Source organism: Pezoporus wallicus, unplaced genomic scaffold (genome assembly GCF_028554395.1).
Source record: "Pezoporus wallicus isolate ANWC-B61680 ecotype Strahan unplaced genomic scaffold, APGP_CSIRO_Pwel_v1 contig_2908, whole genome shotgun sequence".
Taxonomy (NCBI): Eukaryota; Metazoa; Chordata; class Aves; order Psittaciformes; family Psittacidae; genus Pezoporus; species Pezoporus wallicus.
The window spans coordinates 2132182-2204270 of NW_026642179.1; the positions used below are offsets into that span (position 1 = coordinate 2132182).

Consider the following 72089-nt stretch of genomic DNA (forward strand, 5'->3'; position numbering starts at 1 on the left):
CTGAGGATCTCAAATTTGAGCATCTCGTGATCGCAGCATCCAAGGCTGTCCTGGAGAGTCACATTTCCAACGAGCCCTTCCCTGTTTGTGAGCACGAGGTCAAGCATGGCACCTCTCCTTGTCGGCTCCTCTGTTACTTGCAGGAGGAAGTTGTCTTCTACACAATCGAGGAACCTCCTGGATGGCTTGTGCCTGGCCGTACTGTCCTTCCAACAGATGTCAGGGTGGTTGAAGTCACCCATGAGAACAAGGGCCTGCGAGCGTGAGGCTTTTCCTATCTGTCTATGGAGTGCTTCATCCGCAGGTTCTCCTTGATCAGGTGGTCTGTAACAGATCCCCACAGTAATGTCTCCCATAGGTATATTCCCTTTAACCCTGACCCACAAACTCTCTGTGGACTGCTCACCTGTCCCCAGACAGAGTTCCATACTCTCCAGCCTATCCCTAACATAAAGGGCAACTCCCCCTCCCCGCCTGCCAGGCCTGTCTTTTCTAAAGAGCCTGTAACCTTCCATTCCAACACTCCAGTCATAGGAGCCATCCCACCATGTTTCTGCAATGCCTATTATACCCCTGTAGACGTGCACACATCTCTAATTCCTCTTGTTTGTTCCCCATGCTAGGGGCATTTGTATAGAGGCATCTGAGCTGAGCTCCAACTGAAGCCGGCTCATTGGCTGGAGTGGCTGGGATATCTCTACATTGCCCCAAGCATTTATTATAGGTTCTGGCAACTGACTGGGTGTGCTGGAATGGAATGATGCCCTCCTCCCCCAACACATCTAGTTTAAAGCCTCCTTGACCAGTCTGGCAAGCCTCCTACTAAAACTGCTCTTTCCCTTCTTTATCAGACCAGCTCCACCAGCCCCCACTAGACCTGGCCTACAAACTTGGGTCCCGTGTTCAAGACACCCAAACCCCTGACTATGGCACCACCCTTTTAATCGTTTATTAACTTGGTTAATCCTCCTAGCTTTTTTTAGGTCCTCCCCTGTATCCTGGAGAATTGACGAGAAGACTATCTGAGCTCCAGAGCCCGTAACCACCTCCCCCAGGGCTCTGTAGTCCTTCTTTATGTTCCCCAGGCTACTACTATCTATATCCCTAGCACCCACATATATCACCAGGAGTGGGTAATAGTCTGTGGGACTTAACTAGAGCAGGCAGCCTCTCTGCCACATCCCTGATCTATGCCCCTGGTGGGGAACACGCCTCCCTTGAGACGGGGTCTGGCTGGCAGACGAGTGCTTCTGTCCCTTTCAGTGTACAGTCCCCTACTACTACGACCCGCCGGTTTTTCCTGGCAGCACCAGTAGAGATCTTCTTTACCAGTGCATCAGCCGGCTGTTTCTGGCTCGAGTGCGTTTCCTCATTAGGCCCCTGCAGGACAGCAAAGCGGTTCTGCGTGGGGACAGGGGATTTAGGGGGAAGCCCCTTGCTTTTGGTTGTCCTTTTCCTCCTTTTTCTTTTTTTTTTTTTTTTTTGTCACTAATTCCCAGCTTCCCGGGTTAACGGCTTCCTTCTTTCCTCCATGAGGTAGAGGTGAAGCTCGAGGCCCCTGCACAGTTTGGGCCGGGAGCAAGCATTCCTGCTTCCTCTCAGCTTCCCTGACATCTCGCAGCCTATTAATAGCATCCCGCAGCTCAGCCCCTGCTGCAGGAGGACCTCCACCAGGGAGCACCGAGTGCAGCCCTGCCCATTGTGCACCCTCCCCTCACCAGACCAGTGCAGGCACTCTCTGCACCCCGAGCTCTGCACTGCAGTCTCCCCTCTCATCTGCTCTGTCTGGGTGTCTACGCTGGCCACCGCCGGGGCAGCCAGAGCAGAGCTCCCGGACCGGGCCCTGCTCACACGCCGAGCGCTCACCATCCCGCCCGCCTGCCCGCGCGAACTGCCTCCACCCGCTCTGTTCGCCGCGCTCCCCGGGGCAGGTTTTTAACCAATCAGGGCTGGTGCCGCTGCTCCTGGCTCCGCCCCGTGTGAGTCAGCTGCTCGCTCTCGTCAGCTGAGCTGCCGGCTCCTGCCGTCCTCCTGTCGAGGACTTGAGGCTCCCTCGGTGGCTCTTGTCGCTCTGAGTTGAGGCTCCTGGACGCTGATCCCCCCCCCCCCCCCCGCTCCCGTGTTGAAGGCGTCCTCTCTCGAGCTACTCACCTCTGCAATTTCTAGTGACTGCAAAAAGCCTTGGTCTTTTTTGGACTGCAAAAAGTCTTGGTGAAGTGCAGTGTTAAAGGGACAGCTTTCTTTTTTTCCCTTCTGACTCAGCCTGTTAAGGTTCGGTGTTGTTTCCAGACTGCTTCAGTCCCTCTGTCCAGGATTTAGTTTTATTAATATATGAAGAAAAAGTATAATATGCAAAGTGACCTTTTCTTCTAAACCTGAGATTTTTTCACTGCCTGTGTATTACCTTAAAGTTTCCACTTAATAGGCTGTTGCCATGCATTGTATTTTCTGTTTCCTACAAGAACTAAGTTGCTTCACCTGCCTGCCCCCATGATAGAGGACTTTTCTCCTGAAATCATATCCAATACAAACCATTAGTCTAATCAGTTCAACTCTCAAGGAAAATGATAAATCAACAGGAATCTAAACCCCAGCCTCCTTTCAAGTGCTAGCCTATGTCAGAGGGCTTTAGAGTTCATGCCGTTCTGTGTAATGAGTTCTGCCCTAGGAGGGTGGAATAAATACTGCTTGATAGCTGATGAACGTCTGGGATTCTTTCTCCTGAGCAGGATTGTGATTTTCCTGCATTTCAGTAAAATAACTTAAAAGCTAATTTAGTCAGTGTATTGGTGGTGGTCAGATGTGGGTGCTTGACCACTAAAATCTGAACTGGCAAGCTACACACTCCTTTCTCCTTAAAGTCACTTAAGAGAAGGGGAAATTATTATCTAGAGTGAGCTGTCAACCTTTATGCCAGCTTTTCTCCTGATATGATTTATAAAACAGCTACGATAACCTCGGGGGGGGGGGAGCTTTGCAATGGAAATAGCAAGTAATTCTTCTCTAATGAACATAACACTGTCACAAGTTTAAAGTTCAAATCTGAGGTATGAAGGTTTTGGGGGAAAAAAAGAGCCTGTAAAATACTAATGTGACAGCATATGTGTTCTTTGCCTGCAAAATGTATGAAAGAGGAAAAACAGGCAAACTTTATTTTTCTAATGGGGTTTAAGATATTTTTCAGTCTTTATTAGACGGAAGTTCCTCAATTCTGGTTAGGTTTTGATGCCTTTTTGGTGGTTTTTTTTTCTTAGTTTTGCTTCACACTTTCCTCAATTGAAATGAGGCATTTTTCTCAGCACAAGTTGTGCACCCTTTGGTGCTTCAGCACTGCAAAAATGTACTGTCACAATTGGCACTCATTAAATAAGCCTTTGTTGGTAGCTTCAGCCAACAGGCAGAAGGCTGAATGGACTACAGGAATTTAAAATCCTGGAGGAGGCTTGTCCTGACCAGCATTTCGAAATACCAAATGAGGATTTATTGGAGAACTTATTTCTTGCCACTCCGTTAAAAAACACCTTCACACCAAAAAACAAGGAAAAGAAGAATCCCATTACTATCTGGCAGCTTTCACTGTTATCTAGCTAACTTCAAAACTGCTTTAAAAAAAAAAACATATCTTTCCTAAAAACTGTTAAATGCAAACTGAAAACAACAGAAGAAATTAGAAAGTTTATAAATCAATGGCAATCAGGATAACCTGCCCCTGAACTTAACCAGCATATTTCTTGTGATGAGAGCTGTATGAATGCAATTTAGATAGTCAGTGAACCATAGTATCTGCAAGTTTGCTGAAGCTGATAGCTTTTCACTGGCTGGTCACTATCTTTCTGTCTCAAGGCTAGTTGCACTAGATCCTTGCTATCAGCTGAAGTAAAAAGAGTCGCCTGAGTAGAAAGGATAGTGAACTAAACCTTCACAAAGCTGTAAAGGCACTTACAGTAATTCTACTTATTAGGCTCAGTTTCTGAAGGTACATCTCACACTGAAGCTTTGTATTAGTAGGAAGCTCACATGTTGCACTAGCTTCTGGGTGCACTGCCTGGTTGGAAATGATGTGGGTGTCTTGTGGAGTTTAAGGACTGTGTGTTGATCCAGCCACTCCCCTCCAGGTGCAGAAGGGTACAGTGTGCATATGGCAAACTCCTGCTTGGTGGAAACATGGAATTTTTTAGTGACACATCAGTAGAATGCTTATGACCTGGAAGCAATATTGAATGTATCAGAAATCAAAAAAAAAAAAATCCCTTCTATTGGTTTGGTAAAGACTGTGTGAGTTGTACAGAAGGTGTTCACAGCCAGTGGAAGTATATGCTACTGCCCTGCACTTACTCACTGTGTAGTCCTGCCATGCTGAAGTTCTGTAACTAGCAGCAATATTAATAGTAATATTAATCTGATCCCATGTACTTTTCCTTTTTACACAAAAGCTGTGTACTAAATAGGTGTTGAATAGGTGCTGGATAGCCTGAAGATTTAAAGAGTTAAAAAAGAGGAAGTGTAGAGTTAAGTTGTGCTTTCCAGTGAGACATGATTGCAGCTCACTTTACTGTGTTGTGAAAAAACAGAATAAATATAGTCTAAACTACTTTCAAAAAAAGCAAAAACATGTTCGGGCAGTATTTTCTTGTGGCTTACCTGCTTAAGTAATGCAGTGATGAGACAGATGGCAGATAAAAGAAAACGGGACCTTCAGGAAACCCCAACTTCTCGTTTGAATTTTTAAAAAGGAAAAAAAAGGGAAAAAGGAAAATGAGCAGATCGTATCATACTCCAGCTGTTCTCAAAGGATAGATACTACCATGGCATTAGCAGATTCATATTTACTCTGGGAACCTGACCTGATTGCATATGGGAACTACCTGACATTCAGGGAGCAGCAGCCAGGTGGCAAGTAACCTGTTCTTCTGTGGCACAAAATGCGGGCTGCATGGGAACAGTGTAGCTCAATATTTGTTTCTGCAATAATGTCTCCTGATACATGGTCACCACAGGTTTGGATTAGGGTATACAAAAGCTCGGTATCACAGCTGTTGAAAAAAATCAGGAAAAACACTGTAAGTTCTTTCTCTTTGCTTTTCAGCAAAGTTTGAATTTCCACAGGAAAAATAAAATCAGTAATTCCTGATAAATACAAAGCTTAGTATAAAAAAAAAAATAAAAAAAATAAGCAGCCTCTCTCTTTTCCATAAGCAGTTGTCTGAAGTTTTTTGTCTCTTAGTGACACAGAGAGATGCTAAATGCAGTATTTCGCCACCATCATGGGATGATTTAGCTATGAAATGTAATTTTTTTATGCAGCTGTTATACCTCAAGTGGTAAATAAGGCTTTGTCTGTGCTCCAGAACGGTGCCCCTTTAAATATACCGCTGTAGTTAAAGTAATACAACCCATTGGTTGTTCTTACAGCCCTGTAAAATGGCATTCAGTCATGTAGTTGTCCCTGTATAGTGAGGGGAGGATATCTGGTGATTTTGTACTGCATTGAGCACTGAAGTTTTTATTGGTGTTACAGTAACAGCTGGAAGAGAAAGGGCAACTAAAATGTTATGCTGAGAAGGGTCTTGAGTTCAGATAAGGCCCAAATAGAAAGACTGTGAGCAGCTTCAGGAACAAACCGCATTTTCCTGTGGACAAAAGTAATGGTAGCACATTATGGGCTGCATTAAGCATCATTGACAATGAAAAAGTATGGCAAAACCATTTCACTGAGGCAGGAAAATGTAAGGTTTCTGGTAGTAGTATAAGCAGCCTTAACACTGAGCACAGAAGAATTTCTCAGGATCCAGCTCTTGTGCAGAATAAGACCATTTAATGTTTACTCTCAGATGTCAGTGTCTTCAAGTTACAAAGCTGCTCCTGAGGACTGAATGAAAGTCTGTACCATTGTAAAAAATTGATAAATATCTTGCAATACTTGGAGTATAGCATTTGTTTTCTGATTTCAAACAGGCAGTGAAAAATAATTTTTGCCAAGGGTTTCCAGTAAGGATTACAGCTGGGAAAGGCTTATTTTAATGCTTGATTTTGTAAAAATCAGATTCAGTTAAGTTAATTGCCATTTTCAAAGGCAGAACAACTTAGAGAACATCTGCCTGGAAAAATTCTGTGGGTTCAGGACAGAAGATATTCTCCCCAAAAGATACACATCAACATAGTGCTCAGTACCAATGACAGAAAGGCTCCATACATCAAACCCATGATCTGATTGTTACACTGATGGATATTCTCAAAAGGCTTATCTTTTTTCTCTCTCATGTTAAATTTGGAATGGCTTTAATTTAATCCTTATGTAAGTAGAGTCATTATTTAGGGTCTTAGTTTCTCCTCTGATCTTATTTAGGATTCTGTATTTTTGTATTTGGCCCTGCTGTTGATTTGCTAGGGAGCCACAACTTCTTTGTGTTATAGTTGACCCGTCTCTACTGTGGCAAATAACATTCCCTGCCTATCTGACAGAAAAGTGCCAGACTTAATTAGCAGCAGACAATGTTTTCAAAAGTGATTAGTTAGAGACATCCTGTGAAAATTGAGGCTCTTGAAGACTATCAGGTTGAGCCTCTGGATATGCATTCACACTTAAAAATTCACAAATAAGTTGTTGAAAAACAGTTGGCGCTCTGATAAGATGCATTTTAAACACACTACTATATATCACAGCAAATATATTAATGGCTACTTTCATACACATTCTGAAACCTCTTTCCCTTAGTCAATTCCAAAGACTTGAAATCGTACCTAGTCTTAGTTCATATATTCCTTTGTAGAGAAGGGCAAACTCCACCATACCTACTGAGGGTTATCTGCAAAATTCAGAGGTGAAGCACACTATGGACTATGAGAAGAAAGAAGTTTTAAAACTTCAGATTCAAGCTGAGATCTGCTCAGGATTTTACAAGTCCATGAAAGCAAGCTTGCGTGACTGCCAAAATCTTGAAAAATACGTATCATGATTTTGTCACCAAAGTGGAAGCAGGAGCCGCTTGCACAGCACACACAAGTGCTATACAGCTGTTTTCATGATGGATCTCTTGCTTGCTGACCTGATTTAGACTGGCGTCAACTCAACACAACACTGTAAACTTCTCTGGATGATTAGAAAACATTCCTCTGAAGTACGTGAACAAACATAAGCTGCAAGCACTGTGTTGGAGATTATCTTGTAAATGTAACATCTCTGCAGAGAGACTGTGTAACTCTGCTATTTTTATTTTTCTTTTCTTCCTCTAGCTGCCTGAATATTAACATTTGGTTGCAATCATATTAAACATCTTCCTGCCATATTTATTTTTCTGGTCAGGAAGCATGATTTTTTTTTTTCTCTTGGAAGAAGCCAGACCAAGCTGTGTCTGTAACTTGGTCTCAAGTTATATAGAGAGTTATAACTCTGTTTCTCTCAAGTTATGTCAAGTTATGCTCTATCAACCATAAGTTAATGTAAGAACTGATCTGAATTCAGTGTTTATTTTGATGTAGGAAGGTATGGTAATCTGGGAGACATAAACTCATGGCCAATATTCTACAGAACATGAACTTGAAATTATGGAACCAAAAGTGCCTTCCTCATCCCTTGAAACATTTGCCAAATATGCTATATATGTGGCTGCATTTTAGTAACTATGTATTTCTCTGAAATCTCAGGTTTGTATGCCCTGGAAGGATTGTTGGATTTGTAGCACCTGCATCTTCAGAAGATTCCTTTTGCATAGAGCATAATACATCCCCTCCTTGCTCCTAAGTGTGTGCCAAATGACAGCCAGCAACTACACACATTTTTGCTGGTTATAGTCCTTCTGGCATCAGAAGCTGCTGGAACTCCAGATAACAGAGGAGGAAAACTCCATTTCCCAACTATCTCAGTGAGCCTGCAGTGTAGAGAGGGTAAAAAAAAAAAAAAAAAGATTCAACATCATAGATGTACTCATTCAAATTTGTGTTTGTGACAGCTTTGGAAGAAGACTCCATCATTTTTAGGTTTTCATTGGTGAAAGCACCTATGCTGGTGTGTTCCAGCTGTTCCAAAGTTCAGCTGCTGGCCTGAGGATCCCAGCCCTGGTTGATGATTAAAGAGATGTAGACTGTGGTTCATCTGTCACTCCTGAGTTGAAGGCAGTCAGCCAGCAGGCATCCATGGGAGTGGCGGATAGCAAAGCAGGCAAGTCTTGCAGGAGTCTGGCCTGACAAACGTGAATCTGCCGGATTATGACTAATCTGGACCCGAGTAATGCAATTGCTCCATTTTTTAAAGAGCTGGCATATTCTAAGAAAAGCAAGTCCTCACCAGCTTCTGTTGTTTTACATCTTTACCTCTCCAACCCCTTCAAAAGGCAGCAAAACTGTAGAAAGGGACAATAAAGAAAAAGGTGGTGATAACAAAAAGGAGTCTGGGAACAGACTGAAGAGGAATAACAGTACAGAGATATCAGTTCCTCCTGCTTTCTGCAGAGGAATGAGTGTGCAGGAATAGAAATAAAGGCCAGGTTAAATTGGAGACAAGTAAAGATAGCAGTGGGGCAGAGGAATGGAGAGGGTGGGGTGGGAATTACAGCAAAAGAAAAAAGGTGAAAAGTGGAAGGAAAAGTAGAAGCCAAACTGATTTCCTTAGCTTGGGGTTAGTAGTAGTATGTAGCCCCCTACCTCTCTACTTCATCCACTCTGTGCTTTCCACACTCTGCAAAAAGTAAAGCTGAGTTTTACGGAAACTCTCACTTCACAGCAATTATCCCAAGAGTAAGTCCATATTGCACTTTGAGATTAACAGCTTTCATTTTTTATTTCAAGACTATTCACAATCTAGGAAGGAAAAATAAAGATTGAACATTTGCACAGGTCATCCAAACTTATTTTTAAAGTACTTGTCCTAAAGTCTTACTGTTCTCTCAAGTTTATCTGTGGTGTGTTGTTTGGGAAGGGGGACTGAAGGGACTGTATAGCACATAGAGAGATACCATGGTAGTGAATCCTAATTATAATCCTTACTAAAAGTGCAAGGTGATGAGGTATCAGTTCCTTTTACATGTTCACAGACTGATTTCTTGAGCCACTTGCAGACTTTTCCTGTTACAACCTGAGGTCTTCCTTCCAAAACTGCTGTCCACTCTTACACCTGGAGAAGCAAGCATTTTGATGATATGGCTATATCATTGTTGAACAGTACAGACTGTGTGCTCCTCTTGTGCATCGCTTGGCACATACCCTTCTCCTTCACCATTCCAATTGGCCAGAGGAGCTGGGCGAGGAAATTAGTGTCCCTTTGCTTTTCTTTTCCTTTCAGATCCTGGTGTGATAACCAAAACCTGGTTTGCATTCCTCCACCTTTGTCTCTTCTGCCACCTATATAATTACTTGATGTACATCTCACTAAGACATTTCATATCTAAGTCTTCAAAAAAGTCTGTCAAAGAGAAAGCAACAGGGAGGAAAGCTGAGAAACTCAAATGTAGGTTCAAGTGAATGTGTAGTATGAATGTGACAAAACTTCATTAATCTACAAACACTTATGTATCTAATTGTAAAATTTGGGCACCTAATACCAAATGTGTTTCGTATTATTCCCTTTCTGTCTTTCTTTTTTGAGTTTAGCCTTTCCTCCTGTAACAGTATCAATTATTTTTTAACACTGTTATCCCATTCTTTCTCATCTTTTTTTCAGTACTACCCTTTTGTCTGCTAAATCATCAAAGGTATTTTTGTTCTTTTACCTATCGTGGCAGAGTCTGTAAACACTCAGAAGCATCTTAAAAAGAGAATTTCTGAGTGTAAGCATTTGCGATGCATTTGCACTAAAAGCTTTGAATTGCTGTCTTTGATAAAGCTATTTGGTCTGATTATATTGTTTTGGAATCACACATTCAGGTACACCTCCCTGAAAAAAAAATAATTTTTCAAAATTTAGTATATTGCATGTCTCAAAATGGAGGAGGATTGTTTTTAAATACTGTGCAATCCCTATCCTGAAATTTACACTCCAGCAGTTAAGATTGACATTTAAAGTCCAGTATTTCAACAGCAACAACTCCTAATTTAAAACATTTATCAAATATAAACAATAATAATTATTCTAGGTTTAGTTCTCTTAAATTGCTTCCATGCATTTGAAGACTGCACAGACAGATATTGAACATGACAAACACTCTGCATGAGTGCTGAATAGCAGGTGTATCAGCCATTAATGGGTATAGTGTATTTTTTAAGCAGGAATTGAAAACAATATTTCCAAATAGAAATTCAGGTCTCATAGACTGAAATTTAGTGGGAGTAACTATATTTTTTAAGATTGAGTGATGTCCTTAAACTACCATAAGTAGTCAAGAAAAAGTGTATTCACATCATCAGAGGCCCAGAAGCACAAAGTTACATGATGTATTGATCTCAGCATTTGAGGCATGGGCAAACCTTCTTTCATAAACCTTTGCAGTTGAAGACATCAGTACCCAGGGACAGATATCACAGCACCAATCAATTGCATCAGTGGAATAGATCATGGGATCCGTCTTTCATTTGTTTCAGTCAAAATCAGTGTGGTTAAACAGTAACAGAAGTTGAAAAAGTTAATCCACTATGTTTAAGTTAATTATAAGGGTTTTTTTCATCTGCCATGTTCAATGGCAAGACATCCAGTCAAATTAAGTATGGATGTTGCCCCCACTTACATGTTAACAAAATGCATTTCCTTACTCCCACGTCATCAGAGCAAGCCATGCTCTGAGTGTATAATGTGTATTGATTTTCAAAAGCACCTTCTTGATGGAGCTGAGCACCCTCTACTGAGCGTATCAGTGGGCCTTTAAAACCATGGTTCTACAATAATGATTCTTTAGCCATGTTCTCAAAAAGAATATTTTTTTTATGGCAACATACTGATTTTACTCTCTACTAAGTTGGTATCTGCTGTCCCTCTTCTTTTTTCTATGTATTGATGGTTTTAAAGCAAGGAACTGAACTGCTTTTAATAAAAAGCATGCTTTGTTTGAAATGATAGTGAAATCACTTACAACATGTAACAGACACTAATCTGTCTTGTCTCCAGTAATAAATCAGTAGCATACATGCTGTCTTATCATATCTAGAGACAGCTCAAGGTACTTTATTATAAGGTGTGCAGTGGTTTAAAAAAGAAAAAGAAAATAACATCAAAACCCACAAAACACAACATTTTTCCAAAGAGAAAATAAACGAATCCAAGGTTTTCTTGTCTTTTTGCCTGTGTACAGTGTACTTAAGCTGTCCATTGCATCTCTTTGAAGGACTGTAGGCAGAGAGTACTAGATTGATTTAGTGACATTATTTAGTACAGCATTAGTGAAACTCATAATCAGTCAGCTGAGTTTGGTTGTGTTGAAATATGGAGGTAAGGGTGCCAGATTGATGTCTGAGTACATCCCATACCTTTTCTTAAGCCTAGCTTTTGTGGGTTGATGTGAAGACTGGAGATGCTGAGCACTTCTGACAAGGCAAGCCATTCTTGCACTGAAACTCATACCTGGACCAAGGATTCTGCCCTTTGCTAAAGTTCCTATGTGCTACTGGACTGACATTTGGAAGCTAGCTTATTCGGTGTGCTGGGATACCACTCAAAGGTCATTACAGTACTTAAATGCAAGTGACGTAGATGCCCTGCCATAGTTGTGTTCCAGAGGAAAAGAAAAGCAACATGTGGATTCTCGCCTTTGAAGAAGCATGTGGCTTCTATATTAAATGTCAAACATAAAAGAAACCTTAAAGAAGTAGCTGCATTTTGGAGATCACATCAGGATCCAGATTTGACCAGACCTGCTCAGACTCACAGACTCAGTTCAGAGATCCACCCCTAGAATATAAATCCTGAAACCCTTAGCAAAGAAAACATCTATGTTTGAATCATGCTTGGTACAAAATTTCAACCTGCCTGTCTTTACTGGAAGAATAAGAGCTAATTTTTAAACAGTTCTACTGTACATATGCCCAGACTAGGAGTGTAACTTCAGTTTCATGCATTTAGGAAAATTGCTAATAGAGTACCTTGTGCACACTACTCCAAACATCCCCTCATCAGTGTCAAGTAGAAGGATCGCATTGCTTGACCTGCTGGCAGTGCTGATACCTTTCATAAAGACTAAAAACTCCATTAAAAATCATTTTTTTAATGAGAAAACATTGTCAATTACAAGGAGAAGCATTTTCATTTACTGCCAGTTTCTCCCTCAATCAAGCCAAACAAGGTACTGTAAAAAGGGTCTCTAGGAACTCACACATTTCTCAGCTGTGGACATTCGAGTTTGCAGCTGAATAAATAAATTTATGTTACACTCTTTCCAGTAGCAGTTTACAAGGTGGAAACATGAATGAACAGATGAGGGAAATAAAATAGGTTTCAAGAAAATATCTGAAACTTTCTGTTTTCAACTTTTATTCAGTCAACTGTGAGAATTTATATGGAAATTCAGATGATCTGAATTTCCTATGATCGTTGACCTGTCCCATGAAAATTCATGAGATTCCAAATACTATTTTGTGGACAAAACTGAAAACCTTAAGGTATTTTTTCCCCCTTGTAAAAGCATGCTCTGCTGGCTCTAACATTCAGCTCCCATTTTCTGCCATTCTCCTACATCCAGTGTGCCTAACTGTGCTTTTCTCAGATAGTGCTTTCTCACTTCTGTCTGTTGAGGACTACCTATTTTGTAAATATAATTAACTATTTATTGACAAAGTCTTGATTTGCTCTGCCCCAAATTTTGGGAGAACAGCCGTAATCTCTAGGTTACAAAGTTAGCTTCCCTTCAGGTCATAAAGCTTTACACAATGTGTTTTTACAGCTCCAGCAGGAGAGATTAAAAGACTATCTGGGCACTGCAGTGGTTGGAAACCTCTTCAGTGAGGTGGGAAATCTACTGTCAAACCCCTGTCCTGATGAATATTGGCTTCTAAAAAAGATGCTAACATCTTTTTGTGGCTTCTCTGAAACCAGTTAAGTTGGATCAGGGATGAATTTACAGTAGAAACACTGCCATCACATAGTACTTATATATGTATTTTAGAATACTAACCACAGTCTGCTAAATGGACTTGAATATAAATGAACTGTCACTATGGGAGAATAGCTGAAATCATCTTGGATGTACAGATAATATTGTCTCCGTTGTGAACCCTGCTTTAGAATCTCATTTCAGTCTCTACCTAAAAATCTATATGTCAGAAGAAAATAACCTGAGTGCCATCTACAAACTATAGCATGACACAAAAAAGCCATCTTTCTGTATGATAGAGCTGCTTCTAATTTTCCCATTAGATCAAATGACATCATAAAGAATAACTGCCAACAACGTGATGTAAAACCATGCCATGCATAATGAAAAATAATTGCAATTCAATTACTCCTGAATTATAAAACCATCAGCTAGGTGCAATAAGACAAACGCCTTAGAACATATGAAAAACTGCTTAGCATAGATAATTCTGTATGTTTGAACAAAATCTCCAAAATAAAACATGTGCGGTTTGAAGGAACAGTGTAATCATGCCAGATTAATTCTCGGTTATAGCAAAGGTTTGAGGATGAGCAATTTTAAAACCATCCCCCTGAAAAAAAAATTCCAAAAATAAATTAGCAAACCTTTCTCACTCATACAGGGCATACCCAGTAACTGGGCAAGAAACTTCTTTTTCCTTCTATCATTTTTTTGCTTAGATTCTGCTTTGGCAAAGTATTTACCATTGGTGCTCAAAATCACATAATGGTTGAGGTTAGAAGGCACCTCTGGTGATTGCCAAGTCCACCCCACCTGCTCAAAGCAGAGTCACTTAAGCAGGTTGCTAAGCACTGTGGGTTTTGAATACCTCCACGGATGGATACTCCACAGCCTCTCTGGGCAACCTTTTCAAGTGTTTGACAACTCCAGATTTTTTTACTTATGTTTGAGTTTTGTTCCCTGTGTTTCAGTTTGTGCCCATTGCCTCTTGTCCTGTGACTGGGCACCACTGAAAAAAGACTCTCTCTGTCCTCTTTGCACCCTTCTCTGAGGTATTTATGTATACTAATAGGATCCTCCTGATGCCTCTCTTCTGCAGGCTGAACAGTCCCAGGTCTCTCAGCCTCTGCCACATGAGGTGCTTCAGTCCCCTCATAATCTTCACAGCTATTCATTGGACTCACTCCAGTACATCCATGTCTTGTACTTCTACTTGCACTTGCTTAGGTACTGTAGAAAAGCTGTAGAAGTTTTGCTTCCGGTCAGTTCTGTGCTTTAGCCACACTCCCTGTTTAAGTAGTGGAAAGAGAGAAAAATATTACACTGGTAAAAAAGTAGGACTCTGAGAGAAATGGCTAAGGCAGTTTTCTGTAGGAGAAGCAGAGAAAAGAAAGTTTTTTTTGTAGAAGAGGTCCTGCCTGCACTTTCCACTGGGACTTCTTGGGCATTTTTGATAGAGGGATTTGATTCCCTTTCTTGGTATGTTACCTTTTGGTAGAGTGAAGAAGAAAACGGCTTTCTCACGTAATTTTTAACTATGAATACACAACAAACAAAACCCAAATATACTTCCTAAAACACAATTTTTCCCCTAAGTTAAAAGTCTTACCCTGGTCCTGCACTTTCACAGATAAATGTTGTCATAGAACAAGACAGATATTACATGTATCCTGCTGCAAGGTAGAACTGGGGTAAGGTTCCCACTTACATCTAGCTAAAGTGTGGAAGGTTTTGAAAGAATACTTGCCAAAGAGAGGATAGAATTATTCAAACATGATGTGGCAACACAGTCCCAGAACTTCCCAGAGAATTCCTCATATAATCAGTATTTTTAATAACTGTTTATTTTGTAAATGTTCTTTTTCAGTCTTCAAATGTACTTTTGTAGCATCTAGTAGATCTTTATAGAATGTAGTACAATTTTATTTAAGTAGATATGCTAATATAATAGATTCTACAAAAAAAGTTTTCTCAACCTCCCAATGACTACATTTCAGTTTCTTAATTGACCTTTTACATGATTCACAGAGAACTTAAGTTTTGCATGTATTTGTTCTTCTGTATGTGTTAGACAAATATTAGCACTTTTACTAAAGTTCTGCAGAAGCATCAGATACAGGTTGCAAATGCCGTGAACTCCAAAAGCAGCACTGTCATATTCTGTCCCAGCTCTGATTCAAGGCTGTCTGCACAGCAGCCAGAGACCCCTGAGATTGCAGTGACAGGTAGTGCAAAAGTCACTAAAATGTTGTCGGAGGTAAAATTTTAAATAGAAGAAGTTTCATTATAGGACTCAGGAAATAACACATTGTCAGAAGTGATACCTAAAGATGAAGAAAAGAAGAAAAAAAAACCAAAACCCAAAAATGACAGAAAAAGACAAAAATTTTACTAGAAGCTAAATCTTTTCTTTTTTTTTTAATATGAACCTTTACCTGTTCTACAATTAAACTCTGTCCTTAGAGCTATTTTGAAGTCCTGTGAAGCACATGCACAAGTGACAGGTCATCTCCAACCTGTACAAGACCACAGCTTCTAGTACATATTTTTCATGCCTCTAAAGACTGGTAATTTGCATTTGTTGATTTTTTCTGCTGAATAGATATAACTGCAAGGAAGGCAAAAAAAAGAGAGAAGAATATGCCTAATGCCAGTGTCTGACCCTTTCCCTCAGGCTACGCATTGTGCTAGATAAATGCAGGCATGAGCAGTACTTGCAGAAAGCAGTGGTAAGCTGCCCTTGCTGAAGGGCATCCTGCAGGGATCAAACTTAGTTTGGTATCTGCTATTTTGTGTTAAACTGAACATTTCTCATATGCATAAGAGAAGTAAATTAAAGTTGTGATTTTGAAAAGCATGAAGTCTAGTCTTAGCCTGTGCTTTTACCACATCTCCTTTTTCTGGCCCTAGCCTTGTAACTCTTCTAATTAGTCACCTGGAGCTGCAGCAAGACATTTAGGGACAGAAGCATTCTTCCAGACTTGTCTTTGCAGCATTTTCTTGCTTTCTCCTTTTCTGTCATCCAGCTTTGAGCTATATTTCTTTACTGTGGCTGCCTGCTCAACCCACCCCCCTGGACCTGCTTTTACAGCATCATGCAGCAAACCCCAGGCATGTTTGCCCCTGTTTGGCAAACACCCAGAGCTGTTTTGCTCTGCCTTTCTTCTGACTTTAAAACTGCAGTCCTCAGGTCAGTGGTCACTGAGCCGACTTCTCAACCCATGTAAGTTAGTGGAAGTCCTGGTGCTAACTAGAAATATATGACCCATGAAATTTTTTATTTACAGTGTAAAAATTGTGTTGGATTGTCAGTCTTGTCCATGTCAATTATGCTTTTGCCCCAGCTATTTAGCAGGAACCACAGCTGCTGCTATGAAGAAGAGTAATACCTCTCACATATTCTCCAAAGAGTAGTAAGAGTAAAAAGAGTAAAACTGAGTTAAATTTACAAAAACATTAGAGAGACTGACCCTTCCAGAACATGACCAGAGGTGTAGAGCCACTACTAGCTTTTAACCAGAGGAACTGGTGTGCTGGACACTCTTCAATTTCAATAAACTACCACCATAATAGAAAACCTGACCACTATCACTTGTCAGAGAATATTAGGAGAAAATTTTTGTTCCAAATGGTCCAATTTAATCGACTTGCCTAATGCAAATTTAGAGTTCCAGCATGTGTAGAAGTAATCTTCTACCTTGGGTGACAGGGCACCAAATAGCAAGTCATTTGTTAATGGCCAGACCTCTAGTGAGCTCACACTGTCCTGTGATAGCAAGTATTTTTGTGAATCTCTCTTCAATATCTGACTGTCCCATTTTGAAAGCTATCCTTTAAAGATTTGTTTTCAAAAAATACACAAAGTCCTTACTGGCACTCAGAGGTACTGCCAGAAGGACAGGATTTTGAAATAGCCATTATTTAGTGCAGCTAGTTTGTAGCTGCTTCAGTATATATAAAGCTCTACATATGTTAGTACAAATAATAAAGTTTTTCCTCAGGCATTATGCAATCTTACTACCTTGTGTATTAAGAATAGGGCAAATGAATGCTGGGTGATTAAACTAGAATTCATATAAAACCGCGTCATGTAACTAGATAGACCACCTAGAATTGCTGCTAAAGTGATTAAAAACAAATCAATAAGGATCATATGAAGTTGTATATCCTCTTAGCATTGAGCATGTTAACTCACATACTGATTGTGATCTGTGACTATCATAACCACCACACCCATATTAGTCATCTGGAAAGGCAATTCAAAAGCCCTCCTCCTACTTTCTATGGCATTTGTAAGTCAATTATTCCTTTTCCCTAGCTTGTAACCCAAAATTAGGGTAAATGAAAACACATGAGGTCTAAGAGATAGCCATCCCAGCTAGTAACCCTGGTGTCTTTACCTGTTGCCATGATATGATTCACTTTGATTTGAGAGCATCCATGAAAACAGATAAACTTTGCACTCTATTTTGCACCAGACTATTTTACATTGAAATGGCTAGAGGAGCAAGAGCGTATGTATCCTGATGTTTTCTATCTGATGCTAAAATACAGTTGTATTTCCTTAAAAAACACAAATGATCATTTTCCTCATGAACAGTTAGAGATGCTTCAAACAACAGAAGATTTATATGCCTTTTAGTTGAAATACTATTGTCTGTCCTGTTATGATTTGGGATTGGCTTCATTAGGCTTTGATGGAGAAGCTAAATTGAGTTAAAAGTGATTTGTAGTTTGGATTTCTCTGGTTGGTTCATCCAGATGAAAATCTTCTTAGCTGCTGCAGATCAGAAGACAGGAGTAGTTCTTGGCATGCTACAAGTCACAGCCATTTGCATCCCCAGCTGGCCTTCTCTGAAAACTATTAGTTTTTTGCTGTGCTAGTCTAAAGCAAGAACTCAGAATAAAATAAAAAATATCTATTTTAGAATTATTTTGGGAAGTAATCTGTTGCTACTTAGATTTAATTTCAGAGACTATAGGCTTTGTGTTTGAATCACAGTTGCTTTTTTTTCTTCAGCAGGGGTGGGTGAGGAAGGGATGTAATCTTGGAATCTATCTTTATCCATACTGGTTATACACCATTGTGCATCTGTTTTGAGACGTAGGAGTTCTCACTACTAAATAGATCCAAAGAGGTAGAATTTGAGTAATTATATGGAAATAAACAACAGAGCCTATGCCTCAAAAAATGCTCTCATAAGCACTGAGAGATCTATTTAAAGAAGCAGATCTGATTTACCACTGCCTTGTAACATGTGTATGCATTTACACTTGTGAAAAATAAATGCAGAATGCTTCTCATTCTTAGTTGGAAGTATTTTGAACAGGTGTTAGTGATCTTAATGAGCTCCACAAAATGGAGGACCTGATCAGGGAAATCAGCAAACTTCTCTGTGGATAAGGTGGCAGGAGCATTATAAAGCACTGTAAGTTGGGTTCTTCCTAATTTTGTTTCAAGCTTGTAATTACTTCTGGTTGATATGAGAGAACACATCATCTGTGCTCTTGACCCTTATGATGCGTTGTAGCTATGGTGCAATATCTGGCTAAAGGAATGGTTCTGGTTTAGATTGCTTTTTTTTTTTTCCTTGTTAATTTTCTTTTAAAATTTGTTTTTCCAACTTAAATGTAGTAACATTACTTATTTTTATAATTGACTTTATCCGAAATTCAACAAAAATAAGAAATATAATAGTGATTAGATGCTAACCTTAAAAAAATAATAATAAATAAATCCTTCCCTATCTTGCTTGTAGTTTTTCACTTGTTGCCTAATTAAAGTATCAGACTATTATAAGCAAATTATTCCCTTGATCTGTTATTTGAATTTTGCTGAAAATGCTAGCTTTCATGGGTATTTAAACCTTTATCTTTAACATACAGATAGAGTTGCACATACAGTATTGGTTTCACATAATTTAATAGGTAATGTAACTCTGGGGAAAAATCTTGTTTACCCCCAAATGGACTAATTAAATAAACTGATTGAATTTTTGAGTGTCATTAAACTCAGTGAAATGCTGACAGAGTTCTTATATTTTACTTTTTTTAATACTCTTTGATCCTACAAGTAATGTCACAAAAGTGACAGAGGTCTTAAGAAATTGTAGTAGTGAAGTGTGGAATTCAAAGGGAGAGTCTTACCCGCTTGCTAATTACAGCAGAGGAGAACAGTATACCTGTAACTTAGGCTGCTCTACACAGTTTTACTCAAAAAAGACAAGAATGCTTGATGCAGACAGAAGGGATATGCAAGAGAAGCAACTTTTGAACCACACGGCTGACAAGGAACAACAACCATTGCCTGGAGGAAGCAACCGTGCTGGAAACCTGTCTCAACCTCAGAAGAAACTCCAAGAGGCTATTTGTGTGCTGCTGGTGGAACTGTGTGAAAGATTCACATTCTTTGGCATTGTCTGCAACATGATCCTCTTCTGCACTGTTAAACTTGGCTATCGCAACTACCAGGCAGCTATTGTCAATATGTGCTTTGTAGGCACCTCCATGTTGACGCCAGTCCTGGTTGGGTGGCTTGCCGAGTGCCTTGTCGGGAGGATCAAACTTGTGTGCATCTGCATGTTTCTACACTTCCTAGGTAGGTGACACCCTGGGGACTATTTCATCTTTTAGCAATTCTGTTGCAGAAATGCTTTATTGAGCATTGTGTTTGAAATCTGATAGCTTTCTCCAACCTTGTGGCCATTTGCTCTCACAACTAATTACTTGTTTTCTCCTCTATGAAATGCAGTGCAGTATTTTCGCCTATGTACTTTTGTGAGGCAGTGCTTTGAATAAGACTGAGGTACATTTGCATGTGTATCTTGCGGATAGTTAGTGCACAAACCTGACTCCTTTAAAGAGGCTTAGCTATTCAGAGCACAAGCACTTAACTCTTAACATTTGTCCCCTTTACCAAGTATCTAAGGTTATTAGTGGTTGGTGCAAATATGAGGCTTGAGTCAGAGAGATAGTCTTGAGAGTTTGGAAAGTCCTTCCTAGCTGTTAGGAGTAAGATTTTATTGTATGTTAAGGTACATGAAGTTGTGTTTGGACAACTTGGGAAGATGTATTTAAGCACATACCAGTACAAACAGTCTGAAGGAGAGAGGGTGTATCCCTATATCTGTATTGAGAGTCTGCTTTCTGTTAGCACAGTCTGAATCTTTCCTACGTGTTATTTTGGAGATCTTTTACGTAAAAGCTCTGTTCTGTAGTAAGTCTGCTCTGTAGCAATTGGTGCATCTCACAGCTGGTGGTTATTCTGTCAACTTCAACCAAGGTAACAGAAATACTTTTTACTCAGACTAGTTGAGCATATGCAAGTCTGATTTCTGCAATAGCCAGCCATGTTGTTGTTTAGACATGCAACAAAGGAAGGAAAGAATCAGAGCAATTCCTGTAATGTTCTTGAGCTGATTGCCAAACCATTGTGCAAGCAACCTGGAAAAATGATTGCTATCATGTTCCACTGTTTCTCCCATGGGCTTCTGGTTCATAACCTCCTTTTGCCACTTGTCCCTCCAATGCATATCTTAAAGAAGAAGTTTGGTGACACAAACAGAATTTTATTTCTCTTGGTATTGCTTTAACCAGAATTTTTTGGGGGAGGGAGTTGCACAGTCATAGTCTTGGTCATACCTAGTGTTGGTGGTGTTGACACATCAATATATTTTGAGATTAGTCTCCAATTACAACTTGGAGAATTTCTAGCTGATTAAGTGTGAAAGAGTTGCTTTGCAGACTAGAGGCGGTAAATGCAGTTCATGGCACTGCTTCTATAGATAAATTTTCTGAAAATCGTCTATTTTCCATGAAGCTGCAGCAAAAAAAAAAAAAAGAGAAAACTTTCCTCAAAAGTTTAGAGAATTTATTTGTTAAATTATGATTCCCATTACAATTCTGGGGTTTAAAGAAGATGCAAAAAAGGCTACACATCACCATGGGGTGGGTTGTTTGGTGGGTTGTTGTTTTTTTTATTTGATCAGTGTTCTGTCAGGTGAAGTTACATGTTTTAACTTGTGCCCCCTGGCATGTGGAGAACTACTGCCCTCAATATGCAGGCAATGGAGAAGGCCAATGAAGGGAGCTAAGTTTCCAGGGTGAGATCTTCAGTTGATCAAAGAACCTGAATACTGAATACAGACATTTCAGAGGAAGATTGCTTTCTTGGAGGCACTTAGTGGTCTTGCCTGACTGTGTATATTGACATCCAGAATATTGTCAAAATGAAGACTCTTCCTCTTTGCATTTCTTTATTATGTATTTTTTATTTATCATCTGTCTTTTCAAAATAACTGCTTTAAAATTGCAGTCCGTTTCAAATGACAATTTTCTTTCCAATTCCAGGCACAGCACTATTACCTGTTGTGGCATTCCCCTTTGAAGATGTTTATATTGACAGAAGACATATTCTTCATACACTGACCAAAAGGGAGCAAAAAATAGTATTCTACTTTGCACTACTCATCGCTAGTCTGGGAATAGGAGGCATAAGGGCTATAGTTTGTCCATTAAGTGCATACAGCCTTGAGGACTGTGGACCAAAGGAACTTCTTTCTTTTTTCAACTGGTTGGTAAATTGTTGGCTACATATCTTTGGGGGATCATAGAGAAATGCCTTGAAATTCACTTCTGACTTACAAGGCAGATTTTATAGATGGTGTGTTTCATGTTTGAACTGCAAAACATTTAGATTTGGAAGAATTTCCAAGAACTTCTGTAAAACTTTTCCTAATTTTTTTAGTTTTCCTAGGGCCAATACATCATTATGTAGCTTAGCCTCCTACAGAAATCTTCAGACAGAATAAGGATGAACTGATTTTCCCAAATGCTCAAAGACTTGACAGCCTACTTGCTGTTAAAACAACATTTGATTTTCTACCTTTAACCTGGCTATCCCTTTAGGATATTTTGCTGTTACTCCCTAACTGTGTCAAAATTCAATGAGATATTAGAATTTACATCAGAGTAAATTTTTAGCAATGACAGGCAATGGTAGTTGTCTGCTGGTTTGTTGGAACCAGGGATTGCTAGTAGTCTGGAACTGCTAATCTCAGTGATAGGGATCTGCTGTATTGTTTCAATTCTGTTGCTGTGAAGTTTTGCCACCAGATAAATCACTTCACATTTGTGTTCTGGTTTGAATATTTAAATTTTCTTAAGAAATCTTTGAGGAAAATTTGATTCTCAAATGGTTCTTAAAATTTAACATTTTTTCATATGAAGTATTTCTCTACTTCAGAGAGGTAATTTTTTATTATATGTTTGCCTTTATTTACCACTTCTGTAGCACTATACAGAGTGTGGTATACATTCACTTGTACTTTCTGGTCGGATTGTGGAGTGAGTATCAAAGAAGGCAGGGTGAAATAAGCCCTAAATTAACCCCCTTTCTCTCCTTTCCCTGCATATGCATGGTTATTAAAATAATAACTGAGCTCATTTGCATATTAACAATGCAGTGCAGAAGAATCAGTGAAGATCTTGGTAAATCAGTTCTTTCCTCCTTTGGGGATGACATTCCTCGCTATTCTTTTTCCTCCAATTAAGTTAATATCAAAGAGTTTTGAATTAAGTCCAAACTTCGGTGAATAAAGCAGCTTTACCAAAGGTGGATGAGATTCTTTAGCTCCTTAGAGCAGATTCTGCTTCCTTGACCTGCCCATAAGAGAAAAGAGGAAGGAAAAAAAAAGTCCTTCATTTTTACTCTATTCTGAGTTTTAATCCTTAATTAGCAACATCATTTTGATTAAATAAGACTCTGGGAGATTAAGACTGGAGAGCAATCAGTTGTTCTGAAAGATAGCTCTGGAGAATTTATTGTACTGTGGTCTTAGCCATTCAGAATTGTGTTTAATCAAAGTGACATTTCTCAGTGTTGATTACAAAGGAGATACAATGCGAATAAAATATTCCTTGGGGGAATCCAATGGGTCAGTTCTTGGAACTTTGGAAGTATCAAGAAAGGCACATGTGCAATTAAAAAAAAAATTTTTAATAATTTTTGTAGTGGCATCCAACGAGGGGCTGTTGGGGGTTTCATTCTTAACATTCTTAATCTTGTTAAAGCATCTCAGAATATAATAACTTTTTTTTTGATAGGCTGCTTATCACAGGATTGAGTTTTAAAATAATATAAAATGGGGAGGTTGAATGTTCTTGGTGAGTTTGAGTCTATGTTTTTAGACAAGTTCTGTTTACATCAGAATTATAAGATTAAAGATTGGGTTAAAAGGCCCTGTAATTACCTGTTGTCTAATTGAGTCCTTGAAGAAGGTTGCTTTGCACAGCTAAGGCCTGTTTCTAACCCCTTAAATGAACTATGTCTCTGACCTTTTAAATAGACAGAATATACCAATGCTAAGTGAAGAAGGGACTTGGATTCTGCTGGATTGTTTCCTTAAGGATTATTGTTTTTCTAATGTTAAGGTTATGAACAGGTACTATTTTTGCAGTAGGAAAAGTAAATTCTGTCTGTGAAAGCAGAGAATGGGAGCAAACAGTACAATCCAGATGAGGAAAGAGAGTTTTCAGTGTTGGCTTATTGATCTGATGTATAAAAAGAAAACCAACAAAATGCAGAGAACATAAGGACCAGTAATATCTTTCTTCTCCCTTCCCTTCTAAATAATCTGTCTTTCCACAAACTCCAGTTTCCACTGTTATCCTGGACACACTTTACCTGGACTTTTAAAAATGTGGTTTTATCCCTTTGGGGCTTTTTATTCCCACTTTGTCTTTGCAGTGTACTCCGTGTTTTAGTGATTCTGAAACAATTTATCCTCTTCTACAAAGCTGTGATTTAGCTTGGATACTGGTCCATACATGGAATATCCTGGCCTGAGTTTGGATAAATCAAAATTTAAATTGTGAGAGCTAGGCGTGCTTAAAAAATAAAAACAAATATTTCAAGTGACAGGAAATCTACCGAGTCTCAAAAATAATCCTAAAAGTGACAAAAGATCAGTTTTAAAATATTTTTAATATATTTTACTTGGTCTCAGGTTGTTTCATTCAACAGGTCCATTTCAAGTGTTGCGTTATACAGTATTCAAAATTTTTTACTCAAACTAAACAATGCTTTATGTCATCACCTCGATGTTACTTCTTGAGATATCATAATGAATACATTTCTATAAAATGTTATAATAAAATTAATAGGGATTTATGGGCATGTCACGATAGTATTTAGGTTTGTATCTGGACTTCATTCTTGAAATGAACCTCTCACATTGGCATTTGTAGGACTTTTCCAACCTAGCTATTTCTATGATGCAGAGGCCTCAGGATGCTGATCTTCCAGGAAGGAGCTTTTCCCTGCAAAGTTGGACATGATAGTCAGTTTGATTATTTAATTCATCTGTGCCCTACTAGGATCTCTGAGGCACTTTACATAAAGCACATCCAAATACTGCAATATTAAATAGCAGTGGTGTATGAGAGCTAGCAACATGTGTTTCTGATCTGTTTTGTAGGTTCCTGATCTGCTGCCATCAGTACAATATGACCAAATCCCCAAATTCTTATGGGTGTATTGCAGTTAGTTTATCTTTCTTTTTTGGTCCATAGGGATTGCTCAAACATGGTGGTGGTTTCTATCCCCATTTCTGTAAGAAGACAGGAGCCATACATTTCAGTACTTTGTTTTATGGCAGTGAAAAACAAAAGCTCTCTCCTGTACTTAAGGGTTTTCTTTGGAAGTTCCTTCTTCCACTGAAACAATCATAGGGTCATGAAGAGCATCAGGGCTTCAGGTAGCTCAGCCACACTTCTTTAGAAATTTGGAAAACAGACACTTTAACTTCTACCTTTAAAATTGTCTATTAGGAATTGTTTCAAAACGTTAGCTGAACGGAGGTCAACACACCTATGTACAAAACCCTTTCAACCATAACATCGTCACTTAGTAGCGTAATTCCAAAGTGCCTGGAGGCTGCTTTCAGTGGAGAGGAAAAGTCCATGATTCTGATGAGTATTATCTCCTGAAAATGTAAGTTACTTAAAGGAAACAGTAATTGGTCTGGAAATTCAGACATGTCTTGGTGTGACTTCAGAGAAATGTGTGAAGCAGGAGAGCTCACTGCTGTGCGTGTCCTTGCTGTTTCCAAGATTGCTACTGCTGCATGGCTCTTGGCACCACTGACTTTGCCCTGATGGAGTAATCCTTTTTCTTCTGTCGCTTGCCCTGGGTCCTGTGAAGCAAGCAGCATAAGCATGTTCCCATGCCTACTTCTGCACAGCCCTGTCATCTCCCATCCCTTAGCAGGGTGAAAGAGTGTTATCTTTGTAACTGAACAGACCTGAGAAGCATTACCAAGGTCTGTACTTCTGTCATCATAAAAGTTTTTCTCTCTTGGCACTAGCTTGTTGTAATAGGCAATGTCAGAACATGTGGAAGGAGTATAGCAGTAGTTCAATACTATAGCTTATGATATGACTATAGTTTGTCTTGGCAATTATGGCAGACCACCTAGAAATACTTTTAATTTAATAAAATGTGGTTGAGGAAGTCTCTTGAGTGTCAAGAGAGACTTGCAATCCCCCTCTCCGGATTTTCATCTCAAAACACTCAGCTGGGATTGCTGATCCAGGGAGCTGGCAATTGTAGCTGATACTTAGCTCCTGCCCTACCCACTCGTTTGGAGTTAAGGAGGGATCAATCTGGAGAGCTTGGGGCTTGGGTTGTTGAGGGTTAGCTGGTCTGTTACAACGTGTTAAAGTTTTTTCTTTTATTGTTGAGAAGGAAATTCTAGATGAATTAGGAGACATAAATACTTGAGTCCAAATAGCATATGTGAGGCAGAAGTTACATCAGACGAAAACAAGCTTTGCTTCTCAGTGTACATTCAGCAGTACTTCAGCAGTACATTTTAAGCTGTATATGTATCAATGTGTATTTCACTTTTAAATGAAACCATTTTTGCTAATCTGTAGTCCCCCCGCTACCATAAACTGCACCATGCAAACCCAATAGACATCTTTGAAGCCAACTTGGAAGGTGAAAGTTTATTCAAAGTTAAAATTCTTAAAGTTTCAAAAGTTAAGTCTGCAAGCCAGTTGAATCTGAAGCAAAAAAATGCAGGTGTTAAATGTGTAAATGGTAAATGTTGATGTATTTCATTAGTCTGAGCTACAAGAATATTTGCAGTACTAGACTGATAATTTGTTCAGCTTTACTGCCTGAATACAGTTACTTAATAATATGCCTCTTGGAGCTGAGACATGCAAGTAAAATTTGATTTTAATTGTTGTGTCAATGTGTTCATGGTACTCACAGTGTCTGTGCTTGCTATATTTACCATGCCTTTAATGTAATGTTTTAATCTTCTGTAAAGGCCTTGTATTACTCATCCTCTCTACTCTTCTCTCTCGTCTGTGTGTACTAGGTTTTATTGGCTGGTTAATTTAAATTCAGCAGTTGTCTTTGTCAGCATTTCTTATATCCAGCAGTCTGTGGCCAGAAACCTTGGTTTTCTTATCCCATTTGTGTCCATGCTTATGGCTATAATCACAATTCACATGGTGCGGGGTGAAATGATTTACAAACCCAAAACAGGTAAGAGGCAAATATATCTTAGGAAATACCTTTAGAGATCAACTTGCATATCTAAACAAGTTTTAGCACAACACTGCCCTGTTGGTTGGAGATACTTGGGTTTAAGCTCTACAGAGTCTGTGTGTAAGAGAACATCCGTGCTCTGTGAAGATAGACTTGGATAAGCTGGATAGGCTCACAAAAGTGGAAAACAGTCTGGTAAACTTTTGTATGTTTTCTGTCATGTCAAAGCATTTGCCTATGCAGGAAGAGGAATAGTATGCAAACTGCTGGTAGACTTTATTTTGTCATGTTTGGTTCAACCTATGCCCAGTGCCAAAGCAGAGTTTGCACCTATGCTAAGGTGCCAAGCATACTGTGTTTTCTCCCTTAGGTGTGTTCCATTGCTTCAGCTGAACTTGCATCTGGGCGCCCAAGTAGTGTGGTTAGTCAGCTAAACAGGAATAAGCAATAGTAGCAATGTAGGTTTATAATGCCCTTATCTTGCAGAACATCTGATGCTTACCATTATTTTGATCTGCTTGCTTATACATTAGAAAATAACTAGAAACACTGAATAGCTCTAAATAGCTCCTGTGCAGTGTATGTATTTTAAAACGGAAATTCTTGTGAACTCACCAGTTAGTGGCTGAGCTCTCCAAAACTCTTTGCTGCCTGCTACCTGTCTGCATTGACCAAGCACGGGAATGTGAGTGCAGCCTAGGTGACTTGAGTAAGGCTGTAAATACCCAAACCTTGCTATTCTTCTTACAGTAGAAGCCAGAAACTTAATGCAACTTGTTATTTCAGTATTTTTATTATAAATACATCCTTAGCAAAAAAAAAAAAAAAATTAGCAGTGAGGGAATGAACACATAAATCAAGTGCCTGGGAATATCATAGTGATTACATTACTAGAGAGGTTTATTCGAAACAAATAGAGCTGAAGAAATGCATTTCCTCTACAGTGTCCCCAAAACCTCTTGATGATATGCAGCTGAGGTCTGCAAAGACTTAACTTCAAATTAACTAGCTTCTTATGGAGAGAATGGTGGCTGGCTGGCTCGCTGGGACTCACTACAAGTTTTACAACATGAGTAGGTAAAAAGACTTGTTAATATCAGTCCCTGAGCTGGACTATTTCATATGGACTAAATCTGAAGTTTATCATCTAACTAGTTTAATTCTGCTAAGTGAAATAACATAAATTTGTAGATCATGTCTACCTTAGCCATCAACAAAGCTGGAAGATTTTTTTTTTGTATCAAGTGCTTTTCCCAATGAGTGTTGATTTATCATGTATTTTGCAAGTCTTTGCAGAATGCTAATTTCTGTACTAATATCTGAAAAGCTTATCTCCATAGTCAAAATAAAAGACAATATATTTTATACCTTTCAGTGTGATTATGAAATTGGAAATTCTTCAAAACTGTAATTCAAATCTATAGGTAACCTTAAATTATTTTTATATAAGCTGCCTTTTTTTATTTTAAAGTAACTCTTCAAATAATTCAGATCATACATTCAATTATGTTTAGCTGTCAAGCGTGGACTTCATTTGCATTTCTTTCCACTGCTATAATTTTGAGGACTGGCAGGTGACCAGAGATGAGGGAAAAAAATGCATATCTACCATCTAGGGTGCAATGTAGGCTTTTTATTGTAATTAAGGAGCATAGATATTCATGATTAGATCAAGGTCAAAGTAGCAGAACATTAGAGCCAAGGGCTGAAGTATAAAGAAAAAGGAAAATCACTTTCTGACAGTTACAATTTAACATCTATACAGATGGATTTTTAAAATTTTTTTTTAAGAAAATATTGGAAGTATAAAGTTTATGATGTTGATCTACACAAAGTGCAGTGATACAAATGTACTTGTAAACATGTCTCTTACTAGCTGATCCATTTTGTATCCTGAAGAATTCACCAATATGGAGCTATGTGGGGTTTACTTATTCCCTTTTAAAGAAAGGATCGGATACTTGTTTTAACTACATCATTGTCAAAATCCTTTTGATATCTGTTAGGCCTATGTATCAGTCAATTTTCAAGTTGCTTTTTGACCTGAAACTTCAAGCAGCTTTATCTTCTAAAAACTAGAACTAGGTTTACTAGATTTTATAATCTGCTGTAATTCCATGCTGGGAAACATGAGACAAATAATCTATTTGTCTGTTTTGCCACCTACAAAATAATGTTTCCTTAGTAGTTGACTGAAATTACATTAAAGAGGGCCTCAGCTGATCCATTAGGAAAGGCAGGGAACTGTCAGGATTTTTTTGCCTAGTTTAGTTTTCTTTTCAGTGAGAGTAGGAAAGAAGAGTCTGCTCATCATCTTCCATTCCAAAGGAAAGAGATGGCCATGACCATCATTGAGTCTAGGTCTGATAAACCAGGGCACAGCCATGTTGCTGCTTTGCTGCGCTGTCTGTGATATGGTGCTCTGTGCATCTCCTGATTTCCACGCTGTGTTCAAACCCTTGTAGAGGAGAATTGTCACATTACTGCTTTTCATTTCTTCCTTGTGAATGTCCAGCCTCTAGTGTACGGCAAAGCAAAAGATTATCACTTCTCTGACCCAAACCATGTAATTACTAGTTCTACCAATGAGCTGAGCTAATGCTGCTTTTTCTGCTACTTTTTTTTTTTTTTAGTTCTGAAAATAACTCTGCTTTGACGAGAACCCCAAATCCCACTTGTTTTCTGATTTGCTTCTTAGCCAAGTAACTCTGGAAGTCTGCAGAGTTTTCTTTTGGTCATCAGATTTGGCCTTGAAATAATCTAGATCCTAAACTTAAACATCCCTTACAATAAGTGATAACAGCTGTCCAGTACAGTCATGCAGAACAAAAAAAACTGTACCAACTCTCTGTGTTTGCAAGCTTTGATATACTATTTCAGATTCTATTCAATAGTGCAAATAGTCTACAGGTTAATGCTCAACAGCCAGAGAGTTTTAAATTTTAGGTTATCTAATAAATACCTTAGATGAAGTGTTTCCAATAGGTATCAATGGATATTTCCAGAAAATCATTTCCATAGAGATAGTAGGGGGACATTTTCACTCTGCAGTCTCAGTTCACCTTAGTTTTTTGGAAAGCATTTATTTATAGATATGCAAGTTGTTGTAGTGCTTCAACACTCAGAAAAGCAGAGAAGTGCTGTAATCCTTATTTGCATGGATGGCAATTTACCAAAGGTAAATGAATCTGCATTCCCAAGCCTGAAGCTAATGGTTTTATCCTCATTTTACTTCTATTTCCTCTGAGTCAGAGAACCAAGTTAGCAATTCCTGAACCCAGTAACCAGTGAGCAGGTTTTAATATGCCAAATACTAGATTGGAAATTTCTCCTCTGCTGCAGCATGATACTTGGAAGTCCTGAGATAGTATTTCTGGCTTTGAAATGCATCCATGAAAGTTCTCTTATCCCATCAGCCCTCTTTTGAGCAACTTTTCCTTCTCACTTGACTACTACCCTTTCCCTTGCTGTTGCACTTTAGCAGATATGCAGTACTTCAGTACTGTCTTGAATTGAAAACTAACCTCATTCAGTCAAAAAACTAAGCAAATCAATACTTACCTGCTCAAGCACAGCAACAGACTGTTGTGCTGCGTTAAATAACTAGTAACAAAAGGCATTTTGTTCTGTGGATACTGGGCTAGATTGCTTATGTACAGTTGGGTTGTGAACCGTCTTCCAAAGAAGAATGTTTTGGAACAGATCCAGTCTTTTATTGCTTTCCCCCTCCCCAAAAAGACATAAAAGTGAATATATCAGGTTGTATTTTCCCTCCCAGTGTTTTGTCTTGTTGATTTTATCTGCAAGTAAAAACATTCTGATGTGTAATGTGTTTGATTATTTGCAGACAGTTCCCTGCTGACAACTTTTGGGGTAATTGTTAGTGCACTGAAAATGTCCTACGTGCGATACCGCTACTTTAGTGGAGGCGTGACAAACTGGCTAGATCATGCCAAGGAAAACTATGGTGGTCAGTACAGTGAGACTCAGGTGGAAAGCACAAAGTCACTCGCCAGGCTCTTCCCATTGTTTACTTTCCAAATTCTATATAGAATGTGTATAATGCAGGTAGGTACGCAGCTTCTAAACTAAAACCTTGAAATGTACTGTGACATGTTTACTACTATATATCTAGGAATGTATTTTAAACTGTTGCTTTACTAGTGGAACAACCTATGTGATTCTTGCCACTTCTGAGTGGGTACATGTTATAGAAATATAAATGTGTCAGAAAGCTACTTAAGATGACACTTAAGAATCCTTCAGATTATTCTTTTTTTTTTTTGTCTGGATGATGCTGGCTAACCAGGAGTTTGAGGTTACCTTTTGGCAACCGGAATAACAAATTTCTGAGTTAGCTCAGAAATTTATTTTTACTTATTTGTTTTAAAATGCTGCTTAAGGAAATTCTTAAAAATATGTAGCATATACTGTTTTGTTGACACTCCATCTTGCCATCAGCCTACATTCCCATCCGTCTACTTCATTCTTTCTCCGCTTTCCTCCCTGATCCTCCCCAAAAGCACAAAAATCCCAAGTAAACAAAAAAAAAAAAATGCAAAACCCAAACCAACAAGCACACATATATGGCCAAGGCATATGCATTAATCACTTAGATGGAAATGAACCAGATACCATTAATCAGGGTTGTAATAACCAGCAATATATCTAGAAAAGATAAAAGTATTTGCACTGCTGAAAGAGATTACTTTTATTTCTTTGGCAGAATTTCCAGTAAATTTAAGGCTCACTCTTAGACTAGGCGATAGATCAGTATCTTCTTTTTAAAGATTAATAGTATTTTCTCCATATTATTAAGTTAACAGCTTTCAGTGCCTGTGATTCATGTTGATGATATTTTAATTCTTATTAATAAGTCAGTTCTGATTTGCAGTAGGCAGTGGAAAGGCAGAAGGAACCAACAAAATTTGGCTCAATTCTGATCTTTCATGTTCTGTTGCCATTTATTCACCCTTTTAAAATTTATATCTTCTTTCAGAGCTGGAATGTAGGTGAAAAGTATTTTTATTAAGAGCTAACATTTGAGTAATTCTTTGGCACTGAACAGACCTACAGTGAGTAGGGTTGACTATAACCATTGCTGAGGAAGCCCTACATGAGCTCAGTTACTAACTATACATTAATTTTCAGACAGCTATAAGGCAATAATATTCTACAAAATCATATGTTCTGGGAGTGAACAAGAATGTCACTAAAAGTCTTTTACCATGAATGGCCTTTCCTTTTAGCCAGGAGGTATTTGGTTTACTGTGACTTCTTCAGAAGGAAAAAAGTTGGAGAAGTTTCCAAGTATAGTAAAAATCTTACCCATGAAACGTACCTGGTATGCTAATGGAACTGGGTTTTATTCTTCAATACAGATTCCCTCAGGATATTATCTCCAAACCATGAATTCTAACTTACACTTCAGTGGATTTGTCTTGCCAGTTGCAGCAATGAATGTGATAAGCATCGTGCCACTACTGATTCTTGTTCCTATTTTGGAATGCATTAATTCAAATCTCTTTAGTTCCAAGGACACTGGACATTCTCCAACAATTTACATTGGTATGTGAAAAAGACATGTTTATACAGTTTTAATAGGTATTCTGTTTTTGAAAGAGAAACTTTAGTAACTGATGATGGTCCTATACAAATATTTCTGACTATAGATGTTAAGATGAACTTGTTTTGGGATGATGCTTAAGGGTGAATATGTGTCAAAGGAATTGCTGAAAAGATGGTCCTGAAAAAAAATCTGCTAGATATCAATAAAAAATGCATAGGTTTTGTGCAGGACAGAGACTGAGTTTCTTCTGACCTATAAAAAATTTTGAGAGACATTCCCAAATAAATAGGACGCATCCTAAGGAGCTGGTGAAAAAAATGATACTAACCATGTAGGCCTGAGACTTACTCTTACTTGGTTATCTTCCAAGTTTAGCCATTAACTTTTGGAAAGTGAATTTACTTTTAAAGTCTATTTTAGGGATAAAAGAGTCCTTCAGTTAGTTGCTTTCTGATACTGGAGAAATGTTCACTGACCAAAATTGTGAACAAAGGCTTTGTTTTTCTGGTGTTTTTATGTTATAACTGTATCAATGTTGGGACTGCAACTCATAAGAGAGAAACAGTACTGTCACTAATACAGTTTATTCAAGACTCTGTGGTTGTATCACAAATGAAATTAAAGTATCTACTCTAATTCTGTGTCTACAAGAGGTGTTTAGAACTAGTGAGCAAAAGAAAACATGAAGAAAACTATGTAAAACAAATGGGTATATATCACTGGACTGTTGTTCGTATTGAGAAGGCTGAACATTTCACAGGTGAAAGGTTACTTGGAGAGGTACAACTTTCCTCTCCAGCACTAGAATTTTCATTTGAATATCTAGGATGGAATAATTGGGTGGTTAGTAATTTTATTTATTAAAATCATAAACTGAAACATACCTTATTGTACACTCACTTCAAGTAAAGATGGATCTCCAGATGTGTAGTATTATCTCTTTCTCACAAAAGAGGTACAACATTCTTCTCTGCCGAGTTCTGTTTTCAACAGTAAATGTTGTATACTCAGGCTTGCAGATTAGCACCCATTTCCAAGAAATTCATATCCTAAAGGTGATGATGGCTTTATTAGGGGTTCAGCTGCCTTCCATTGACACTGATGTGTTTTACTTATTCATTTATTTATTATCCGCCAAACCTCTTGCATTCTAGGATCTAGAGGGATCTTCTGAAACCCTCTTTTAATATCAGCTACATTTAATACCACCAGAAAAGCAGCTTCTATTCTGTATTTGCTTAAAAATTTCTGTTTCATAGATACTCTCATTAAGCTTCCTACATTTTTTTTAATCTTCCAGCCTGCATTACAAACCTCAGACAAAAATATTTATAAACGACTATTTTCTCAGTGTGCTACTATTAATTCAGAGCCCCATGGCAAGCAGCACAGTGAGTACTGACACACACAGAGGTATTAATCTGACTAAATTAGCCTAATTAAAAGTGTTATTAAGTTTTATACAAACCAGATGCCTATAACACAGCAGGTTGCAATTACCCCAGTTTTTAAAATAACATCTGCATTAAAACACAGAAAAAAAACACAGTCAGATAATAACTTTCCTTAAAACCATGGAAGTTTCAAGTTAGTATTAATGTTCTGTCCTGTTATGTTGAACAGCAGTAGAATATATGCAGTGGTTAATTCTTAATAGCTTCATTTATTAAAATAGCCTCCTGTTAGGGATGATAAATTACCTGAGGCATAAAAATACCTGTGAGTACAGGCGATGGCTTGAGATAGCCAAGTATATGACTGCACCTGCAAATATGGTAGACCTCTAAGTGCAAGTATTTTTGCCAACAGTTAATTAGGTTCACAATTATTTTCAGGAACAAAATTGGAAGTATAAATAAGCTGTTGGTGTTAAGCCAGCCTATAACTATATTTTTAATACAAGTCTTGTAAAAGAAATTTAAATATTTTTTTTGAAATCTTCAACATGTTAAGAAAAACAGTTTTCCAAAGGTGACCCATACAGGCAATGTTGAACTGAAATATCTGATTGCTGTATAATAAGGTTCTACATGAAAACTGTAATCTGTTACTATTTCTATGGTTGGTTTATTTGTAAAATAGATATGATCTAAAGAACATGCAAATCTTAATGTGAATTTAGATTGTGTCACAAATATACTGAGTATCTGGACCTCTTTATGAAAAACATTGAATATTTGATAAAGTTAGAGTTTTAGAGGTTTTCCAGTTTCATAGCTGTTTGTGGAGGTTTTGTGTTTTGGTTTGTGTTTTTTGTTGTGGGTTGTTTGGTTTGGTTTTGTGGTGGTGGTTGTTTGGGTAATTTTTTATATGCATTTTATGCTTTAGTCAACGGTATAAAAGATTCAGCAGAGAACTGAAGGAGTGTGTCTGCTGGATAGTTGTCCATCAGCTGAAGACCAGAGGCTCTAGCTGAAGTACCTGGGCTATAGAAGTTCTTGCTCTAATATTCTTAATGCTTGATTATACTGAAATGTCTTATTAGTCTTGTATTTACTCCATCCAAGAGTGATGTGGAGAATAGCTCTCCACACAGTAAACAAAAGCAAGCCTCCAGCCCAGTGTTTGTTTGAGGTGATTTTGGAGTTGATGATGATTATTTCTCCCTAAAGATGATCTAGTTAGAATAGTATTCATTTCAGGAAAGCTTTTTGACCTGTTTTAATCAGGATATGAGATCAGGAATCATAAAGGTCCAAAACAACCTTAGTCTCTAGATAATATAAACAGCCTTTTCCTAGAAACAGCCCCAAGTGTTACTAAGAAACCTTGTTCTCCTATAAAAGCAAAGCCTCAGATGGTCATTCAAAACTGCTTGTTTTAAAGAGGACTGAAGGGAGAAGAGGTAGGAGGGAAACCAGGTCTCCAAGGCTCTGAGTTTCTTCCTCTGCCATGTAACATCTTAAAAGAAAGATTACAATTGTTGGGAATTCAGAGGTTACTTTTTCTGAAATCTTTTGGTTTTCAGTAAGGAAAATGGCTTAAAATATAGCACTGTGTAGTAATATTGAGCTGCTTGAGGTTTCTTTAGTACTAACATAATTTTTCACAGGGAGAACTCTTGCTTTGGTATATTACAAGAAGCTCCTTGAGGGCTTTATACCTGGCCTTCATAAGGTGCATTGGCTAGAAAGTGCTGTTGAATTCCCTCCTGTCATCAATTTTCAAGCAATAATTCACTGGTGTTCTTATTAAGCACTAAAGGGCCCTTAGCTTCTAAGCCTCTGGTTAGGCAGGGAGGAGCGTATTTAAAGTTGTGAAAATGCAGGAAGACTGTGCTGATAGAAGGGTATGAGAGTTTGCTGCTGAGAGAATAAACACTGGTACATGCAAAAACATAAGAAAGCTAAGACCACTTATTTATATGGGTTTTCTGCCTTTTCTGTCCTGACACCCACAGAGATTATATGTGTTATAAAAATAATATGAAACAAAAGCCTTTGACTGTGTAAATCAATTCTAATAAGCATAGAAACTTCTGGTCATGAAGTGAGAGGCTTTGTAAGTGAGAGGCTTTGTAAGACAAGTGAAAAAACACAGCCCGGGTATTTGAGCCAAAGCTGTCACAAGAAACCAGATTCTCAGACCTGGATTTACATTGCAGTTTAGAAATACTGAGGAATTGCAAACTTAGTCAAAACCAGTGGGAGCTCAAAATGTCAGAAGTATAAACGCTTCAAGTTCAGAAGACTTGAAAACTTTGCTTCATAGGTGTTTTTCTAAGAGACTACAGCCATTTCATACTGTCAACATCAGGAATATAAAATAATACATTTAAATAGTATCCCCTATGCAATGCATGGTGAAGTGAGTGTATTTAAAATACGTCTGAGTTTATTGGAAGTTTTACTCTTGCATTATGAGGCTACAGGGGGGAAAAGTTTTTCCTCTCATATATTCTGCATCCGTAAACGCTTTCTGTGCTGACCTTGTGCTCCTTTGCCGTGTATTTAGAGTTTGGCTTGCAGTGTAACAAGTACACTTTATCCATGTTTATGTGACCAGAGAGGATGTGTGGGATGGCGTAGCAAGGGGAGGGTTCTTTTGCATGCTTTGCTTTACTCTAAATACATGATGATCCTGTACCTACAGCCTTGGCGAACGCTTCTGTGCTCTTTACCCAGTTGTAGGTCAGTTTTCTGCTGTACTTTCCGTGATGGTTGCTGGCTTCTCTGAAATACACCGAAAGCATTTCCCTCAGGTGGAGCAAACACTTTCTGAGGAGGTTCTTCTGGTCTCCTCCATGCCTTGCTTCCACTTGGCGCCTCAGTACATCCTCCTTGGAGTTGCTGAAGCCTTGGTAACTCCCTCCTGTAAGTAAAATCTAATAGGTTAAAGCAAGAATATTCTGATTTGAAGAGAATTATATCATCTTCCTAAAAATAATTAGTGGCATCTGATATTTTATCCCTGGCTCTCTTCCATGGGCTTAATGAGTAGATCTGTGCTTTACCTGCTTCAGAGTGGCATAATTTTTCTTGCTGTAATTTTGAGTGAGCAGTGCCATTGTTCCAGCTTAACTGGAAGGTAACACAGCCCACTCAGATCCCTGGGGTGCATAATCTACTGTTTGGCAGGGGGATGATAGGAGTGGTGGGACTCTGAGCTCAGAGGCATGACAGGTCTTGAAGGTGAACCAGCTTCATGTGGGGGCTGGACCAGATGAGCTCCTGAGGTCCCTTCTGACCTAAAGTCTTCTGTGGTGATTTTTTTTGGAGGCAGAACAAATACACACGGGAACTGAGCTGTGGTTATGGTCTATGAACACTTCCTAGGCCACAGTCAAAGCAAGGTGAAGCAATTTAACCTAACTCTTTCCATTTGTGGACCCAGCTAGTAGAATTATTACATGTTTTTGACTGACACAGAGCATATGCAGGTGGGTAACACAATTCAACTGACAAGCTAACCTGCAGAATATTGTAGGCAGATGCAAGATTCTTGTTTGGGCTCTAATTGGGAGTCATGTGAACATGCCTGCACAGAGCATCATGCCTCAGCTTGTGGCATGGAGCCAGAGATAAACACTCCTGTTTTGCAGAGAACAGGCAGAGCTTAGCTCATGCCTGCTATCCATAAATTATGTAGCTACACTTTTAATTGTGAGTCTGAACCTTCTCTTCTTCCCATAGTTTACCTTTCCACATCCATACTGACATTCCTGAGGCTTATTTTGTTCTGAGGAGCACTCAGAGTGCTTACCAGTGTTTTAGCTTGCAGAGCTTGAAAAAAAAAAGTTAGTATTACAAAAATAATCTAATCAACATTCACTTAAAGAGACACAGGTAAAGTAATTGATGAGCTGATCTCTGCAGGCAATTAATTCTGCAAGTTGAGTGTCTATTGTTCCCATAGAACCCAAGAAATATTCAGAATTGTATTTAAGAGCAGAAAATAACTTCAGTGTCTTGGCTTCATTCTTACACTCTAAGACTAGTGAGAGCTGTGGGTCATGGTCTGTCACTAAAAAGGTAATTTCCCCTATTTTTAAATACTTAGCACTTTCATAATGCCTCTTCATCCGATAGCTCTCAAGTACTTAACGGAGACAGGTTTCTAGGCAGGTAATTTGGTTTCTAAGTTACAGGCTAAGTGTAACTGAAAACTGTGACCTTCTCTGTTTAGCTTACAAAAAAAAAAGGTTAAGAGGTGGCCTGCTTACAGTCTTCCCATGCAGAAACATGGGAATAATATTGCTGGTAGAATAAGGCTTTTTAAATCTAGCACACTGGGACACAACAGAAGTCCAATGACTGGAAGATGGCATTAGCCTTTAGAGAAGAAATACAGCTTCATCTTGGGGGGGGGGGGGGGGTGGTTTTGTTTTGCTTGGGTTTCATTGTTTGGGGGTTTTGTTTGTCATCTTGGTTTGGTTTTTTGTTTTGGGGGTTTCAATCTTTTTAAAGGATTATGATTAAAATTTCTTAGGAAGAAAAGCTCTCATTTCAATAATGATTAAGAATCTTGCTGAGAGCTGCAGTTAGAAGTACGATTCAAGAATCCAGATGAATGGGACTAAATCTGATTTTGGCGCTTGCATACAGAAAACTGAAGGTAGGTACCTAAAGTAGTAGGTTACTGCTGTAGCTGATAAGGATGCAGGCCTCCGTTTACTTGCCCATACGTAGGTGTCTGGCATGATTTGTCATGGAGTATCTAGGCTATGCATGTAAGGCAAGCAAGCTCTTTAAGGTGCCTGTGGCCTCCAGTTGCTGCTGGAGAAGAGCATGGTTTTCCCATAGGTCTTGCACCTTATCAGACAGCCCAATGCGGATGGCTAGTGCACTACAGCATTTTTGGCATCACTAGGCATCTGTACTCAGACTGCTGCAATGAGCCCTAGGTTTGTACTTCAGTTTCTGCTGTTCAGGAGCAGAACTTCAGTGTACTGCTGTTCAGGAGCCATTCGGTAGATCTCCATGGATGGTAATGACAGCCTAGACATTTAAATAGTTGTTTCACCTTTCCTGGCATTTTACTGCCTTTGTTATGCAGAAGGTCAAATTCAATTATCATAATAATTTACTTGACCTGAAAGTATATGATCCAAGTTGAAGACAGAAATGTTCACACTTGTAATCAGAGGGAAGGGAGGAGATACCTCATTTCAAAATGCTTGATTAGAGGAGCTAGATTTGGCATATTGAACTCTTCATCTTCATTTGAGCTCTGATACTTAAAATTGTGTTTATACAATATATTATCTTGTTGATAGGAGTTTTATATAGTCATCTTCTTCAGGTGGCAGGAGCATCCCTGAGAATAATATCAGCATTTAATGTTTCCCTAGCACTGAGGTAGTCTTTAGAAAATAAGATAAAAACAATGATAATTGCTATCCTCCACAGTGTTAGAATGTTAGACATTACAGGCCTCTGACAACTTAAATTTGTAACCCTTGCTTGGTTTAAACTAGGAAATTACTCTTAAAGCCCAATGATTTAAAAAGCAAAACCAAAAGCTCTGGGAAAAATACCAACACACACACACACAAAATAAAATACCACCACCACCACCACCTCCATCCTGTGAGATAACATTAGCAGACGTTTGCCCCCACAGTGCCTGAGACTGTTGTTGAAGGGAAGCCAGCCTGCTGGCCACAGCAGCTATTACACTGCCAAGTGTCCAAGCTATCCAGTGCACTGGAACTGCTTTGCCCTACAAAGGATTGACAGATTCGCAGTATTTGATCAAGTGCTGCAAGAATACTATCTGCCCATCAACAAGTCATAGAATCATAAAATCATAGAATAGTTAGGGTTGGAAAGGACCTTAAGATCATCAAGTTCCAACCCCCCTGCTGTGGGCAGGGACACCTTACAGTAAATCGTATCACCCAAGGCCTCATCCAACCTGGTCTTGAGCACTGCCAGGGATGGAGCATTCACAGCCTCACTGGGCAACCCATTCCAGTGCCTCACCACCCTAACAGGAAAGAATTTCCTCCTTATATCCAATCTAAACTTCCCCTGTTTAAGTTTTAACCCGTTACCCCTTGTCCTGTCACTACAGTCCCTAATGAAGAGTCCCTCTCCAGCATCCCTATAGGCCTCCTAAAGTTAGTGGAAGGCTGCTATGAGGTCTCCAAGCAGCCTTCCCTTCTCTAGGCTGAACAGCCCCAACTTCCTCAGCCTGTCTTCATACAGGAGGTGCTCCAGTCCCCTGATCATCCTCGTGGCTCTCCTCTGGACTTGTTCCAACAGTTCCATGTCCTTTTTATGTTGAGGACACCAGAACTGCACACAATACTCCAGGTGAGGTCTCACAAGAGCAGAGCAGAGGGGCAGGATCAGCTCCTTCGACCTGCTGGTCACGCTCCTTTTGATGCAGCCCAGGATACGGTTGGCTTTCTGGGCTGTGAGCGCACACTGAAGCCGACTCATGTTCATTTTCTCATCAACCAACACCCCCAAGTCCTTCTCAAAGTCTCAAAACACTTTGAAATGGGAAGTCTCATAACAATCGGGTCTGTTAATTAAAGGATATATTGGGGATCACTTCACCCACCGATTGAAATGCAGTAGTCTCTAGAGTGAAATGGAGCAGCTGTTTAATAGTTCACAGCAGCACTGTGAGAGAAGCGAGGAATGGAGTACGCAATTGGAACAGCAGGGGTAATTTAGGTAAGTAGGATGCAATTACCCAGGCTGAATTTGACCAGGATGTATGTTTTGCACCCCTGCTTTTAGAAGGGAGGAATAACTGAAAAATTTTAGGCTCTTAGTGATTCAAATTAGCTAGGATACTGACCGTACCATGTTTCAGACTGTACTGTTGTACCTACAGATGGTGTCCCAGGCTCACCTGCTTTCCCTTGCCGTTGGGCTTTTGGTTCCTATTGTGAATAAACAAAAACCACTGCCCATGGTATATTTTTTTTCTTTAATATGTTTCCAAAGCTCTCATTTGGGCATCCAAATTAAAAAAGGATGGAAGATAATGATTGCAAAGTTTGATTTGTATTTAGAGGTGCTTCAGGCAACTCAGCATCCAAATAGGATCCTCTGCTGACAAGTTTCTCAAGCTGGAGGTCATTCAAACTCAACAAATAAAGCAGGCTGGGAGACACTGGGGGTTAGAGAACAAGTGTGGGTCAGAGCTGAATGTGTGAAATTAGGAAACATGAGGTTTTGATAGCTGTTCTTTCCGAGTAACTTTTCCAATTATCGTAAAGACTTACTGTAACCTAGTTTAGCCAAATTACAGCTGGTGGGATTATTTATAGTCATCCATGCTACAACAGAATGCTACAGCTTCCTCTTGCCACCAAAGCTGTTACTGCTTCTGGCTTAGTCTTCTGGCAAGAAAGTGAAGAACAATACCTTAAAAAAATTGCCAGTAACTCTGTGGGTTGCTCTCTGGGGAAGAGCAGCATTGTTCAGCTTTAAGTTAAAGCCAGACAGCTGTCCAAGTTAAGGTAGAGCCCTAGATTTGGGAAGCATTTACTAGTGGTCATGCTGCATTGGCTCTGGCATAAGAGGTCCTGCTGTCCTGCAGTTAGGAATCACATCTGCTGTCTTCACGCTTGATGACTGTGGTGGTGTTTCTCTTGTCTTGCTGTGCCTAAGGTTTTACAAGGTGAAAGTAATCGTCTGGGTGAAAGATCCTTACATACTTGTGGAATATTGATAGTTGTATGTGAGGTGGTTTATTATGGAGATCAATTTAAGCAGTTTAGGTAACCCTTTGTTAATAGGGTACATACTAACATATCTGCCCTTCTGCAGCAAGTACATTCTCTGTAAAATATGGAAAGTTCTTTGGCACTTTGGATTTTTTTGTCTTTATCTTTTACCATAATTTACTACTGTTTGTTGGGGTTTTGTTGTTTTTTTTTAACCTATTTCTGTATCTGCTTCTTTTCTAAGGTTCTTTACTTTCATTCTGGCTTGTGCCAGAAAGAATGAGAGGGATTTCCATGCATTTTTTAACTCTCTTTAATGGAGCTGGCTGCTTTATGGGAGCTTTCTTTGTTCAGACAGCACACGCAGGCTCTCAAGGTAAGAATATGCCCATGACTGGTGTTTCTGAGCAGTTTTCTTAATATTATTGATTTGGAGAATTAGGCAGCAGAATTAAAGGGGGTGCCAAAGTTTTATTGATTTGCTCTCACAATTAAGATGGAATTAAGATAGGAAATAGCCTTCCAGCTGTACTCATCCAATTTTAATGAGTCATCTTAGTTCTGATAGTTGGAGTAATTAGAGGATGGCATCTTGCAGGAAGCCTTCACCTCCAATCTCTATACTTCTGTTCTGGAAGGCAAGAAAATAAATTGTCTAGGAAGCACTTTTTTTATGTTCATGAAGAAGTACGTTCATGTTAGCCATGCTTCCGTGAAAGCCTCTGGCCATGAGAGCAAGATTAGTGCTTCAAAGAGTGGAGGACATGCCTTTCTTTTCGTTCCACAGTGTCATAGGGGAAAGGAGGTTGGGTTGAGTGTTTCAGAGCTGTCTATGGAATTTGTTCTCCTAGAGCTGCTACTTCTCTTCTGCTTTCTTTGCACCTCTCCCTTTGCCCAGCTACTGGAAGAACCAGATTCTGTGACAATGCAGTCTCATTGTGGTTTTATCCTTTTGCAGATGGCTACCACAATTCCTAGAGAACTTTTATTTTCAAAAGGGCGTTATTTCACATTCAGCCTTTTGAGGAATATTTAGGTTAAACCCTGAACTGGAGATTTTTTCTGGGTTGCTGACTTCAAGATAGGCCAAGAGTTTCTTAAAGTCTTTTTTCTTTTGCTGATGAATCTTTGTTCAGTACAAAAAAAGACTTGTTTCATAAGTAAATTTAAAAAGTAAGGCACTGAGGTTCTTGAACTGAAGGACAGGGATCCCATTGTTCACATATTCAGCAATAGTTCCTCTTGCTGAAGAAGTACTTCTAAAAATGCTTTCCATTGATAAGCTTCGTTGTGCTACAGAGAGCTGCTCTTTTATGGAGCACAACTGCTGTCCCTAATGCATGGCACCATTACAGTTACCACGGTTGCAGAATTTTGTTACTGCTCATGGTTAAGTTTTGGGTTCTTCTTTTTCCTACATAAAGAATCATGTAATTTAAAAAATAAGGGGAAGTGAATTTTTTTTGAATGCATGACAAGAAATTTTGGTCCCTACTTGCAACATCTGAACAAATGAATGGTTCTTTGACATGCATTGCTGGTTTTAAGTTGACAATTCAAAGACAGTTTTATTATGAGGTATAAAAGCATCACCTAGAGATGGGTAAAAACCAGGAATTCTTACCCAGATGAATCTAACAAAGAACTTTTAAATACCAAGGCATCCAGTGTGGAGAGCAGACCTTCTTGAATGTCCCGCAGTAAAATAGATGTTATTTTTTCCACTGGATAATAGGGGTTCAATGAAACTAACACTTCAAGAAAGATGGCATTGCTGACTTTTTTGATTCCGCTTTCCTCAAAAGTATGGAAATTATTAATTTTGGTAAAGTTGAAATTGACATATTTTACTGCAATTTAACTTTGGGTATAATTGCATTTTTATAAAATACTTAACCATAATGTCAGCATCAAAACATTTTGCCGATGTTGTGTTACTATATGTGTAATTTATTCCTTTAAGATTATTTTTGTACAAAGCAATAGAGGGAATAAATTTTTGCATTTGGTTTGTAATTTGGTAGGGTTTTGTCTAATTTTAAATTAAGCTGATTTATTCTTTTTCTGTAAGTCTGTATGAAAACATTTAATTGATTCAAAAAGAAAATGTTTATTTCTTGCCAGAAATACTGTTTTATCAGAAGCTTCACATTTTTATCCTGGCTGGGACCAAAAAGACTGAACTCTCCATGTTCTCCACAGACTGCAGTTGTCATGTTCTAACCTCTTTTGCTTAAGATTTTTGAGCAAACTGAATTTTTTTTCTGGCTATAATATTATCCCTTTTATGAAATCGAGTGCCAAACTGCTCTACTTAGCTTTAGAAAAAAAAAGTATAACTTAAGGCTTCATTTGTCAGGCCTGCTCTTCCTATAGATGGAATTGGCCGTGCCATTGTCCTGAGCAAAAGTCACTCTGAAATTTCCAAGGGATTCAGTGGCAGTGTGTAGTCAGGTTAAGGTGCTGTAATTGAACCAAATAAGCCCCTAAATAGGAGAAGTTTTCTACAAACCTTGAAAAACTTTAGAGAAAATACAGTGAAAAATGTTCAATATTTGCTCTGTTGCTCTAGTTAGAAGCATTAGAGATTATTTTCCCTATTAGTATGTAAACAACATATTATTGGGCTCTCACATTTTATTTCTAAAAATAAGTGGAATCTCACTGGGTATCTCCTTCCCACTGTTCCCTGCGTGGATGGGATTAATTATTCCAAGTGACCACAACTCATGGAATTCACAGCTTGTAAATAATGGAGATATTCCTGTTTCTTAGAATCAAAGAATGGTTTGGGTTGGAAGGGACCTTAAATATCATCTAGTTCCAACCCCCCTGTCGTAGGCAGGGACACTCTCCACTATACCAGGTTTCTCAAATCCCCATCCAACCTGGCATTCTGTTGTGTTACAACACTTCTGACTGAAGATTTGAAGTAGTACTCTACTCATCCCAGCTAGACTTTTGTCTCTCTGACTTGTAAATCGAAGTAAGCATGGGATCAGACTTCTGGAGCTGGTTATAGACTATAACAAAACCCAAAGGGGCATTTAGGCTTGGTTTTGGTTTTCTCCTAGTTTGACAGGAAATGTTATATCCAAAATTATTTTCTTCCATCTGTACTTTTCCAGACTCTTCCATTGTGCTTCATAACAGTGTTCTTTGATGCTTGTGATGCAAAGCTTAAGATCAGCAAAATAACTATTTGTTAATTTATAAAACCTAATGGTCACCTATTGAACATTCTAAAGATGACAGTGCTTCAGCAAATAAAATTGTGAGCTGCCTTAGAATTTGGTCAAATTAAAGTCAAATGACACAAATTAAGCTCTCATTACATTTGATTTTTTTTTTTTTTTTTTTCCCAACTCTGTTTAAAGAGCTTGTAAGGCACTCGGTACCTGGACAATTTATAGAATTATTTCTTCCCCTCCTCTCTCCTCCAAAAAAAGCTGAACTAATATATTTATATTGAAAAAAAAAAAAAGTTCTTTCTCTTTTGCTGAAAGATAATGATTGTGTTTATGTAAGGTTTTGTAAGGTTTAACAAGGCTCAGTGTGCAGCTCTTAGGCTATGGGTGCTTTTGACTTGTCCCATGGTTCTCATTTCACTAAAACCTGAGCCAAGACTATTTCTGGTTCTCCCATCTCTAAGCAATGAGACCACGTTTTTCCATGAAACAATTCAGGATACAGTGAAGTAGATCCTCCAGTGTGTATTTTGAAGTGCTGAGGCACAGAGGGTGTTGACAAAATTTAAACATTTTAATATCCTATTTCATGTCACCAGTTTAGAATTTTATTTGGGTTTTTATTGGCAAAGTTGATCAGATATCAGTCACAGTCAAAGCTGCATTAATCATTTTTAACACATCTATGGAGGATGGTGTGAATATGATAAAATAAGACTTTTTTAAAAAAATCTGACGAGTGCAAACAGATGACGGGTGACAGTGATATTTTCAGTACAAGCTGGGAAACTGCTTTCTTTTGGATCTTTTACTTCTCCTAACATTTTAATGGAAGAAGATGCAAGACAAAACCTGTCCTCCTATGCCAATCATTTGAGAATACATTTCTCTAAAAATATTAATGTAAATATGTAAGAAAGACAAGGGCAAAAGAAAAGGTCAGAGGAAGGAAAGTGCCCCAGACACAACTTTACCTGCTTGTATTCAGAGAACTGGGGTTGGTTTTGTGGGTTTTCTTTTGGTTTTGCCTTTTTCATTTTAATTTTTTTTCCCTCTAGTTTGGAGCCTTGTGTGATTCTAAATACCAAATATGATAAAGCTAGAGGATATTTCTTGCAGTCCAGATGGTGGTGTCCACTGGTGCCTATTTAGCTAATAAGGATTAGAGGCAGACTGAGGCTTTAATTTCGCTATGATTAAGCACTAAATATATGAGCACTAACTTGATGAACTTATGGAAGGCAATGCAGTCCATTCAGAAGTTATGAATTAAATTTTTCTATAATCATAGTCTGGGTTGCAGAATACCTCTAAAAATATTGGAATCTAATTTCTGGCATGTGACTGGTTTGCTTTGTCTTCTGTTTTCCCAATACTAAAATACAGTGGAGGTGTTCAGTAAACAAATTGCCTTCCTGTGCAACTTTGGGCTTTTTTGTGAATCCCTTGAGAGCTCCAAGGGAGCCATCAATAGTAGCAGACACCTTAGAATCATAGAAGCAATTAAGTTAGAAAAGACCTTTAAGATCATCAAGTCCAACCATTACTCCACATCTGCAAAGTCCACTGCTAAACCACATCGCTTTTGTACACTAGTATTTCTCAGAGACTGGCTTACGGCCTTTTCCACTTCTTCCGTGATGGCTAATATTGCCAGCAGTTTGCCACTGTCATCATCCACAAGAAGCAGCCCAGGAAAGTGGGTATTTGTCTGTGTCCTAATTCATGCTTTGCCTGCTTTTTTGCTTGTGTTGGTAGGATCAGGTGTGTTCTCTTGGTGTTGTATAATATTCCCTCTTCTTATACTACCTGAGGTTTTTTGAAGCAAAACCGATAGGATTGGAAAATGTTAGTGAAAGTTTTCCAGGTGCTTTATTTCAACAACATACAGTATAGCAGTCTTGAGGAATTGACTGCCTAGATGTAATCTTCTAATTTGTTCTAAATTTGCCACAAAATGCATAACCGATTCACCTCTAACCAATAAGAAAAGGCTCTTTAAAATATGCACAGCTAAAGGAAACTTATGATTCTCTGCAGTGATTCATGCTACAAAGTATTTCCATTGTTGGAATAAAAATGGAAATCAGGAGCTTGTTGTAGAAAGTTAATTCCCAGTGAGCAATTATCTATGTGACAAACCAACCTTGTAATTGGCACTTCTGTTGGCAATCTCCATAGAAAAGTAAAGGATTGACAGAACCCAAAGGCAGTGTCTTTTGGGGGAAGATGAATTGTTAGCATATTGTGCGCTGATTCAAGGATGAGAAAGTGCTGGCCACTTCAAACAGAGTAGTACTCCAGCAAAAACACACTCATTACCAGTAAGTTCCTGACATTAATGGCTAAGGGTAAAATCCTAAAAATATGAACCCCAAACACAGTCAGTGGAGAGTGCTGGAGTGTGCAGGCAGCTTGTGGAAGGTGTTAGTCAGGTAAAGGGTGAAAGCACCTAAAGCAAGTTTTGCTGCCTGAAACACATGATTGATGTTTCAACAGCCATGACTGCGCTCCCAAGGCTTCCTGCCAGCAGAGGATTCTCGGTGCGGTGAGCGTAAGCAGAAGTAAATGTAGTCCAGGTTTATCCCCTCTCATGGAAAACCAAATTCCATTTAAAAAGAAGAGGAAAAACAAAAATGAGAAATAAATATTTTTGGCTGAAAATAGGAAATGGTTACATTAATCTTTGCTGTATCCACTGATGAAAATGCATATTGGCAGTAGGATTATAGTCTGGATATCTCTAGGACTGCTCCCACCCTTGTCTCTCTGTAGAGAAAGGCACCCCTGACAAACACTCTTGCCCCTTACTGAAAGGAAGAGAAAGACAGGCTCCTACCTCTTGCTTTGGATAGACCAGTAAACTAGAAAGAGAGCACACACACTACAGGAGTTGGAGTCTTACCATGCCCAGTCTAATTTTGGCCCTGCCTATGCTACTGCTCATTTATAATACATGACTTTCCAAAGGTTTTGTGTCATTATCTTGGCCTTGCTGTTTAAATACTGGCAATTACTTAAAGAAGAATTGAGGAGACTGAGCAGTGGTCTTTGTCGCAAGCCAAGGAGGAGACTAGTGGTGAAGTGCGGGCTAAACCCTGATCTGCTCTCCAGGCAGCCCTCCTACCTTGCTAAAACCAAACATTCCGACTTCCAGCACTTCAATACGGTGCTTTGACAGCACTAAGACAGTTTCAAAGGTCCAGTTTACTCTGCTCTCTTAGAACGTGATAATTTTTCTTTTTTTCCTTTTTTTTTCTTTTTAATATTTCTCAGCACTGTTTTTCAGTACATAATTTTTGTTCAGGTTCCATTATAAATGCTGTTCCATTAGGAAGTTCCTGCTGCTCATATAGCTAGCCTAGCATACGTGAATAACCTAGCAGACAGTGTGAACTCTGCTTTGACAAGCTGTAGATCTGAACTCCGTTGCATGCTTTCTCTTTCATCAGATACGCACACTCTCCCCGTGACTTCTATTGGCCACTGGGGGATGTGAAATGAAAAACTGCCTGATTGTGAATTATGACAGTAAAAGTTTATAAGCTACTAAAATGAAGTTATAGCACCTAGGAGCTCAGTCAACTGACAATGTTAAATGATACAGTTTAGAATTCGCTCTGAGATAATGCTGCAAAAGGAATCATACATGCAGAGGTGAGGTGGTGCCGCTCTGTGACAGGCAGAAAGGTAACCTGGCACGGAGCAAACTGTGGAGGAGTTAGGGAAAACTGCTATGATGATGGCAGTTGTCCTCTGTTAATCTGGGGACTGTTAAAGTTAACTGCTTTGGAAAGAAATGTGTTTACATCTCTAAGAAGATGTGGAGGAAAGAGAAAAATGTAAATATATGGGGGGGAGGGGTATGTGTGTAATCCTGTGGCTGGTGGCTCTCCTGGGCTATGAAGCAGCTCTCTCTCTCCAAATAGAAAATTTGAACAAACTAAGAATAGCATTGGGTAGCTAAAGATGGCATTAGTGGCCAAAAGATCAGTTAAAGCTATCAAGTTTGTAAAGCACAACAATGGCAAAGAAGGCTGTTTTTCTTCCTCTCCCATTTAGGTTGTTCAAGAGGTGAATAACCACTCTGTTTAGATGGGTAGGATTTGATACCAGGCTTCTAAGGAGCAAAGAGAGGCTACATTGATGCTGGTGTTTTAGTTCAGGTCAAGAGTGTGCTTTTTGACCTGAACCTCCTGATCTCTGATTTGCATCACAGAATGATCTTGGAGAACAAAAAACTTCATTCTTTAGCATGGAACTAAACCAAAAAAATGCTTGTGCCTGATGTGTTCCAGCTGTTAGTGGGAACTGATCTGATGTGACCCCCTACCTGAGCTGTGTATAGTGTGCACATCACGTTCTCAGCACCAGCTGTTTCATGCTCTGTATTTGCTCCTACTACACTTCACTACTTGCTAATGAAGACAGTCTCTTTCTTCTTCAAAGCAATAATTATTCTGTATTCCCCAATAACGTAAAAGGATGTTACAGCACTGTAAAGCTCTCTCAATTTCTGTACCTACTGTAACTTCTTTTTCACCTTGGTTTTATGTTTTTGCTGTAGTTGATTATGGTACTTCAGGTACTGATTTTCTTCAAAGGCAGACTGGCTGGGCTGGCGTTCTCTTCAACCATCTTCATTTCCACAGTTATTTCACCAGCTGAGCTTGTTTTCAGACTGGTTGCAATGGACAACATTGAAAGCAGTACATTTACAAACTAAAGCCTGTGAGAACAGAAGCAGGGAAGACTGGGTGTATGTAGGTGGTACTGTCCTCTGCTGAATGGAGTTTAAGCTGCCAAAATGTCCCAGACACTATTGCCATAAGCCTTGGTAGAAAAAAGTTTGGTTTGTGCAATTAAATGCTCTGTGCTGGACAAGGACATGTTGCAGACTTACAGCTAAAGGCAGCTGTAAAAAAAGGTAAAGTAAAATGTCAGGTAGAATCTTGATAATGGAGCACCATCCAAGGCACTGAACAAATGCCCTTTATGCATTCTTTTTAGTTTTGTTTTTGGGTTTGTTTCCTTCCACGCACACCCTTTAAAAGGGCCTGTGAAAAGCATGAAGGATGTGAATAAGGATTTCTACAGACCACTTTAGCTCTTCCTAAAATTTTCATATTTGGCATTCATTTAGCTATATGCACAGGATTATATAGAGGGAAAATAGCCCACTCATTACAGAAGCAGCTGTGCAGAGTTAGGTTATCCAGTACACTTCAGATTCGATGAAAGTTCTTTAGTTTCTCTAGATCTCTATTGCCTGTCTGCAAAACAGGAGCAAAGTATTCAAAAAAAAAAAAAAACAGATGCTGTGAGAATGAAGCCTGTGTAAATAGCTACATGGGGGGGGGGGGGGGGGTGTCAAGGCACCTGCTGTGATTATGTCTTACACAAAGTTATCTTTATGTCTTTCACATGAACCATGTCTGATTCTGCAAGGTAAACTAATTCTACTTCACGTCTGCTTTGCCAGGCAACTGGTTTCCACACTTGCTGCATGAAGGTAAATTGGAGAGATTCTTCTTCTTCTTGGCTTCTCTAATGATGGTGAACACCCTGGGTTTCTGGACCATCGCACACAGGTATGTGTGAGAAAAAGAAAGCTTGATGTTTCCTTTGTAGATATGGATAAAAATTCTTGCAAAACCTGTAAACTAATGTGTAACAGAATTGGTAGTGATAGATCATATGTTATCATTCAGACTTCAGTATTTCTGATCTGCCTTGAGGAGAGAGATTTCACAGTAGCAATTCTGTAGTAAGGTAAAAAAAATGTAATCAACCTTAAGTATTTAAGGGGTTTTATTAATAAGAAAATGTCTTGAAGAAAGAAGAATGTCCAGTTCTTCAGAGAAGGATTTAAATATGTTGGCATGCAGTTAAGCTGACAACACCAAGACAGCTTGATCATGGGACTGACCTCCACTGCACTTCGCTTTGTACCAATATATAGCAAGCATTGTTGTCTTGGCAAGCTTGCACCTTTAGTGTAGGACATTAGGCAAAGGGGGTTGCAAGAAAAGAGCAGACTGTTACTGGTTAATGCTGTATACAGTGGTTTCAACATAATAACCCTGATATATTTACTTATAATCCCCTGGACAATGAGATAAAAGGAACTTTTACTGGAGACAATGGAATTGCTCTGTTAGCCCACACACAGGAATCAGTTTTATGCCACCTAGGCACCTACAGAGCCTAGGTTTTATACCTGGGTATTGCCTATAAAATGCAAGGAACTCACAACTGCAGTCCGCTTTTACATCCAGGGTGGTTTGAAAGTTGGCCTGCCTCCTGTATTCTGGAATGTTTAATCACAGTTAATTTCCCATTGTCAGGGTCATGAGTAATACTCGTAGTCAAGAACAGGGAGGGAAACAACCTGTGTCACCATGAGTGGAAAGGGTCATGCATGAGTGGCATTCTCTCTTAGACATCGGGATTTCTGAAGGAAATCCTTCAGAAACCTTGGTGAAGTGTAGGGATTTGATAATGACAACAATAGATTTCCAAGGGCAGTGTACTTCCAGAACTCTTGAGAAAAATACTGCTTTTTCTGTTACAATAGCACTAACTGCAGCAGCAGCAAAGATTACCGTAGTGTCTTGTCAATCTTTCAGTGCAACCTAAGACACAAGTGGCCATTTATTCCTGTGGCTAGCTCTTGATTCTCTTCTTTTACATATGACCTGAGTTATGACTAGAGATGTTTCCCCTGTATGTACTTTGTCTTCCTCTTGTAAAATAGGATTTTATTCTTCTGTAAAATGAAATTTTCAATTGTGACATTAACTGCTGATAATTAAAAGGTCTTGATTGTCAAAAAGTGGCTATAAAATTTATTGAGTGCAACACAATTTTGAAAAAATAACATGTTTTTGAGGAAATCTTTGACATAAAAAAAAGATTTCTAAAATTGTATTTCAATTTTTTATCTCACTTCAAAATCAAGGTGTACGCCACTTTTCAATAAGGCAATCAAAACCTACATGAAATACATTTTTTCAGATCAAATGTAATTCTTTAATTTTCTGCTGGATAAGAATTCTCCCAGAGGGTAGAAAAAGGGTGAGAGATATTCAGATAAACACTGATTTAGTGGTGGGGGAAATCAGGCTTTAAAACTCTGAATTAGAAAAAAAAATACACTAGAATTTGTCTGAGGGGAAAATAGCATGTTTCTTTTTTAAATTTGTTAAAATGACACAGCACAGCTGTTATTGATACTTGCATCCCATTTGGCGTATTTCATCCTGAGGTTCTGAAAGGTTCTAGGAAAACATATATGACTACCCAATTCTTTGGCTGCTTAGAAGTTCAGAACTCAGAAGGCACTGTAACTTTCAAATTACCTAATAAACAATAAGTGCAACTAATACCAGAAAGGATCATTATTTTAGTATTTTCTTTCTCTATCCTCCTCCTCAGATACAACAATCTGAATCAGAAATACACCAGTGAATTCAGAGCAAGTCTTCCTGAAGAAAAACTTTTGAAGGGTGGAAAAGGCATCAAGCATTATGGTAGTGTCCTGGAAAGATCTCCCATTTTGCCTCCTATGGAGAAAACCTTATAAAATTTCACCCTTGTTTGACTAAATTTTGATTATGCTCTCAAGCAGCTTTCTAATGGTAAATTACCTAGCGTACTTAAAGTGGTACTGGCAATGTATTTATTAATTATCTTAGGAAAATAATGTTATTTTTAAGTTTACAAAATAACAGTCATCGTGGGATTTGGCTTTGTAGAATGCTTGCACAGTTATAATGCACATTGAGGGCAAAGAGAGCTCACTGCTTGGCATGGTTGATGGATAGAGGCTTTTAATATCTCTAGGGAAATAGACAGGTATCCACATGTATTTGTACTTAGTAATGCTTCAGAATTAACTCAGATACACATTAATTTAGTAAATTACTTTGTGACAGTGTAACTTAAAAATATTTTTGGAGTCTGGTATTGCTTGGTTGATATTTTAAAAGATTTTTGTGATATTCTAGTCTTTTCTACTTATCTGCTACACAGCCTCCAGCAAGTTGCTTCTTTACTTTAGTTTCCCTGTCAGTAAAATGGATGGAGCTGTACTAACCTTCTTTGCAAAACTGCTTTGAGATCTACCAAAAATATGTTACAAAGTACATATTGGTATTAAGTCCATAAAGTATGTCATGAAACATTTATGCTGGGGTATCTAGTCTTTTATTTGCAGAAGCGCAGTGAGATGTGTCATTCCTAAAGATTACTTGCAGAAAATTGTGAATAGAACAGCTGGATATTAGAATTTATTTACATCAAACTTACTAACTGTAGCCCGCCTGAAGGGGGTAAAGACAATTAGGAAAAAAAGACTAGGGAAAGTAGATGCAGCTGGAAAAAGGGGGAAAAATATTAGTAAAACGCATTCCACTTTAAAGAACTAAGCAGTGTTAAACACTCCCCAAATTGGCTCACTTAAATATTGCAAGTTATACTAATCTAACACTTAACTTTTTTTTTTAAAGTGGTATTAATAAAAAGAGTGAGGATACAAGTGGGGTTTCTATGTGCTGAAGAAACATATTGAACCCCAAAACTAAAGGAGCACCGTGATACCAAGATGTTTATATTGGAAGTCTCAGTCAAGCCAGAACGCTTGCTAGATATGAGCAATGCTCTATCACAAGAGAAAATACATTAAAGGAATATAATGCACTGAAGTGACACAGGGTAGTTTGTGAGCTGAAACTATGAAAGAGCTGGTACCGGAAATCATTTCTCCCCCATTAACCATATTTAATGCTGTGTGTTTGGGTTGGGAGTTGCAGGAAGGGAAGCAAAACATAGTAAATACATCTAAGAAGTAGAAAGGAAGGCAGTCAGGAGCCGTTAGTTTGATTTCACTAGTATTTAATGTTGGGGGTTTTGTTTTGTTTGTATTTTGTTTGGGGTTTTAATTTAAAAAGAATATTTAAATTCATGAGATAAAAGGAATATTGAATAAAATGCCACACAGATGTATCAAAGGTAGATTTGCCAGACCTTCTTAATGTTGTTGTGTAATAAGAACTCATTTTCTAAACAAAACATAGTTGATCTGCCTTAACTTCAGTAAAGCATTTGACATATGTCCCATGAGAAATAACTTGTGAAGATGAAGACCCAGGGTCAGCAGAAGAGCTACAAGGTGGCTGAGGGACCTGTTGCCCTCAGGGCAACAGGTATTGTAGAAAGCAGAGGTAGCCACCTGGAAGCAAATTTTTTTTTGTGGATCTTCTTTAATATATTCCTCAGTGGTAAAAAAGATTATGATCCAAGGATGCACTGGTGGAGATGGAAGAAGTAAATAGATCTTCATATAAGTTCATCTGAAACTGTTGTCTGTGTCAAAGATACGCTTTCTGACTAATGTGGGATGTGATGCCTTGATGGAAGAGTTGAGCGTACAGCTCTGTGTTCACCCTGTAACAAGTGATGATTTCGGTCTGCTTGCCTTGCCCTGGTTCTTGCCCTGCCAGCAAGAGACAGCCTCTTTCTCCAAAAATGACTGCATAAGCTGCGCTGGGGCTGTGACAGGGAGAGGCAGCGAAAAGCTGAAGGACCTAGTCTCCAAGGGCACCGGAGAGTGGGAGGCAGACTAATTTCCACATATTTGAGTAGATCTGTCAATCCCACCTGACAGTTATCTGCTTGTAAGGTATTATTCTCTAAATGCTATTTGTATTGCAATAAACCTAGCTTTAACTGTGGAAACTTCTAGTTTCTTTCCATAAAGTGAGAAAGTCCTGCATACCTGGCTTGACCTTTGTGTTGGTATGGAAAAGCTGAAAGATCCTGGCTGGAGTCTGCTGACAAGAGGTTATGTGGTCTCTGTCAATGCACTTGAGAGTTTACACACAAAAGAACTACTACTATGTATAAAATAGTAACATCTAACATTTGAGCTAGTGAGTATAATTGGGCTGGAGATGCTTTTAACACTTAATGATTTTTTTTCTTTTTACCAGAACACAGTAAAATTAGTTGAAAGGACTCTTTCAGTTTGGTCTTAACTTTGAAAGAAGCTGTTTTTTCACATCTGGTTTAATACATTAGCAAAATGAGGAGACAGAAAAAAATAAGATGTATGTGCATATGAAATAATGCAATAAGCAGCTGGAGAATTTTAGAATAACCTTCTTTTATGCAGCCTTTTATTGATCTGTGGCAGTTTTCATGGGAGACAAAAAACGTTTGGATTTGATTGCCTGTGTTTGAGCTCACCCTTGATGTTGTTTTGCACCAAATAAGCGCATGTTTTAGTCTTCACCATAAGGAATTATAGTTTTTCAAACTTCAAGTGAGGTTAGGAGTGACCACAAACATCACAGTTCAGTTTTGCTGATTGAGTGCTGCCTAGATTTTCTGAATCTTGTCCCAGAACACGGTGAAATTAGTATAAAGGACTCTGTTGATGCAGTTTTGACTTTGGTGCTGTCTACTGGCTCTGGTTATAGCTACTTGAGTAGAGGCTATGCTCAGCAGAGGTCATTACTAACTTTGAACAGGCATCTGTGTTGCTGATTACTGCTGGTACAGGTTGGGGGGGTTGTTTAAGGGTTAAATGTGTATTTCCTACTGTATTCATGTGTTTTATACTGTATTTATGTATGCACATACAAAAAATACAAGCTCTGTCCCAGACAGTTTATTGAGCACCTCAGTTAAGCCTAAATGTATGGGACACCATTCTGAGTGAGGGAGGGTGAAGAAAGCTTGCTGGAGAGGATTAAGATCTCCATCTGTTAAGTTTGCACTGATGATAAAACACATGCTCCCAGTTGGAACAAGATGCATTAAAAGAGCAATTTCACTTCTACTGCCTAGCAACAATGTCATTGAGCACCTGCAATAGTTTAAACATTAAGCATAATTGGCTTTGCTTGACATAAATCTGTAGTTTTGTAAATAAGAGCAGTTGAGTTTCCATGTAATACCAATTAGCTATAAGGAATGCTTTGTTTGCTGAAGCCTGCAGTTTTGCAGAGGAAAGAGGGAGTTGTTAAGACTCAGCAGTAGCAGTCAGAAGGTAGAAGCCCGATCAGACATTACGTAGGCTCTGAGTGTCCTTCTGCAAGTTATTTGATCTATTTCAGTCAGGATCCCTAGGTACAAAAAGAAGAATAACATTCAGAAGTCTTTTATTGGTGAAGAACCCTGAGTGTGTCTGATTAAAATACCTTGGAGCATTAAACTGACTTGTCTGGGTCTCTGCTGGATTTATTTTCCCTTCTTTTAGTTAGAGCTACTATTGTATCTTGAAAGTTCTTGTAAGTTATCTAGAATCGCTTGCTTTCTGACAGTGGTGGAAGAAAGACACACTTGGTATGAAAATCAGTCTTTTTCAGCTGCTGTGGGAACTCTGAGTTGGAAAGATGATGAGGAGAAAACCTGCCATGTGGCCCTAGAGCAGAGCTGCAGACCAAAACTAAAGCTTTTAAACTTCAGAGTGGTGTTTATTTGCTGTAACATGTACTAGATTTCCTTTGGCAAGAGCAAGTAGAACTACTTTCCACAGGATGTTTTGAAATCTGCTTTTATTTAATCTTAAAATAAAATAAAAAATATATTAAAAAAATCACGTCTCTGTTCTGAATAGAATAAAAATTACCTTTTCCTTTCTATCCACCTGGTTTCTAGAAAGTCTCACACATAGAAGTGATATTCTGTTCGTGTAGTACATTATTTTAGTTTGTCTCCATCTGCAACTATAAACACAGATTTTGATTCAAAGAAGATTGACATCTGAGCTTTATTGAGTCTCTTAGTACTGGTGCCAGCTCTTTTAAAGTTAGTTAATCAGTTCTAATGCTCAGTGGTGGTAAGACTGAAAGGAACCACTCTGACAATGAGTTTTTTCAGTGCTTTGAACATACATCATCCCTGCAAAGTTCTGGATGATGCACTTTAAGACTACCAAATTGTAGATACAGTCTACACATTTTTGTTGGGGGATACATGCTCTCAAAAAGAAAAATTAACAGCATTTTTCCTACTTGTTTTTTGTTTGTTGGGGTGTTTTTGTTTGGTTTTTTTTTTGTTTTTTTTTTTTGAGAGTTCTGGTTGGCTTTGTTTTCAATTTGGAGATGGTGGTGTTTATTTTTTTTTTGTTGTTTATTGGGGAGGCTTTTTTTTCTTACGGTGGGTATTTGTTTGGGCTTTGTTTTTTTGTTGGTTTCCTCAGGTGTTTTTTTTTCCTGCAGATTAAACAAAAAACTGTGGAGTAGGTATATCTATGGTTTGGCGGGGGTTTTGTCCACCACCTTTCCAAACACCAGGCTTTTATGTAGAAACAAAATATGTTTATTTAATCCACTTCTAAGAAAACATTGCAGATATTAACATTACATTTTAAGAGTTAGGCCTCTTTCCTGCTAATATGGGAAGCCCCTGTTGAAGTACTTGCTCTATCACATCTGGAACAGCTTAGCTTAGAACAGAGGTTTTGAAACTGAGTCTTGTATACTCAGCAGTGTGCTGATTGGATACTGAATGTCAATGTGCATATTATTTAATATATATATATTCTTTTTCCTTTCGGATCAGAAGAAATATTTTGAAATCTGAAACAAAAAGAAACAATCACAGGGTGGGAGGTATGCAGAACCAACAAAAAAAAACCTTTAAAGCAGTCAGCATTTGTCCTGCCTGCTTTGTAACCCACTAAAAAGCATCTTTTGAAAACAGATGCTGAATGCTTTCATTGTCATGTCATGTGCACTTCAGAGGCAAGATCGCTGATGGGGTTAGGAATGGTAGTTATAATAGCACTCACTAAAAAGGCATAGTTATCCCAGCTTTGGTTTTGGATGGTCAATGAATACACTATGAAGATACTGTCTATTTAGCTGGCAGAAAGAGGCAATCTTTGGTACAAAGCAAAATCATAGATTCAAAAGAAACTAATAGTAAGCCAAAGGTTGCAAGACAATGCTGCTTGAAAGCAAGTCTAGCATTACATGCAATTCTGAATTTCTTTACCTTGACTCATAGAGTTTTCTTATTGTCTTGAAATTGTTCCTTTATAAAGAAACAGTTTTTCACCTTTAAAATCTCTCAGGTTTTTTCACCTTTAATATCATTCTGACAGATGATAACCCCCTCAACAAGCTTTGTCACTGTTTAAAAGAGCTGTCATTTAGTGGAAACATTCTTTAAGCTTAAACTGTTTATAAACTAAACTTTAATGGTGAGATTAGGTAAAACCTTAAGCAGCAAAAAGACCTGCCTTATGTGTCTTGTGAAAAAGAGCTAGGGAATGTCTGTTACTTTAAGAGAGAAACTTCATTCCAGAGATCCAAGTACTGAAATTATGCAGGTCTTGCAGAATAAGCAAATAATTTCAGCAACAAAGAGAGCAGCAAACTGTACCAAGAGGGGAGGAAGGTGATTATTACCTAGTCGAAAATGGTGTTGCTTCATTACGATATGCTTCATTCAATGCAGCTTTTGATTGCTGCTCCTTGCTTGTGGTAGGAAATTCATGTTTGTGGGAATACGTGAGAGTGAATGAAGGTCTCATCTCTAAATACTGCATAGATGTTAAAAAGACTGTATACAGTGGCAGTGAGGGCACAACTGAAGTACATATATTCTTGAAATATGTACCTAAAGTACATATTTAAAAGAAAAAAATTACTAGAAAGAGGGTACTCTTGTAGTTCTGGCTGAAATAGCTGAAGGGTATAACTTACTAGATCCAGTGCTTCTTTTCTTTTCAGTTCCAGTGTGAATTACCAGTCAATTGATTCTTGCCCTTGCAAAGTTTGCTCATCTGACTAATTGCCAAAGTGGATTATTCTCTGCTCAGTTATTTAAATTAACAACCCCTGTGTCTATCTAGCAAGGGTTAACTAAATCATGCTGGTTTTGTTTTTGTTCTTTCCCCCAGTTAGCATTTTCAAGCTATCTTCCTATTGTGAAGTGATTGCTACACCTACCTTTTGACATTCTTTAGAAAACAATATTTTCACTTTCTTCAAACCTTTTTAAGATGCAGCGAGTTCCAAATAATCACTTGCGCAGATGCTCATAAATGCCTTTTTTTTTTTTCTTCTTTTTTTGATACTTGTGCAGCTCCGACACAGGCTCAGGCATGTAGATCCTTCAGAAATGCTCAGAGAGAGTGGCCCAATTTAAATTATCTATTGAATGCTGAAATACAAATTGCACATGAAATCCCCAAGCTTCAAGGGTCTCTGGCAGGTCACATCCTACCAGTCACTCAAACATTTAGTCAGTGCTACCCCCATGCACCTATGAAACTGAGGCTGTTTGACACCTCTGAGAATATTTCTCATGTTAGATCTGTTGTAAATGAGCACATGGTCCAGAATAATTAATGGTAACACTTCAGTCCTTTTTTGACAGAGTTGTGTTTCTTACGCAGTTTGTGCTGGTCTGTCTATTTAACTGCAATCAGCCATGCCTGAAAGACAGGAAAGAACAAGACGGACAAGTGTGTCAGTGAGTGAACCTCTTTTCTGTAATTAGAAATGCACAGGGAATAAATTATTCTCTAATTCAAGCTGTCCAGCTCACACTAATAATAACAACCCAAGAAGCAATCTGTTTGTAAAAATTAAAACTGAATTTGTGAGACTCCTTGGTGCAAGACGAGCTTTACTGTACAGTCTTGTTCTAGTTTATCATGCTTAAAGGGCTCCGTCAAGGCACGGTGAGTGTTTCAGGCTGGACTGCACAGCCATTTCATGTATGCATTTCCTATCACACAAGATTAGCTGAAACTTAAGCCGAGGTAACTGTAGCAATTCTGGGCCAAATTCTTCCCTGCTAAATTAATAATGGTATAATCAGGTATAAATATCATAGAATAAAAGCATCAGCAAACTTGGCCTAAGCTGTTTTTTTGCTTCCGTGGACACCTTTTAATACTTCTCCATTCATGTTTTGTTTACCTAAGTATCATTCCTATGAGTCTGGTAATTCTTTGTAAACATTAGTGAGGCTTAGTTGTATCTCTAATGGCTAAAGGTTTAATTTAAATTACTCCATAGTGAGTCTTACAATTTTCAAACCATGATAATATTAAAATTGGAGGAATTAGATTGATCTGGGAGGGTCTCTTTTACTGTCACAGCCAGAAGACTATAGGCTAAACTCTTCTGTCTTCTAGGGCAGAGAGTGGATGGGATCTTGAACTTCTGGGCCCCAAAATGTTTGACTCAATGGATTTTAACTATTTATTGATTTCATTTTTTTTTCTATTATTTTTTCCTAAACTTACATAGGCCTTAATTATGGCTAACTTCTAATTGTATCTGATTAAGATGCAGAGCTGAGTGCTGGAGGATGTAGAGCACTCTTACTTGAATTCAGCTTGGACTTGAGTAGAGGAGATGCCAAAGAACTAGCTTTCCAGCAACTGGTCTGAAAATGAGGGAGCACAGTCTTCATTTAAAACCTGAGAAAGTAATCAGGTCTCGGGATTAGATATGTTACTTGTGCTCCTTCAGAGCCAAAAGCTATAAAGAACTGCTCAGAGTTTGAACAGCTGTCATAAAGCATCCTTGACATTTTTAAGCAATCTCAGATCTTTGGACGAAGACCCACGATAGTAACTCTTATTTTTGGAAGGCTGAAACATGCACAATGAATTCTGTGTCAGACAACATGCTGCAAAAGAGAGTGTCAACCGCAAGAAGTCAACCTAACAGGTAACAATTTCTTATTATAATTGTGAAATCTCAGCAAATCACTTTATCCATTTTATTCTTCATACAAAGCGTATGTATTATGGTCAGTTGCTGATCTGAAAGTAATAGATGAGATTCAGGGAAAAGAACAAAAGGTATCTAGGTTTTCTGACAGACTTGTGAATATACATCACTTCAAACTGAGTAGAACAAGCTTGAAGAGCGACTGGCCAGCAATTCAGAGTACCTAATTAATTTAATTGCAGACCATTAAAATCTCAAATTAATTTATTATTCAAATCTATTCATGCACTTTCCTCCCCCAGGGCTCTCCCCCTAAAAAAAAAATCCCCGCCTTTTCAGTGCATCTCTGTTTTGTGAACATCTGAAATCCAAACAAAAGACTATCCACAGTGTGTCAGACCAGTCATCTTTCTATCAGTGTGTGAGCAGAAAAAATACAGAACAAACACAAAACCCTTCTGGTAAACCCTTCCAGGCATCCAGGCTGAAGGAGTTATGTTTAGTTCTGCAGTTTCATTCCTCCCAATACCTTCTGTAACTAATCTGAATACTAATAATAACTAAACATAATACTAATTGCCACTTTAGCATGTTCTAGTGAAACATGAGACGTAGGTACTTGTTCTCAGGTTTGATTTTTGCTTTGGTTTGGTTTTTGGTTTGTGGGGTTTTTTTTTAGAATCTCTCTGCTAGTGCTTGTGCTCTTGCAGGCTTTTTATGCCTTGTTTTTTAAAGTCCAAGGTGGAATCAGCCATGGCTCAGACCCTTCACTGATCAGGCTTTTACAAGTAGGAAGGTGAGAAAGAATCTAGGAGACAGAATAAATTCATAAATCACCTTCACAGAGCAGAAAGTCTTGAAATATTATTTTGTATGAGCAACTGCTGCCCTTCCCATAGCTTTGTAGTTCAACATCTAACATCAGCAAGCTGTGCTAATAAAAGGAGGGTGGGGACAGAGGAGGGATCTGATGCTTTTTTGTAGTGTATCCTCTCATTATAAGCATGAAATAAGTCATGAGATATCAGAGCCTGAGCTTTCTAAGTCTGCAAAATAGGCTTAGATTGATTTGAAATTTAACTCGTGAATCTATTAGTAGGAAATTCCTTTCATGAAAAAATAGGATTATGTTCTTTTTTATCATAGTAAACAAGGCTCTTGGTCCTTCCTTGATGGCAGAATTTGGTCTGGCTTTTTATAGTGTAGCAAAATATAAAAAAATGAGTTGGAGCTAACACCACAGCTTCCTACACCTTCTAGTGAACTTAAACCTTTCATATGACCTCACCTCAAAAGAAGGATGTGTAGTAGTAGACTTCCCGGTGTACTTTGGGGTTTGTTTTTGTTTTTCTTTGCCTTCTCCAGCTTTCATCCCACCAGTGCCCTCAAAGCTTTGATATGAAGAGCACCCCCTGGTATTACAGATGTTCTTTTGTTATTTCAGCTCTTCTGGATGCTTTTGACTGGCAGCTTCTCACTGGTCTTATGCTGGCATTCCTGCTTCTGCTCACCTTTTGTCTCACCTGTTACGGCACAAGGGTCTTTCCCATTTGCCCCATTGCACACCACACTCTAATCCAGGCTTCCTGCACATCTCCTCAGAAGTAATTCTGCTTTCCTGGCTCCCTCTGAGGATCTGTCACCCAGGCTCGGTCAGTGTTGTATTATTAAGCACTGAGCAGACATCATGCAAACTTGGTGGAAACTGTATTCAAAGCTGTTTCTCAGTGTGTGTGAACTGCTGTTCCCCTGCTCTCTGGTTTGCTCCCACGCATGCATGTCTGCACGCACTGGGGATTTGACTGCTGTGGGAATTATCGTTACTGGCGTCCTTGCGCACTCCCTGCTCTTTGTCAGAAATGCTGGGTTTGTAACTGCCAGGTAGATGGTGTCTGTGCTGCATCTGAGGAACAGTGGGGACATCCAGTGGTCACACGGCTTCTAATTAATTACTCCCGATCCCATCAGTAAGATCAAATTTCCCAGCTTTCTTGTTTTCTCAGCATTTGACTTGTTTTTCATCATAGCTCATTATGCTGTAAAGCGCCTGACAGAAGGTTGGGAATGACTTCTTTCTCTCTTCTTTTTCTTTTGCTTGCCTCCTTTGTGATGTTGCTTCATATTTATCAAAAACTGCAATCAGGAAATCGAGTCTCTCTCAGAAGACTATCTGGGGATATCTTTTAATTGCTTTTCAAATGGAAAATGTTGCCGAATGAGTAAGGAAAATAATAGCTATTGTTTTGAGTTCAGAACACACGAATAACTGGTAAATCAATGTTATTGCCAGAGCTGACGGGGATTTAAGAAAAATAGATGTCAAATAATCACAACTTAAACTTTTAATACAACTTTTTCAAATTACCGCATGCATTATTCATGTGTACCTTGATTTATCTGGAGTCTGTCATAAGACTGAGAGGAGCCTTCTCCTTCCCTTTTCTGAATCTGGTGGTGATCACATTCAGTCACTGCTCATCAGGGGAGCAGAGTCTCCCGTTTTTCTGACTGAGTGGGCATTTTCTGGGATAATGCTGAATGGGATAGATTTTAAAATAAATGAATAAAAAAGACCCTTGATTGTCATAATGTAGAATAACAGCATCAGTGAATTCCAGACCTTTGCATCAGAAAATGGAAGATGTTTTTTGCCCTGCCCTAATGACTGCTTGTTGTATGGTTGTGCAGAGGAGTCAACTGTACTTTGCCCACTTAGTAACTCCAGAAATGGCGCTAGCCGATCTTCTAGTTAGTAGCATCAGAACAACAGAATGTCTCTCTGCTGTGCATCAGTATAGCCAACTTTGCTCCCTAGTTTTCTTCAGAAATATTAAAAAAGAATATGAACTCTCCAGGGATCAAGAGAGCACATAAATACCTAAATTTCTTTTTATTTAAGGAAAAATAAGTATGTAATATTACTATATTTCTCATAATCCATGTGATATTAGTTAATTACCTTTTTTGTTGTCAAACTACAAATTAATTTAAACGGTATGATTTTTCTTATACTGTTTTTTGTTTCTCTATTGATATAAAATTTGTGGAATTCATGGGAGAAATTCTAGTAAAGGTCACTGGCTTAATCATAAAATGTCTTTAAAATTTTAATGATCCTTTAATGGAGTGCTATTGGATAATTCCTCCTAGAAAGTCTCTAGCTCTGTCAGAAAGCCACTTGAACCAACAGTGCAACTTTGGTACAGCTTTCAGCAACACGGGTTTGTGTGTAGTACCTTGGTAACAGTGACCAGTAGAAATGCCTTAAACATTTGGAAAAAGGTATCATGCACAAATGAAGCAAAAGAGAATTAAAGGATTTGAGACATTACCTTGATGAAAGAGTATGAAAATTTCAACCAGGAAAATTCTTATAGAAGAAAAACATTTATATAAAATGCATTTGTCATCTGAGCAAGCTATATCAAATTATCTCTGCTTTATTTGTGAAATGCTAACCGTCTTGTCTCAGTGTATCATGATGGTTACATTTCAACAAATCCTTTTTTTTTTTTTTTTTCTGGGTGATTGAAGTGATAGGAATGCCAGACTGGAAAAGCTGTGGTGTTCTCCCATTTTTGTTTCTTATTTGCTGGTATTTTCCAGTGCAAATTCACCTTCAATCCCTGCTTCAAAAATTTGGATAAACATCATAAGGTAAATAAAGAGTATGACTGAATTTATGTCAGAAGTGAGCATTTACATATCCTCATTTCTGAAAAAAAAGTTGGGTTTTTTTAGGCCAGTTGCATGCTTTTTATTGTCTGGTGAAGATCTTCTGAATATTGAATTGTTCTTGTTGATACCGAGCTTTGAAACAAACTCATTTCAAAGGGCTGGATTATTACATGCCTGATTTTTACCTGTTGCTGACAATATGGTAGGGACTGTTTTTGTTATCTCCTTGAAGTAAAACAGAATTCTAGGACATTTGAGGGGGTGCTCAGGAAAACTCAGGGCTGCACATCCTGTGTTAGCAGGTCATTAATAAGCACAGTAGCAGAGCTAAGACTACATGACAGCTCACCTGTTTCCTCCTCCACTTCTTTCTGGAGGGAGCTGCTGCTTCTGCTTAATGTCTCCAAATAACCTAAAGTAACATGCATTTGAAGTTGTGCCAAAGGAAAGTGTAGCAGTGCTTGACAATAGCGGATATTATGAAGATAGGAGTTTTTTTTCTGTTTGTTGTTTCATTTTTTGAGATGAGCTTTTCCGTTTTTGCTTGAAGTTTTGCTTGATTAATGTATTCATTAAAGAGGAGTGACGATAATGATTAAACAAAAACGTCTTTAAAATGCAGAGTTCATTTCAACCCATTTGGTTTTGTTGCACACAAATTGGATTGGCATTGCATCGTGCACAGCACGTACTCCGCTTGAAATCAAAGACAGATGCTTTTACAGGATTAGAAAGGATATCTTGAGGGGCAGAGGAAAAGATTGAGGTTGGGGGGGGGGTGTAGTTTTTAGTAATAATGGTAAATGAATAATGATAATAGTGTTGTTTTGTCTGCCTTGAGTACCAATAATATTGTTTGCTCACAATTAAAAAGAAATAAAAGCTCCATTGTAACTTGGATCGTTAACAAATCAAGAATACTTGAGATTCTTTCCCTCATAAATAGCTAATGACACCTGAGTCTGAATTTTAACGCTAAATATCTCTGAATGAAAACATTTGACTGCTGAGTCATGCCAGGCAGCCACATCAATTTTTATTACTTCTTTAATTATCTGGCACTGTACATGTCTTTTAAGAGCTTCCCAATTCATGTAACATAGTCTCAGCTCAAATAAAAACCTCTTGAGGGAGCTGCAGCTTGCAGGGGATTGTAGTTGGTTATAATAAATACAATTCAAGCTTGTCTCTTGAACGGGAGATCTCAAAGATCAAGTTGTGTGCAGAGCTACTGACCTTCCTCAAATGCACTGAAGCCAGCTGACTGACGAAGCAAAGAGGGGGACAAATCTAGGGTCATTTCTATGACTCTGGCAGTACCTTCCAGTTTAAATGCCCATTCTGGCTGCCCTTTAAGAAGTGTGATCTACAAGAGTCGTGAGCACCCTGTGAAAATCAAGTTTGGGTGAAATATCATCTTGAGCACCTAGATCCCATTTGCCAGCAAACTACAGGCTAGCAAAACACTTTGCAATTGTTTGGCATGAAAAACGATCATATCATCACACTGACTGTGGGGCTTCTGAGTTGGAGTACATTCCTAGTAATCTGCTATGCCTAATCATCCAGTCTTTCTGCACATTACAGCCTTTCTGATAGTCGTTACTGCAGCTTGCACTGTTCACTGCTTTCCAAGTAACCATTTGATTCCACATTTATGCTTTACAAAATATTTTTTACCTAATCTCTTTCTAAATATATAATTTGAAGAACTTCTCCTGCCTCTTGACATTACAAAGCATCAAAACAATTGGGTTTTCCCACTGATAATATACAATTCTTTTTTAATACTCTATTATCTTTAGCTAAATCTTAGCCTTACCTGTACAGAAGACAGTGGAAGGGAGGAGCACCTTGCTGAGAATACTTACTTTTTTAGTGTCACTGGTAATTGCCTTTGTGTGTCCAAAGATTCAGATTGCATTTGGGGTTCACTTCTCTATGTGTTGTTCAAATACAACATGGAGTGTCTCTAATCCCAGGAACTTGTTGGTGCCTTTTGAAGCAATGAAGAAAAGAATACTGAGAAATAAGAGAGAAATAACATCTATTCCAGCCAATTAGAATTTTACTTCAGCTAATGTATTTTCATAACATCATTTCATGTAGTTGGAGTTTCATTTCAGCTGTTAGTGAATAATAACAGTTCCAGATCATGAGAATCATGACTGCAGTGGACTCTGGTTCAGGGTTTAATGTTTGGTTTTATTTTGCTGCCTTGCTTGACTGAAAGTACCACATAAGAGTATGAGTGTGCCCAGTACGGTTTGTGTGAATTATGGCATGACCTATAAGATTTTCAACCATAAAGTCCTGAAGTTGCCATAAGGGTTTTGTTTATTATTGTTATTGGGTTGTTTTACATTTCCTACATTTTCTCTGTAGTGTAAATGTCTTACAGAAGCTAAGAACTGCATTTAGATTTTGATGATCATACCATAGTAAGGTGTGGTATTTTGTCATTCATGACTTTGCTGCTGCAGGAATCTGTAGATTATTTCCCCAGACCCTTACCTGACTTTACTTTCAAAACTGATCTCCACTGCAGATTTAACCATGTATATTTCTCCTACTTAAAGCCTTTTCAAGGTTTTTCTAGAGCTAAATTTCATTGTCTGTGTTCAGTATGAATTCCTAGACTGGTATAATCAATGTTTTGCTTTGGTTTTCAGGATAAAGGATCTTAACCTATATAGTTTATACAGCCTGGACTAGAGAAATATACCAATAAGCTTCTGCTGTACATTTTTTCTTGTCCTACTTAAGAAATAAATTCTGACATTTAACTACATGCAGTGCAATAACTGTCTCTTTCAGAGAGACTTTCATTCCAGTCATAAATCAACCTACAGATTCCAGAGGAAGATGTTCATTCCTGAAAATGAACAGACAAAGTGCAAAGTAAAAATATAGGTCAGAATTTTTAGAGGTATTACTTCTAATCCTAGTATGTTTGCATAAGAGTCAGTTTGGGTTTTTTTCTCCTCCATTATTAGTACATAAGGTCTTCAAATGGCTGAGAATTTAGAGAAGTCAGTAATGAATGCTCGCTTTCCATTGAACTTTTCACAGAGAGATTTGTGATGCATTCTTTTAAATTCATGAACAGGAAAAGACTTTGCTTACCCAAGAACAGTATCCCTGCTGAAGAAAGATGTGGTGTTTATCATTTAGCAATCAGCTTAATTGCCTTCCATTATGAAATTGGCTTGGATTTTTGGGTTTCCGCCACAACAGTTTTTAATAGCACAAATGAATTTTTCATAGAATGAGAATGAAAATAAGTTCAAAAATTATGAATTCAAAGACACATTTTTCCACCGTGCATTCTTCTGTACTCCTGCTGGAAATCATTGAGTCATTTGTTGTTACTGCTTGTCAGAAGACCCATCCAGGTGGAAAGTCCTTCTATTTTATATTAGCAGATGCTGTAGGAAGCCAGAAATAGGGAACCCTGTGATCTTCCAGAATTGAATACAAGAGGCATGTGATCAACCCCACACAAGCATTTGAGAGGTTTTACTTACTTCCGCCTGACCTCAGTAGGACCTCAGGTATCCGTAGAGTCATTTTACTTGAGTGCCTTATCCCTTGCCCACAAAACTCTTCAGTGCTTATTTTCCCCATTGTAAGGAGGAATATACAACAGGGCAGGCAGTTGCCTTCCTCTCATCTTTGTAAATGATGGCCACTTCAGATCCATAACTGAGAAATGTCACAGTTTGTGCGTGTGGTTGTAGGAATGCAGGCAGGCAGTTTGGGGGGAATTTTTTTCTCAGAAGTGCTTTCCTTCTTTCCCTTCATTTTCTCTGCTTCCCTCTGCTTGAGAACTGTGTGGCTTCTCTTAAATTGCTCTTAGCCCTTACTAACTGCAAAAATTAAATCTGAGAGGGCATCAGAAGCAACAGTATGCAGGATTTCCTAAAGTCACTGCTTAGTAAGTAATGCCACTGAGTATTTGGAGAAACACCTTTCCTTTCATTAACTTCGAGGGGGTTTTAAAGACAAAATGTGTAGCTCTTTAAATAATGTCTGATATTAAAGTAGGCGAATCCCTTTCCTCATAAGTATAAAGGTAACTTCTGCTAATATAGAGGGGTTTACATATTGGAAGTGAATATACATTTGTCTGTGCCAATTTAGTTATGACCAGTAGGTGTTTGATTATATCAGAGCTCTTCCATTAAAACAAAAGAAAAACAGTGCCCCTTAACTTTCTGTACTAGAAAACAGATTTTGGTTAACTGTTGTATTCACCATTGGATATGGTATTCATAAACAACAGTCCGCTGCAAATTTCACATTTTGTTTCCTCAGTCTTTCTCTGCTCCTGTGGTCTGAATATTAACATATCACCGAAGCTAATTTTTTGAGGGATTCAGGAGACTTTCTATAGAGAAACATTTTGAGGATGATGTAGGGTGAAAAAAAAAAAGAAACCCAACCAAACCAACAGCACAGTTTTACAGTGCTGCTTCAGCTTGGTGAGCATTGGTTTCGTGACCGGATTTATTCATTTGATTTAATTTTTTTTGTAACTATGTAATTTATTGAGGGTTTTTTTTTTAATGCCTCTGATTTTTATATCTATGCTATTGTAAGACTACTGCAGGAGGTGTATTTCTCTAGGCATTTAATAACTTTTCCTTAAAACTAAGTAAAATTTTAAATTCCTTATATCTCCCATGTAAAATGCACTGAGAAAAGCAAATGTTGCTATTGAATTTCATGTTGTCTATTCCAGAGGAAGAGGGGAAAAAGTGAAAGCTTTACTGGGATAAAGTTTTAAGGGGTTTTGCTGGATATACTTTTTCAGGAATGGGAAGTTGTTGTGAGAAAGAAGAAAATAGATGCAAATATAATAGTATAGATTTAAAAGAAAAAAAAAAAAAAGCTCTGTGTGTTATGCTGAAAATGATCAGAATCTGTGTTTGTCTAAATTTCCCTAAAAACTAACTCTGAAGCCAAAGTACTTTGGCAATCTTATAAGCTAGGAAAGTCCTACCGATATCTGATACACATTAGTAAATGCTGATTCTTTCCAGTGGTAGCTGCTGTGTGTGCATGTAGCTGTCAGGAAATCATTTGGATGCATTGTCTGATAATAGCTGTATTTTTTACTTACCTGTCAAATTTGAAAGGAGGTATGGATGGTGTGCCTGGTTTAAAAGGGATGGAAGTGGATGTATACAGTATATGTCTGACAACATAAGTTGGAAATGCAAGAGTTAATTGTACATTGTTTTGTTGTGGGGTAAATTTTTAATCATATTGCATAAGTACCTTTTCAGTGAAGGAAGTAATTGATATTTGGGACACAGAGGCATATAAATATTTTATTCAATCTAAAAATAAAAGAAGTCATGTGGGTTCTTTCATGAACTTATGTGTTTGGAAGGTTTAAGATGAAGGAATTTATTCATGAATGTTCAGAAGCAAAGATATGATCAGCAACAACAGCTGCCTAAATCAGTTGAGACAGTAGTGACTTACATAGTTTTCTTTTAGATCTGCTTTTACTTTTGAGGGAAGGGAGCTTGTAAACATTCGCACCTTTGAAAATAAGTAAAAAGCTCTGTAGGTGGTGACACACCTCCTTTCTCTTCGTTTACTAAATCTCATCACCAATACCTGCATTCCCATTCCTCTTTGGCACTGACAGTATGGTAGAGAGCTATCAATATGAGCTGCAAGGAAAGTCTGGAGCTGAAAAACCTTGTTATGCTGAAACCACAAGTGGAGCTTCTGGACAATAATGTGACAGTAGCATTATGTACTTCATGTGGCTGTTTGTTGTTTTTTAAGGCTTTGTATTCAGTTATTCAAAGCCAAGAAAACATCAAAATGACACAGTAGTATTTTATTTAGTCACACAGCTGGAAGAAGTGTGCCTAGTTAGATGCAAGTGGTGAGTATTAGTGACACTGATGAACATTTTAAGTTCCAAATCCCCCTCATTTTTATCCCAAATTTCCCTATCAAATGTCCTGTGGCATTTCCTAAAGCCCCCTTTGTTTTGTTTGTTTGCTGCTTGTTTTGTGTTGTTTTAATGAAAATATAAATATGAAGGGAGTACAGGACATAGAGTTTTTGCCTGTGTTCAGACAGCCTTTGCAAAGAGCACAGTTAAACATTACTGTTACTGGTCCTACTGTAATCATTATAGGATCATAGAATTATTTGAGTTGGAAGGGACCTTAAAGCTCATCTAATTCCAGCCCCCCTGCCATGGGCAGGGACACCTCACACTAGACCAAGTTGCTCCAAGCCCTGTCCAACCTGGCCTTAAACACTGCCAGGGATGGGGCAGCCACAGCTTCTCTGGGCAACGTATGCCAGTGTCTCACCATTCTCAAAGTGCAGAATTTCTTTCTTATCTAGTTTAAATCTACCTTCTTTCAGTTTAAGCTGCCAGAGTACATGGGCAGAGAAACTTGTCCCGACCACCAGGCTCTGATTTGTGATTAGAACAAGAAACTGAAATAGTGTAGCAAAATAAATATTTACTGTGTTTCCCCCTTTCTTTAAAAGTTAGGTATTAATAGTCCCCACCTATGTATGGGCAAACACAGACAGACACAGCCCTGGTTTGACCCAGGAGTAGGGGCAAGGGCAGGAGAAGAAAGGTAGGGTGGGTGCAGATGTGGTGGGGAGGTGGGAGTGTTGTATTGGATGTTGTGAACAGGGGATTGTCAGCACTGCCAGAGCCTGTCCTCTGCCCTCAAATCCTGCCTAGGTAAACATGATAAATCAGGAATTCTTCTGAAAAGCTCACTGAAAGCAAGTCTAATAGGTTCACCAAATCTGATCAGTGCATTGTATTGTCCCCTTACCTGTTTATCCAGCTTTGATAATACTATCATCAGTGCCTCATGAATATATTTGGCTTAAAATCTGTGCTGCAGTGCCAGTTGTTTGGTTTTGTGGTTGTTTGTGTTTCCCCCATCCTCCCCTTTACTGCTTGCTGCCATTTGAGCACAACACGTTGTTTACGAAGCCCATGAAAATATAGATTGGGTGATCTGCCTCTTTTAGACCATTCAGTGATGAAATTTCTACTGTACTACTTTATTGTGACATTACTGACTAGATAAAGCCATCTTCTGTCTGAGAAGGGAAAGAAGCTGGCAGTGTCTACATAAATTGTGTTACTTGTTTCATGCCGAGACAGGGGTTCCCAAAGGGAGATCCTCTGGGACACGTCCCTCCTCAGCAGAAAAACAAACAGAGGCACAGTCTGCTTCTGAAGGATGGGGCTGATCGGTTTTATAATGCTGCTGTTATTACAATAAACATTTGTGGTCCAACTACTGCAGTTTAGTTTAACACATATCCCAGTAACTGTTAAAAAGTAAAGCGTATATAAGGTGTACCCTCCGCCTGCTCCCTCCTTTCCCCAAATCACTTGGCTTGCTCCTTGGACTCCAGTTCCAGGGTAATGACCGCATGTATTAAAATAATATAATGTGGGATCATCCATGCCAAAATTACTACTTTCTGCCCTATTTGAATATTATTTTCCAGTATCAGTGTGGCAGCTGTCAGATCTGTTTTGAAAGCACCAGTTTTTAATAGCACCTTGTTCTGTGAGCTGTTCACCTATAGATCCTATTGTGCTTCATCAAAAGAAGGTAAAATTCTTATCCTTGTTTTGCAGGTGGAAGACTGCAGTCTTTATGGAGATAGATAACTGAATAGGGAAGCTGGACAGGATTTCTGGCAAAAAAATATATTTTGTCAGGAAACATCAATTCATTATAGCTTTTCTGCAGAAGGATATGCTTTGCTGAAGCTCCTGTCGTGAAGTTTTCCTCAAGTCTGGTACAAAATTTAAATGCAGTATTTGTGCTCTGGTAGAAAAGTGAGCATGGACCTTTCTTCATTACTGCCGGGGGGGGGGGGGTGTGGGGTGTGTCATCCATCCTCACTGTTCATCTGCTGCTGGAGCTGCTTCCGCAGCCGTGCTGGACAAGGCTGGCTTCTCACTGCAAAGCATCCAGTTGACACCAGTGGTGCAAAAACCGCTCTTACAAGAGCCTGCTGCTCTCTCCAGTGGGGAAACCAGCCACTGACCTCCAGCACAGCACTTCAGAGCAGAGCTGTAGGCCAGCCTAGCCAAGGCAGCAGTGCTGCCATGCAGTTGTAGGCATGGTGTTATGGAGGGTTGCCTTTTTCTGCCCTCTCTGTATGGTGGGGAAAGGGAAGGGGCTGATTTCCCGGAGGCTGCTTTGTAAGACTTCTTGTCTGTTCTCACCTGTAGGCTGTCCAGGGTTTTTGTGGTGCTCTCACTAGGCAAAAACTTGGAATAA

General features: G+C 38.6%; 1 protein-coding gene across 1 annotated transcript; it reads left to right on the plus strand.

The window, feature by feature from the left end:
• The first annotated feature begins 19017 nt into the window (after positions 1-19017).
• SLC15A5 (solute carrier family 15 member 5) lies at positions 19018-52525 on the plus strand. The gene is made up of 9 exons (XM_057427941.1): positions 19018-19551; positions 21303-21525; positions 26342-26511; positions 30362-30582; positions 31896-32082; positions 36208-36396; positions 41455-41586; positions 49881-49989; positions 51836-52525. Exons 1-9 carry the CDS (start codon positions 19182-19184, stop codon positions 51981-51983), a joined length of 1749 nt encoding a protein of 582 aa, XP_057283924.1. The 5' UTR covers positions 19018-19181; the 3' UTR covers positions 51984-52525.
• Positions 52526-72089: the final 19564 nt, after the last annotated feature.

Bases quoted from the DNA above. Each gene is read 5' to 3' on its own strand.
- SLC15A5 (XM_057427941.1), top strand. From the start codon at position 19,182: ATGCTTGATGCAGACAGAAGGGATATGCAAGAGAAGCAACTTTTGAAC. The intron at 30,583-31,895 runs GTAGGTACGCAG...TCTTCAATACAG, and splicing joins ATAGAATGTGTATAATGCAG to ATTCCCTCAGGATATTATCT. The intron at 41,587-49,880 runs GTAAGAATATGC...CTGCTTTGCCAG, and splicing joins AGCACACGCAGGCTCTCAAG to GCAACTGGTTTCCACACTTG.